The sequence below is a fragment of the Bos taurus genome, chromosome 19 (genome assembly GCF_002263795.3).
Source record: "Bos taurus isolate L1 Dominette 01449 registration number 42190680 breed Hereford chromosome 19, ARS-UCD2.0, whole genome shotgun sequence".
Taxonomy (NCBI): Eukaryota; Metazoa; Chordata; class Mammalia; order Artiodactyla; family Bovidae; genus Bos; species Bos taurus.
In genome coordinates, this window is record NC_037346.1 from 14,129,703 (window position 1) to 14,184,871 (window position 55,169).

The window sequence follows — 55,169 nt, forward strand, 5'->3', positions numbered from 1 at the left end:
AAGGGTAACGAGGGCAGTGTCTGCTTTGTGCTGGCTCCAAGATAATGCTTTACACGTATTATGTGACTGATTCCTGAAACTCTATGAGGTAGTTATCCCCTTTTTACTAATTAGAGGTCTAGAAACTTCCCCAAGGACATAATTACTAAGAAGAGTTGTTATTTAAAAAACGGGTGTAATTCCGAAGTTTGTGTAAACTGGATCTGTAATTTCTGAAGACTGGCTCTCAGGGACGGGTCACAAGGCAGAACTCACTTGCAGTCCTTGCCCTTGCCCATTAGGGATCTGTGGGGACCCACAGGGGACTGTTTCTGGCTGGCCACAGACGTCCTGGGGGCAGTGCCCATCCCACCCTGCTGGATCCAGGTTCACTGCCTAGAAGTGCAGTCAGGGGATTCCAGCTGTTCAACCGGCATCACAGAAGCGCATGGTGTGTTGACAGCTTCTGCCTGGTGCTCTGAAAATTTAAGGAAAACAAACAACTGACTTTATGGAGTACAAAAAGTTGTTTTCGGAGAAGGCAAAGGCACCCCACTCCAGTACTCTTGCCTGGAAAATCCCATGGATGGAGGAGCCTGGTGGGCTGCAGTCCATGGGGTCGCTAAGAGTCGGACACGACTGAGCAACTTCACTTTCACTTTTCACTTTCACACATTAGAGAAGGAAATGGCAACCCACTCCAGTGTTCTTGCCTGCAGAATCCCAGGGATGGGGTCCCACAGAGTTTGACACAACTGAAGCGACTTAGCAACAACAACAAAAGTTGTTTAAAGAACTTTCCACGTATTAACACGTTTCACTGTTGTAACATCCTTATGAGGCAGGCACCATCATCCCCATTTCAAAGATGAGAAAACCAGGCATAAGAGGTGAAATGACAGTCACAGATGGAGAGCAGAGCCAGGATTTAAGCCCAGGCTCTCAACCACTGCACTCTGTTAATGACATGAAGGCCGAATGAACCAGAGTAACTAGAACTCACTTAAGCTGGTGGTGAGCTTCTGCTCCTGGTCTGGATTCACGCACAAATATCAGAATCAGGGGAGCTGTTGCCTGGTTTCCTCGACGAGGTTTCTGTCTGACCTCTCATCACCTTAGGGCACTGACTCTACCATTAACTAAATCTGCAAGAGGTTACAGTGCATCTTCCTTGGGCTCTAGAAGTGGGTTTATTATCAGTGAGTTTCACAGCAAAGGTTGGAAGGTAAGTGATGTTTCCTAATGCTCTTGATTCAATGAGTTTGCTCTAGACTTCTGTGCCAAGCTGACTCCTCCTCCAAATTTCTTCTTTTAAATATCAGGAGAAACATCGGTATCATGTATCAAAAGAAAGTTCAGAATGTGGCATTCTGAATCAGAGCCAGACTTCCTACTGTTTCTGCAGCACATAAATCCTGGCCCTTTATTCTCTGGGTGGCTTCCTTCCATGACGGCAGCTTTCCAGAGCCTTCAGCCTGGGTGTACAGCCACAAAGTCACAGGGCGAAGAGAAGTAGCATCCGACCCGGACAGAAGCCCTCAGTCCACACTTACGAATTTCTGGGAGTGCTTATTAGCCTTGGTTTCTTCCTGCACATGAACATTAATATCTGTTTTCAGAAACCTGGAAACCTCAAAGGCAGTGAAAGGTTTAGAAAGAAAAAAATTTTATTCAAAGTAAGCAAATGGTAAGAGTGAATCAGCAAGGGAAACCGTTCAAAATCATTTCAGAGATCTTTTATCAAGAAACCCACCAGTGAAAGCTCAAAGAACCAGGCATGAGTTATATATGGCATATTTTTACTTTTATGAAAATAGCAAGTAAACAAGCTGCTACTTAAGAATATACTCCTTCAAGAAAAGGAAGTTCTAAGATTCAAGACAGGGTTGGTACAGGTTCAACTCAGTTCCATGGGCTCTGTAACAATTCTTGCCCAGAATCCTCCAAAGAAAATCAAGTCTAGACAATGTTTCATGTGGTGGTTTTTACTGTGCTGGTAGTCTCATGCTGTGGAAACTGGTATTCTACCAACAAAAAGAAGTGAGACTTCAGCTATTTGAATACTCTGCTCCCTAGTCTCTGCCTAAACGTATTTTCTGAACAAAGCAACATAGATGGGAGAGGGTAACTTAAGGGTAAAGGAGAAGAAAAGGACACATGGATGCTCTAAAATACGTATTTTAAGCGAAGTAACTGCAGTTAAATGATATACTGCCAAATATCGTTAGTCACTCGGTAATGTCTGACTCTTTGCGACCCCAGGGACTCTGGCCCACCAGGCTCTTCCATCATTGGAATTCTCCAGGCAATAACACTGGTGTGGGTAGCCATTCCTTCCTCCAGGGGATCTTCCCAACCCAGGGATCAAACCTGGTCTCCAGGATTGCAGGCGGACTCTACCGTCTGAGTCGTAATCTACTGCCAAAACTCACTCTATGTACCCTGATTCTTAATTATCCACATCAAGTGGAAGTGTGGGATCTTTTATCATATATCCCTAAATTCCTGACTGAAATCACTTACAATAAAGTTGGTGGTCAAGAGACATATGCAAAATTTAAACATAAATAATGTTTCAATGAGAAACGACTTTTATAACTGCTTGGGCATTATCAAAATATAATCTAAAAACTTCTCCTTGTAATCATGTAAATTAAACAAATAATCCTTTTTAAGGCACAAATCCAAAGGTGGCAAAATCACCAAAAATTCAGCATAGGGGACCACATTCTCCTAAGGGGCGTTAGGACATTCAAATAGGTGCTGATGTTATGGCCAGGCTGAAATGGACATGGGCCTTGGCCAGAGGGCCCTGAACGCTAGTTCATCTTTACAGGGCTGTGGGAAGGCATGGAGGGGGCTTCCAGGGGTGCCACTCGGGGAGCTCAGTGCAATAGCTATTTATCAACCCGAAAGGAACTGATTCAGTATTTTAGCAACCGATATAGCTGAACCAGCATGAACAGGCTGAAGAGCAGCTCTGCTTGCAGCTTTCTATAAATGCAACTTGACAAAAATGGTAGACTACGGGCACACTGCTTTACATGAGTTTATTACAAAAGAAAAACAATTCCCAGAGGCACAAGATACAACATTCTAACTCCTAAATCCTTTTGCTTTTTCCTTTGTTTAATACGCTTCTGAGACCACTCTTTAGAACCCAAGCCTACTCAGTCCACAGGACAACCCAACTCCTTGGCTCCCAGATGCACAAGTCAGAGGTTCCCGCAGCCACAGCCACAGCCACAGCCAAGGCAGTGGAACCACTCTGCAACGTGGATGAGCCCTCTGAGAAAAATTTCATTAGCTGCTCACCCGTTCTAAATTAACAGTGAAAGGACTGTTTCTGCCCCTAAGATGAAACCCCACACATCTGATGCTCAAGCTCAGGTCTTCCTGTTTCCACCTGACACCTGGAAAGTATGGTGGACTATTCACCGATGGGTTAATCCTAAGGGTGCTACTTGAGATCCAGATGAGTCAGAATAAATGGTCAGGGTATCTTCCAAAAAGGCCATGATGGCCCTTTTGGCTGGGTCGCCAGCCAGTGCCTGGACACTGTTTATGTGCCCCAGGGCCGTTCTGACCATCTGGTCTCTTTCCTGCGGGTGGTGGGGTGCTCCGGTGTCATCTCTCTCTGTTCCTGATTTTAAAAACTGTAGGATATAGGACTGGACCATGTCCCTGTGCAGTTCGAGGGTTTTCCTGATGCAGGACAGGTCTGAGGGGCTGGCCAAGCTCAGGAGGTGAATCAGCGCCTGGCAGATTTGGGTCCGCAGGCTGGCACAGTACTTGAACTCCAAAAAGTCTGTGGTGTCTTCGCTCTTCTGCAAGGCGGTGACCAGGGCATCCCAGATCTGAGCGTACTGCTCGACCGACCCATAGTGCTCCCTCCTGCGGGGGACGGCCAGGGCGGCGGCTGATCTGATGCGCACTTTGAAGTTCTTGCATGATGTCACAACTGATGTCAGGGCGTCGTAGGCCTGGGAGGTCCACGGGGCTGTTTCTAGAAAGAATCCATAGTCATTAGAGCAAATGAAGGTTTAAAAGTAAGTGGGGGGAGAGAGAGGGGAGCTGAGGGAAGCACATACACTAGTGCTCAAGTTAGTCCTTCCATGTTTTCACTTAATTCTCACTTAAAAAGCGGGTCCTGCATTTTATTGCAAAGGAAAGGAAAATACTGTTTAGGCAGTGACTGGGGGACAGAGTACTCAGATTAACTGGAGGCTCAATTTCCTAATACTGAGAAGATGATGCTCAGATTTCTGTCTTTGCTCCCTTCCTGTTGGCCCCAGAACGTCAGCCAGCTTTATTTTCGTCAGAGCTACCACTACACACTCTGTTTTGGGAGTTCTTATTCCTCAAGATGGGCAGCAGAGTAAACTGCAGCTTCCTTAATGCTCCCAGCCCTTCCTGACTCCTCTGCTGCCTCTGAAGACAGGAGGGAGACACCCAGTCCAAAGAGTGCCAGTGCCGAAGGCCACTTCAGGCTGCTTCCTCAGTGGATGAAGCCCCGAGGCTCCCGGCTGACTGGTCTGCCTGGACACTTCTGGCAGTACAAGGAGCAGAACAGACCTCCCTAAGGCGACGTAGGTTCTGCTGGTCCAGAAGAACGTCACTTCTCCAGGAAGACACCCTTGTGTTTCAGAAATGCTGGCAATTCCAGCAAGTGGGATCTGGAGGCTGTGATCCAGACCCCAGAGCAGCTATCAGCCGCTGATGATGTACCGAGGTGCGGGGCCTGTCATCCTCAGAGGCAGATCCCTCCCTGCCTGCAGCATTCCACCCCGGGGCCAACATCTCCTGTGGGATTTCCAGTTAAACCCTCTTTCTCCCATGTCTGTTTCCCCTTTAACTTTTTTTCCTGTTTGCTAAAACAATGTATGCTCACTGCAGGAAATTTTGAAAAAGCAGAAAAGAATCCTACTTATCATCCCATTGAGAGACAATCACTGTCAATATTTAGGTTAATTTCCTTTCAGTCTTTTTTCTACCCATTTATTGAGATCATACTGTAGAAACAATTTCCATATCTCATTTTCATTTGCTTAACATCAGAACTATCTTCCCAGATTATCAAAAACTTTCTGTAAATGTAATTTTAAGTGGCAACACAATACCCCTTTAAATATATAGACCATGATTTACCTCACTTTTCCCTTAAACTGGGGTGTTCAGTAAAATACCATGAGTAACAGTGTGGTTTTATTAATAATGGAGACGGGTGTGTATTGCCCAAAGAAGCCTTCCATCAGAGAGAAGGAGACGTTCTTACCGAGGGGAAGAGCAGGATTTTTAAATACATTTCCCATCGCATAACAGGCATTCCATCGGACTTTCATGGCAGCCTCAATCAGAACAGTAGAAATCAGGGCCTGGATAGCCTCCTCAATGATTTCAGCAAATCTGGGTTTTTCTATATGAGAAGGTTGCAGAAAATGGAGCAAATTTCCAAGGGCTCGGACTGCATTGCTTTTTACCTGGAGTAAGATGTAAAAGCATCAGAAATCTGTTTTGCCAAAGATATGTGTCAGAAAGTATAATTTTAGTTTAAAAAAAGAAATCGAAACACCAAACAGGAGGCCCAAAACATCTTAAAGCAATGAGATAATGAAAAATGTAGCTTGTAAAGGTGTAAGTTCTTAGAACTCTGCAAGGTCTCGTGGGGTCAACATTCTGAGTCATCAGAGAGGTGAGGTTCTACAGTTCCTTGCCCTGATTTTTTTAATGTCAGATGGGACTTCAGAGAGGTCTATCTTCCTTGTTTTACAGAGATGGTGTGTAAGGCCCAGGGGCTAAGGGACACGGTTGATTTGCAGCAAGGCTTGGAAAACCCAGGTTTCATAATTCCAGTCCAATACTTTTCTGCCTAAAGTCTCAAACTTTGCAGCATACTAGAATCATCTGGGGAGCTTTTTTTAAGAAAACAAAAACCAATTCTGATGGAATTAACCTATGGTAGGGCTTCCCAAGTCTTCAGAACCACTGACTAAGTCAAGCACTTGGTTTGGGCCTGGTGCTATGCTAGGTGCTGTAATAAAGGCATCATGTGCTGTAATAAAAGGCATCTTGGAGTCCAGTGAGGTATATGGAATGATTTTCAGGTCACAGATGAGGAAATTCACCTTGAAAGAAGTTAAATAATGCACCAAAGGTCACTCAGCTACTAAAGGGCAAGCCAGGATTTGAACTCGGCTGATGTCTCCTGACCCTAAAGTGCACGTCTACACTTTTAAAACTTAATAGTGTAACAGGGAATATTCAAAGCCAAGCTGCTCATCTTTCTGACTTGTCAATTCTACTAAGAGATTTTTGGAAAAAGCAAGCATGGAATAGTCTTACAAACGGCACTGCTATTTTTCATGAGATAGGAAGGAAACTGTCAAGTATGGAGTGTACACTATACACCCTGAGCACTCTCTCCATCTCCTTTGAACAGGGATAAATTTGGTGAGATAGAACTGTAATACACTAAGTGTCTCACTGAGAAATATGAGGCTGTGCTGTCAGCCTACCTTGTCTTTATCCTTGGAAGCATCTATAGCTGACTGCAGCATCTTCAAGAGCAGGAGGCCTGAGAACTCTTCCTGGAAACTTGGGTCTGGTGTTTCCCTGTCCCACCCAAAGCAAGCAAAACATGTTAACTGTAAAACCCACCTACACATACACATGTGCAAATATACTCACTCAGTGTAATTACAGAAACAGCTCCACATATCTGTTCAGATTATACTGAGAACTTATTTAGGGTTTACACCTTTTGATTTAGTAGGTCTACATCTAGGGATATAACCAAAAAGGGTATCTCACAATGGAGATTTCACGCACAAAAATGTTCAATGCATATAAAAACCTACACTAACACGAACGTTCAGTTACAGGGGAATGGCAAAATAATGAGCACATAGTGAAGACTGTGTAATAACAAATAACAACTTATAAAAAGTCTACAGAAGTCAGCAGAATGCTTATACATGTTACATGTCTAGAGTGAAAGAACAAAAAGCAAGATACTTGTGTATGTGTAAGAGCAGTGGCCTCTGGAGAGGGAAATTAGGGGATAAAGCTGTGAATACATTACTTAAAAATATACAAATACAGTATTTAAAAACAGGGCAACTATTACCAAGGTTTTGATTTTCTACTTTTATAGTTTTCACATTTTCTATAATGTGGATATATTACTTGTATCAGCATACAGTATTTTATATATATATATATTAAAAACAGGTTACTAATAGTATATAAAACAAATATAAATACAGAATATAAAACAAAACAAAGCAGCAAGACTGACTACATAATATACGGGAATTACTGCTAATTCCTTTCTAGTAGGATCAAAGATGTCCTCTTGGGACCTTGGCCTTGGCAGTCAACCAGAGACAATGAGCTGAGTCACCTACATGTTGACAATCAGAGTGTCGGTCAGGTTGCCGAGGGACCAGGCTGCTTTGGCCCGGACATTAGGAGACTTGTCCTGAAGTGACATCAATATTGCATTGGCTGTGTCTGCAACAAATATGACATCCTGTGAGGTAAACAAAACAGAACACTGTAGTCACCTTAAGAGTTCACACTGCTGCCTTCAAAGTTCTCAAATTTGTTTTCAGATAAAGCTATATAAGCCTTTACCACAAACTTGTATTTTTAAATCAAAATTCATTTAATCAATTTATTGTTTTCTTATATGAAATTTAGACACTCATTAAAATTCTACGGGAAGGTCTCCCATGATTCTGATACATGCGATACACACTCAAGGAGACTACAGATTTTGCTCTTGCAAACATCTTATAACCTGGCCTGTGACAATTATCTCTGAATCCTGCGCTTGGCTTGATGATCACCTTGGGAAAAGATGTGAACAATGAAACACACTTGTAACCACATCCTGTTCACTTACACACTTCTCAATGAGGTAAAGGTCACAAATAAAAGTGAAGGAGAAATTTGTTTCTTTGTATTAAAATTTTATTAATTTTCTAAATTATTACTATTGTATGGTAATGTCCCATTTCACTTCTTTTTTTCACTGTATATTACTTTAAACATTCACTGGCCTAGGGTCCTGGTCAGAGTGCAAAATAGTTAAATGAACTATCAGTTCAGTTCAGTTCAGTCGCTCAGTCATGTCCGACTCTTTGCGACCCCATGAATCGCAGCACGCCAAGCCTCCCAGTCCATCACCAACTCCCGGAGTTCACTCAGACTCACGTCCATCGAGTCAGTGATGCCATCCAGCCATCTCATCCTCTGTCGTCCCCTTCTCCTCCTGCCCCCAATCCCTCCCAGCATCAGAGTCTTTTCCAATGAGTCAACTCTTATAGACATTAGCATATTTTAGTAGCAATTAAGGAAACCAGATTCCAAACCAATTTAATCGCCTTTACTGTCCATTTCAGGAGCTCTATATCATCACAAAGAGTAATAAAATGACTATAAAGTGGCACGGTGGAGTTATGTGGGCTCACTGACCTGTCTGAGACAAGGAAAAAGCACATAGACCCCGAGGGCTCTCGAGGTGGCAGCTTTCACTAAACGGTTCTTGCTGTCGTTCAGCCCCAGCAGCATCGTGATGCACAGGATCTGCCTGTCGCTCTGCAATAAGAAAGGGAGGCCACGCAAAAGCGTGAGTGAAATAGTTGTGAGCCACTGCCTTCGACAAGTGACTGTGACATGTCTGTGTTGAATCCACAGTCAGGGAGGTGAACACAACTGAGTCTTTGAGGCTAACTTGGCAGAGAACAAAGGTTCAACTCAGATCCAGTTAACATCAGAGGACCCACTCGAGACAGGGATCACACAGCCTCGTGACTACATGTAACCTCTACCACCGTGGGAATCAGGTCATTTTGTTCTCCTACTTTAATCATGCTGCCTTCCTTATAAAAACTAATTTATATAAATAAGAAGGGATGCAAATGCCATTAAGGGCTAAAGGAAGCAGCAGTCTAAACACAACATGTATTGGGCACCAAAGTAGGCATTTTCACATGCTTCACATTATCACACATATCATTTCCATCTTATAGGTGATAAAACTAAATTTTATAGAAGTTAAGATAACCAAAGAGCTAGAAGGCAGAAGAGCTACTAGGATTTAAACCAACTAGGATTCAAATCCAAAGAGCTAGGATTTTCTAACTTATAGATTTGAAATCCTAAAATATGAGTTCAAAGCCTCTGCTACTCTCCCTCCCCCCACCCCCAATCCTGCCTTCTAAGCACAGGGAGGAAAAGCTCCCCTGAGACATTAAGATTTCAGTGCTGTTCTCCTTTGCCCTCACCCTATACTCAGGTAGAACATGCACCTTTTCCTCAGAGATGATGAATAGTGGTTCAAAAGAGTCAAAATCAAACTCAAGCTCTCATGCTTAGCATCACAAATTAAAGATGAGAAAACACCCCGAAGGTTACCGGCAGACTGCCGAAGGCTTCCGGCAAGATGGAAGACAGGGCGTCACAGGCGCTGGCCTGCAGCGTCGGATGCTCTGCGTTCTGCAGGGCTCTGGGTAAAGGACCGTTGAGCATCGCGGTCCAGAACGTCACCACCTGGAACAGGTAGAGCTGTAAGTGCGGCCCGGGAGATGACAGTGGAGCCAGCACGCTGCTCACACTACCGCCAGGGACCAGTGACGGCGCGTTTTCCTTAAAGCAGTCGCTCGCTGCAAACACTTTCACTAGTACTTCCTAACAGCAATGAAAGGAACTTTAGAAAGCAACTAATTAAACGCTTCCACGGTCTGGTACAGTGAGGCAGCAACAGTGACGGTAGTAATGGGGACAAGAAGAGGACAGCAACAGCTTATACTCTACAGAGCTTCCCAACGCCGGGTGCTGCGCTGCGTGCTTTCCACGTATCAATGCACTGCATGTTTAAAAAACATTTATTTATTTATTTGGGCTGTACTGAGTCTTAGCTGAGGCACCTGGGATCTTCTCTCGCTCGTGGCATGTGAACTCTTAGCTGCGGCATGTGGGATCTAGTGCTCTGACCAGGCATCAAACCCAGGCCCCCTGCACTGGGAGCATGGAGTCTTAGCCACTGGACCACCAGGAAGTGCCCCCATGAACTCTTTAATTTCAGCCCCACTAAATGAAGAATGTATCATTACCTCCATTTTCACATGGGAAACTGAGGCACAAAGAGGTAACCTGCTCGTGGGCAGCAGGGCTGGACTAGAATCAGATCAACCGACCCGCAGCCAGGCGCTCGTTCTAGCTGCCCTCGGTGGGCACAGGGTCGGAGCTCCAGGGTGGCCCAGAGGCCATGTGCTGGATCCAGAGGCAGAGCTGGGGCTGAGGCCTCCAGCCGCTGCTTCCCGTCTCTGCAGCCTTGGGTAGTCGCTGAACCTAAGTTTTGGTTCCTCTTCAGTACACGCAGGGCAAAGGCGTCTACTTGGCTGAGCTTGTGTGATAATAAAATGTGAGACTGTGTGTGAAGTCTCCAGCACAGCGCCCGGTGCACAGTGGAGATTCTTCAACTGAACAAAAAGCTCTGTTTTGAGCACTTGGAAGATGTTCTCACTTCAGTGCCCCTCAAGGGAGGCATCTGCAAGTGCCTTTAACAGTTTCCTTCTTATGCCTTTAAAAGCCCGAAGAATCACGCCCCAGATGCAAATCTGTCTGGGGTTTTGGTGTCTCCATTTCCTCCCCATGGACCTAGTCCTAAATTTTGCCATGTACCCATGTGCCAGTTCTTTCACCTCCACAATCCTGTCACCCAGACCCCCAATCTGGGCCCTCTTGCCCCAAACCAGAAGATGACAGACAGCTGTGGCTGCCAGCCTTCCAGCTGGCCCCCAAGGATCCTCACCTCCTGATGTTTAGGAGGCCATCCCCTTCCACACTGACTTGGGCTGATCAGTGAGGAACTTCCAAAACTAGATCATAAAAATCCTATAGCTCTATCTTGCTCTCTCTTAATTAAACTGCTATAATGGTGGCCAGGGCATTCCCTGTGGCTCGGTGGTAAAGAACCCACTGTAGGAGATGCAGGAAACGTGGGTTCAACCCCTGGGTCAGGAAGATACCCTGGAGTAGGAAATGGCAACCCACTCCAGTATTCTTGCCTGGGAAATCCCACAGACAGAGGAGCCTGGCGGGCTACAGTCCTTAGGGTCACAAAAAGTGAGACACGACTTAGCAACTGAACAAGGGTGGCCGGCTGCCTTGTACAGAGAAGACTCCAGCAGGTCCCTAGGGAGGTCCTCAAGGGGAGGGAGCGAGTGAGATCTGCCACCAGGCAGCGCTAACCTGCAAGGTATGTGGCTGAGTGAGACACCGCAGGAGAGGTGCCACCCATCTTCGTCAAATTCGGATGACTGCAGCCCCTGCCAGCAGCTGGCTGTAACCTCATGAGACCTCAGCCAGAACCATCAGGTAAGCTGCCCCCAATCCCTGGCCCACAGAAACTATGTGAGAGAATAAATGTAGGATATGGCTTTAAGCTACTAAGTGTTTAGGATAATATCAGTCAACAGTACATCAGTAATACAGAAAGTCTATCCCTTTTTGGCATATGAAGTAATACCGAAGTGTGAGCGGTTAAGAGTCTTGCCCAAAGTCACATGGAGCAAGAGAACGAGTCTGGATTAAACCCAGGTCTGTCTGATGGCGAAGCCCAACACAACTCCCTGCAAATGGTGACACTTCAGTTTTAGTGACTGTCTAGGGAAGGACTAGGGCTAGACATTCTTAATTCCCTGCAAGGATGCGGAAACAGTGAAGAGAAAAGGAACGGGCAGGCCGAGGAGGGCAGAGGGAGAAAACCTCACTCGTGTAGAGCTGACTCTGCTTTTGGCACTATGTAGGTTTCTCTGGTGGGCTCACGTGTTCCTCCTCCAGAGAATAACTGGCACAGTGTGGAGGGAACACAAAGAATCTAAGTCACAAAATCTAATGGAAATAATGGGGAAAGGGGCTGGCAGTGAAGGGGTTAAGGAAATTAAGATTCATTGAACATCTATCTGGCAGTTTTCACACCTCATTCAATCTTCCAAAAGTCCAGTGAGTCAAGGATTTTTATTCCGCTTTATAACATGGAAATTATGTTCATAATATTCATTAAGTGGTTTAATCTCATGACTTGGTATTCCAAATCCTGGGCTCTTCCCAGCATTCTAGTCTGTCTCTTGGGCATAATGAGTAACAGAATTAGGTTTTGTGCAACAAAACTGGTTCTTCCATTGCTGGCTCTATGTTACGTATTACCACATATTGAACTGCAAATAAAACGAAATGCAAATAAAACCTACTCATCCTAAATTATAAACCATAATTTCCGATACTGAAAGAAACCAAACTCTCTGATACTTTCTGATACCAAAAGAAACCATCACTGAACCTCAAAATAAAACTGAATGAAGCACTAAGAAAAGAGAAAACCATGAATACACATTTACTTACCAAGGGGACTGGAACTCTCTGATCAGGTGCTACGGAAGAATCTGGTTTATACTGGTGTATTAAGCTGGTACCCAGTTCTTCCAGAAGCTGCCAAGATAAAAGAAACAGATTATCAGAGATGAATATTAGAACCATGGAGGTAAAAAGCAACTTCAATTTACGGACTACTTCAAATCAAGGGGAAAAATAATTTCCAATTGCTTTTCTTTCTTTCCTCAGCAACTCCCATCTCAGAGGCATTCTCAACAGGAGCAAAATCACCAAGTATATTTCATTAATTTATTACCAAATCAATTTTTTTGGTTTATATGTAGAGCTGAAAATAGAAGAACGTATCACTTCCCTCCCTGAAATGTCCTAAAGAAACTCAGAACTCATGGACATGTGGCAGAGGATAGAACCTAAAAGGAGGAAAAGAGAAAAGCACGTGGCTTTTAATGAAAATTACCTTTGCTCCATGAAGCTGGATAGATGGATCTGCCTCCCCCAGGCACTTGCAAATCACCTCTCCAAGCTCCATCAAGTAGACCTGTGTCATCGAAAAGTAGCCCCTTGCCAGATGAGCCAACACCTGCAAGGAAAACGGGATTAACCCTGAGAACGGAATGCAGGACTGCAAGATCCAAAAGTGTTCCAGTATTTCAGAAATCACTCACACTCAACAAGGGGCTTAAACCTGATGTTGAATAACATGAAAAACAACCATAATCTTTATTTTATGACTAAAAATCAACTAAGTGCTATCATATAATTTTATGGTGCTTTATAATCTACAAAATGTGTTTAAGATTATCATTATTGTCTCACTTAAGCCGGGAACAATTTTTCAAAGGTGGTATTAACTAAATAGTCTAGCTGAAGAAACTATGACTGAAAAAGTTTAAGAGGTTAAAGTGTTGTGCATTAGTCGCTCAGTTGTGTCCAACTCTTTGTGACCCCATGGACTGTAGCCCACCAGACTCCTCTGTCCATGGAATTCTTCAGGCAAGAATACTGGAGTGGCTGCCATTCCCTTCTCCAGGGGATCTTCTTGACCCAGAGATTGAACCCAGGTCTCCTGCACTGCAGGCAGATTCTTTACCAACTGAACCACCAAGGGAAACCCTAAGAGGTTAAAGGACATGTATAATATCAATCAGATAATTAGCAGCAGACGCCAAGACCAAACCTGTGTCTTAGGTCATACCTGAATACAGAAAAAACCAACACTTTAATATTCAGTTCCCAGTTACAGCCAGCTGCACTGGGAGCCAACCCCATACACTACCACACCTGCAGAAAGCGCGGCCCAGGAGCAACAGAAGGGCAGGCGCCACGCACACAGGGACACTCCTGGAGCACTGGGCTCTGGTGACCTGGGGGAACCACACTCCCGGGCCTCAGAGTTCACCTTCTACACTTAGCCACTCTACCAAGAACAGGAGATGCAGCTGCTCTACCTGATACATACAAACAGAGGATTAGGCAAAATAAGTGCCTAATTAATAAGATTAAACAAACACTTAAGGGTGTCTACTAATAAAGCAGATATAACAAAATATTTTGTTGTCTCTAAGCAGATACAACAAAACATTTATTCCTTCAAAGGAAGAGAACCACCCTAGATTAAAGTAAGCAGATACAACAAAACATTTATTCCTTCAAAGGAAGAGAACCACCCTAGATTAAAGTATTTGTTTTTTCTGTATTCAGGTATGACCTAAGACACAGGTTTGCCAACAAAGGTCCATCTAGTCAAGGCTATGGTTCTTCCAGTAGTCATGTATGGATATGAGAGTTGGACTGTGAAGAAAGCTGAGTGCCAAAGAATTGATACTTTTGAACTGTGGTGTTGGAGAAGACTCTTGAGAGTCCCTTGGACTGCAAGGAGATCCAACCAGTCCATTCTGAAGGAGATCAGCTCTGGGATTTCTTTGGAAGGAATGATGCTAAAGCTGAAACTCCAGTACTTTGGCCACCTCATGCGAAGAGTTGACTCATTGGAAAAGACTCTGATGTTGGGAGGGATTGGGGGCAAGAGGAGAAGGGACGACAGAGGATGAGATGGCTGGATGACATCACAGACTCGATGGACGTGAGTTTGAGTGAACTCCAGGAGTTGGTGATGGACAGGGAGGGCTGGTGTGCTGCAATTCATGGGGTCGCAAAGAGTCGGACACGACTGAGTGACTGAACTGAACTGAAGCAGATATAAGACCAAAGAGAACTAAACATTTATTTTAATTTTCAAATGTAGATATCAAAGATAAACTCTATAATTTCTTTCAGAATTATTATATAATCTATAACACCGATTGGCCATATAATACCTGAGATGACTAAAATGGCTGGCAATGGATGAATCTGACATTTTACAACCAAGCCCCTCCACCTACCCCCCACAACAAAACAACAAAGCATTCACACCTAAACGTGAATTCACGCACAATTCCCACTAATACCAATGACACATGGCTTGGTTTTACATTATTTTCAGACTTACTCCTCATGAAGTAATCACGCTGTGAAGAAAGAATGTGTGTGTGTGTGTGTGTGTGTGTGTGCGTGCGCGTGCTAGGTCACTTCAGTTGTGTCTGACTCTTTGTGACCGGCTCCTCTGTCCAAGGGATTCTCCAGATGAGAATACTAGAGTGGGTTGCCATGCCCTCCTCCAGGGACTCTTCCCAACCCAGGGATCAAACCTGTGTCTCCTGTGACTCCTGCATTGCAGGCAGATTCTTTACTGCTGAGCCACCAGGTAAGCCCCGTGAAAAAGAATGATTACTTCCATTTCAGAGAAGAGGAAATGAAACCTCCTACCTGCAAGGCCTCCAACCGCATGGGGAATGGCTCATAGATGCTTCCTCCTGCAGAACCAGCATCGCTACCTGAACAGGAATCCTCCCTGGGTAGAACAACAATGGAAATGCAAAGTCGAATGAGCCAGCAGGGCTCTGAAGACAACTTTGGTGAGCTAACAGCTCCTTCTTCTACAAAGGGTCCTGAAGGGGCCTTCTTCCACCATTCAGGAGGACTGAGGTGAGGAGTAGCTGAGCTGCTGCCGCTGAGTCCAGAAGAACAGGGCTGTTGTAGAAGTAGCTGGACTTCAGGTAAAGGTGCGTGAGTGGACACTATGGCTCCCAACAGTGTGAGACTTGACACACGAACATTAACGTCTGTCAAAGGGAACAGTAAGAACCTATCACCATGGGAACGGTGACCACAGAGATCATAATTATCCGTGCAGGCAATTAAGAATTATGACTTTCTTGTTTAACCTGAATCTAATTAAACCTCTAGACAGAACTTCCAGTTTACAGGAAACACATGTATAAGTTAAATAATATCATAAGGAAAATATCCCACAAATTGAGGGTGAGACATACTGTAACAACTGGTAGGACTTCCCAGGTGTTCCAGTGGTTAAGAATCCACCTTCCAATGTGGGGACACGGGTTAGACCCCTGGTTGGGGAACTAAGGTCCCATGTGACTCGAGCAACTAGGGAGATGCCCCTGCATACCACAAAGAAGACCCAGTGCAGCCAAAAAAAAAAAGACAACTGGCTTAGACCCTTCCAAAATCAATCATGAAAGAAAGAAAAAGAGTGGTGGGCCACTGTAGAGTCCAAAAGGCTAACGTGAGGGGACAGGACAAGATGGCACAGTAGGCTCTCTTCTCATAGAGAGGAAAATTACAGTCAAGTAGAGCTACCATCTCAGAGAACGACCTGATGACCAGCAGAAAAAATTTTCCACAACTAAATTTTTTTTTAAAGCCATATTGAGACAAGTAGGAGGGGCAGAGACATGGTCTGAGAGGGACCTACACCCCTTGAGTGCTACAAACCATAGGCAGGAGGGATTTCACAGCCTTAGAGGTCCTCCTGAGGAGTGAGGGTTCTGAACCCAATGTTGGGCTCCCCAGCCCAGGGGACCTGCACCAGGAAGATGATTCCCCCATAAACCAGTGGGGGTTACACCTGAGAGAGAGTCGGAGGGCTGTAGAGAATTGTGAATCCACTCCAAAAGGCTGTGCACAAAAACTCACTGGCTCCAGGTTATGGCACACAGACAGCAGTTTGAAAAGAAGCTGATCAAAGAAGGAGATTCACTGACTACTAATAAAGCATGCGCCTGAGGGTTTCTGAGAAGCTAGAGAGCGCCACTTAAAAAAAAATTTTTTTTCCCCCCGTCTCTCTTGCTCTCTCTACTTAGCCAGGCACCGGCAGGTCCCTGTTCTGACTCTTGCCATTTAATTTATTAGCATGGGATCTGTGGATCCCACCCAACACATGCTCGTCTAATTCAGTTCCCAGTTACAGCCAGCTGCACTGGGAGCCAACCCCATACACTACCACACCTGCAGAAAGCACGGCCCAGGAGCAACAGAAGGGCAGGCGCCACGCACACAGGGACACTCCTGGAGCACTGGGCTCTGGTGACCTGGGGGAACCACACTCCCGGGCCTCAGAGTTCACCTTCTACACTTAGCCACTCTGCCAAGAACAGGAGATGCAGCTGCTCTACCTGATACATACAAACAGAGGATTAGGCAAAATAACACAGGTCTCAATAAGTTTAATAAGACTGAAATCATATCAAGCATCTTTTCCGACTAAAATCCTATGAGACAAGAAATCAACTACTAGAAAAACACAAACAAGTAGAGTCTAAACAACATGCCACTAAACAACCAATAGGTCACTGAAAAAAATCAAAAAGGAAAACCTTGAGACAAATGAAAATGCAAACACAGTGTTTCAAAATCTACTGCGTAAAGCAAAGGCTGTTCTAAAAGAGAAATTCATAGCAATACAGGCCTACCTCAGAAAGTAAGAGAAATCTCAAACAAACCATTTAACCTCATACCTAAAGGAACTAAAAAAAGAAAACAAACTCAAAGGGAAAATAAAGATCAGAGTAGAAATAAATAAAATGATACACACACACACACACAAAAACAATAGAAAATATCAATGAAACCAAAAACTGGTTCTCAAAAAGATAAACAAAATTGAAAAACCTTTAGCCAGACTCATCAAGAAAAATAGAGGGTCCAAATCAATAAAAGAGTCTGAATAAAAGGGCCCAAATTGCAAAGAGTCAGACATGACTGAACTGAACCGAAATCTGTAAAATTAGAAATGAAAGAGAAGATACAACCAACACCACAAAGGATTTACAAGAGATTACTACAAACAGTTCTATGCCAACAAATTGGACAACCAAGAAGAAATGGATAAATTTCTAAAAACATTCAGGGACCAATTACTAGTACTGAAATCAAATCACTGATCAAAAAATTCCATCCAAAACAAAAGCCCAGGAGCAGATGGCTTCAAGGGTGAGGTAAATTCTACCAAACATTTAAAGAAGACTTAATACCACTCCTTCTCAAACTATTCTAAAAAACTGAAGAGGAAGAAATGCTTCCACATTCACTGTATCAGGCCAACATTATCCTGATAGCAAAACTAGGTTTTATATTCCACTTCTTTCCAAAAAGAGGAAAATGTCTATATGTCTATCCATTTTCTACTTATATCTAAAGACTACGAATTATTATATACCAAAGCAGAAGTGAAGAAGTGAAGTCAAAGTCGTCAGTTGTGTCCAACTCTTGCGACTCCCATGGACTATATATATAGTCCATGGGATTCTCCAGGCCAGAATATTGGAATGGGTTGCCTTTCCCTTCTCCAGGGGATCTTCCCAACCCAGGGATTGAACCCAGGTCTCCCACATCGTGGGCGGATTCTTTACCAGCTGAGCCACGAGGGAAGCCCCACTAGAGCAGAACCTCTACGATTTGCTCGGTCTTAATTGTAAAGGGATACTCCAGTCACTGCACTGATGCATTGAAAAAGCATTGAACTTAACAGCTGATTCTCCAAGTTATTTCTTATCAAAAGTAGGGTTCTGGCGATAGCTGGTTCCCCTCAAAGTTTGAGGATAATAAACAGAATTATCTTAGTGTTATAAAAATGTTCTGAATATTTTAAACTAGTAATCTAGATTTTATTGATATAAAGAAGCAATCAAACTACCACCAACCTTTGTGGCGGATATAAGGTTTTATCTGGTTCCAGACTTTGGTCAGCAGGCTGAGTTTCAGACGGTTATAAGGTGAATTTGATACCAAGTTTGCAAGACACTACAAAACACAAAGAGTAGCTCATTAATGGGCCTGATTAAGCCGCAGCACAGAGACAAAATTTAAAGCATTTAATTAAAAAACAAAGTCTTTACATTCATTTGAAAATCAGTCTTTTTTTTCTTTTCCCTTTTTAAAGGGAAAAGGGCACTTGGTACAACTTAAAAGGAATTGTCTTAGTAAATCATTTATCTGGCCATACAAAGAGATCACATATACAAAGATCACATATAGCTGTGATCAGACAAGTAGGAAGAACAGACTTCCAATCAGGTTATCTTTAATAAAATTACTTATATTCTTAAGTCAATTTATTTGTGGGCAATATAAACATTACACAAAACTGAAGTAGAGAAAGTGCCTCTGCCAACTCACTGATATCTTGGCACATTTACCTTAATGATCTGAGTGAGGGTCTGTGAGGATGATTCTGCCACCAAAGCTAACAAAAGACATCTGTGCAACTCTTTAATGCTGGAAGCGATCATTACGGAAAAGGGAGTGAAAGCCCTTTTGTGGTCACTGGTATCTTCAGCAACGGAAAGAAACTGCTTTGAGCCTTCCAAGATGGCAGATAAAACTTGCAGGGCACAGGCACGTGTCTGAAATTTCAGAAGGATTCACTTCAGTGAGTTAAAAATCAGGAGTCAAATCCCCTTCTTCCTATATATACTTTTCATTTTCAAAGTATTTAGATAATTTTAATTAGACGAATAAAGGCAATGTGATTTCTATCACGTCCTAAAAGTAGCTGTGGACTAAGGCACTTGCACCATCATTCCCTACCCTCACTTAAAAAAAAACAAAGAACTTTAAATCACATTGCTCTTAGGTTTTCTTACTATAGGGAATAAGTCTAAGCTATACCATAGTATAGAAACCTAAAATCACGAGCATGAAAATAACTTAAGGACGAGAAGCCTAGTTTAGTTGAGCATAAAGCCAACGAACAAGAGATAAGTCAACAGCCTGTGGGGTGGAAAAAGATAGACCCATCTACGATCTGTTTTACATCAAAGTTCCTGAGGACATTCTGCTTTACATTCTACCCTAAAGCATCCATGAGCGCTCAGTGTCAATTAAATAGGATCTTTGGAACTCCATGCATACTCAGCTTGGCAGACACCATTAGTGACCAACTTTCAAAAATATTCTTAGGTACAGAAAATAACACTAGCTCCAATAAAAACCTTTGATACTCAAAGAAATACTATTAAATATAACCTTATGGATGGAAAGGAAAATACGGGCACCTCTGTCAGTGGACTGCTGTTATCTGTCAGGAATAGTGCCTTTGAATCAAGATTTTCTTTATAAGCTTAATTACTTTTAATTGGTACTCTGACAATTCTGCGGCATTAAAAATCAGAAAGGAAAAAATAAATGGAAAGAAAGCCAAATTTAACCAAAATGGAATGTAGGTGATAAATGCAGGACTACTAATGAAACACTACTGTACTGTCTTTGGTCAGCTCACCCCAAAAGGCCAATTGAAAAGACTTTTAAAAAGCAAGGAATCAACATTATAACTTTCGGATCTAATCTAAATATTTACTCAGTAAGAAGCACATCGGAGTTTGGTGTGAAAAAGGTTTTCCAGAAAATCTTCAACTGTGTTATCTCCAAATTGCTGTTGTTGTTCAGGAGTTAAGTTGAAACAAATCATTTCTACATGCCTTTTAGAGAGTAGAATCATAAACAAAAAAACCAAAGTTTTTGTGAGAACAAATTTATAGTACAGCAGAATGAGTCTTTGGAATTAAGCATAATCACTTAAGCAAGTTAGGAAGTTGACAATGTATGAGGACAGTGGTGTGTGTGTGTATGTGTGTGGTGTGTGTGTGGGGGTGGGGTGGGGTGGAGAGAGAGATCTCAAGCACAAGTCAGCTGATCCAAGAACTTAGATAAGGGGTTACCAAAACTCTTCTGTAAAGGGCCAGTAGTACAAATTTTATATTCTAGATTTTGCACACCACAGAGTCTTTGTTGCAACCACTCAACTCTGCTATGGCAGCACAGATGCTGTATAAATAAATAAATGTTTCTGTTTTCAAATAAAATTTTTCTTTTCGACAGTGAAATCTAAATTTCATATAATTTTTGCATGTCACAAAATATTCTTTTTATTAAAAAAAAATTAAAGCATTAAAAACCACTTAACTCATAGATCATACAAAATCTGGTAGTGAGCCAGATTCAGCCCATTGGCCATAGTCTGCCAACCCTCTGATTAGACCACTGGCTGGTCTTAACTGAAAAAGGTAGATGTTACGCTAAAGAAACTGCCATTTCTATAAAATGTAATTAAAATCTACAATTTTAAGAGCTTGCCAACCAAACAAAATTAAAAGCCAAGCCGTAAAAAGAAACTAATATTCAAAATAAAAAGTTTTCAGCTCAATTAACTTTGCTTCCTAACTGGGAAAAAGCATTTCTAACTATCACAGATGAAAACAAAAGAATGTCAGTGAGGGGCTTCCCTGGTGGCTCAGTGGTAAAGCACCCACCTGCCAATGCAGGGGACACAGTCTGGTCCACATCCTGGCCCCGTATGACCCCACCCCTGTGCAGAGCAACTAAGCCTGTGCACCACATTGTCGAGCCTGCACCCTAGAGCCCATGCTCCGCAACAAGAGACGCCACCTGCGCACCGCAACTAGAGAAGAGCCCCCACTCAGCGCAGCTAGAGAAGAGCCCACAAAGCAAAGAAGGTCCAGTACAGCCAAAGTAAATAAATAAAATTATACATAAAAAATTTCTCAGTATGTCAGTGACGACTGTGCTTCCAACTGAATGCACCACAGGTTTATACCAGAGCTGCCATGACCTCCAAACCATCATCAGTGTGCACTTGAGGAGAAGCTATGACACTACTGTCCTGTCACATTTCATCCTGGCTAAGGGAAACCTCAGTCTATGCTCCCCAACTCCATACTCGACAAGCACCCGAGAAAACGACCACTCAGCTTTTACACATGGCTGCACCTTTAAACCTAGCTCTGATCAATCCAAAATGCTATTCCACTCCAGTGACATGAACTAGGTACTTTTAATTTTCACACATAACTTTCTAGCAGTCTTTCTAAAAAGCCTCTCTCACCGATAAAACACTTCTTAACATCATTAAACATTTCAAAAATAAAAAAGATATAAATATCATGAAAATTATGTCAACCTACTTTCTTCTGCATATTCTCAGATATTTACTGCAGTTCTGTTCAGCTGGAGGGTCTTCAAAAATATAAATACATATATATATATTTTCAATTTTTATAGCAGTTTTCCTTCCAATTACTAGACTGTCCTCATTAGTTATTTATTTGCCACCATCATTTTCCATTTTCCTCCCAGGTTCTCATTTGTTTATGATTCAGTCAGTTGGAAACATTTTTACCAGTTTAACTATTTAGTATAGAGAGTATCTGAAATTACCCTATAAAACATTTTTTGTGCTCATAATTGAGGCTAGTTTATTTTTCTTCACTCTATGAAAAATGTCGAAGGGTCATTTAGAAGTTTCCTTATATAGTAATCAGCTAATCAAGGAGATGATCAAAGGGAGTTCCAATGCATTATGAATTGCTAGCCTTCCTCCTTGCTTTTAAGGGAAAAATTCTAAAAACAGAAAAGAAATAATACTATTGACCTCATTAAAACTATTTACTTTGAGAAAGTAGGTTGGTTACCTGAGGACATGAGATACCATTCAGCATGACTTTTTAATGTTCATTATCGTTAAGGGGAATCTAAACAGCAGACTACTTTCCTTATTTGGGTAAAAAGCTAACTTCCGGAGAAGAGTTAACATATCCAAGAAGAGGCAAATATCTGATCAGCCACAGCTACCTTGCTGTAGCTATCCACGACTGCCAAGTTATTTTTTCTTCTTTTTTAAAAACAAGTTTTTCTCATTAGACTATGTATTAATATTTATTACTATGATTTGAAAAATACAGAAAAGTAGGAAGAAAAAAAACCACGTTGGGATCATAAAATTCTCTATCAATACTTTCATAAAACATCATCCACATTCCCCAGCCTTACATATCTTTCATAACCACTATATATCATGATATTCCAGTGTGTATTTAAGCCATTTTGAATTTTTTTTCTATTGTAAACACCATGGCAACACTATCATAAAAGAAACGGACGCACAGCTGCTTCAGTGCAGTTCAGAGAGGACACTGAAGCAGCAACGCAGCGTGCTCATGCCGCAAGCCAGCCCTGGGGCAGGAGGCCGCAGCGTGGTCTCCCTCAACCTGACAGCCACGTAAGCCCTATCCTCCTATCCCCCTGCCCATCGAGTGCTTCTCAAGTCAGCACTTGGGTCAGTATTAGTAAGAGCCTTGTTCTGATGCGATCAGATGGGGCAGAGGGAACAAGAAAGACTTGTGGAGTCGTCCTAGTTGTAGCACTTAGAATTGAAACGCTCTTACCCTTGGAGAAGGATCTTTTAGCGTAAGAGTCATCAGGGACACAGACTGTGGGCTTCCAAGCTCTGGTGTATCAGGAACAAAGGCTGACCAGTAGCCGTAGAGAACTCTTTTTTCTATTGATTTTATAGTAGAAAGAAAACACGCTAATGCTCCTTGGCGAACTCTGGCTTGGTAAGACCTTTAACAACCAAAAGAAGGAAGAAAAAAGTCTTTTAATTGCTTTTAAAAACATGAGCATGAAACACTATTTTACAGGCAACTCAAATGATACAGTGAGAAATTCAGCATTCCACTCCACATAAGTCTGAAAGATGCTAACATATTTTTTAAATTATTTCAAAATGTGGTCAAAACATGTTAAAGCAATTTGTTTACAAAACAAGTTAATAAGGTTGATAGTTAAAAAAAAAAACTACTAGCTAGCAAATAAGAGGGCAACATTTTGATATTAGGAAATTAGTATACAATATGAGATACTCCAGAGTACCCATTCATCCAACAGACAGGTACTGAGAATACCTAAGTATGTGCCAGGCACTGTGCTGAGGCTGGCAGCCAGAAACAAAGCTCCTGCCCTCGACAAGCTTATTATGGCAAAGAAAGGCAGTTAAAGAGACCTTAGCACAGTAATCAGAGATGAGTCACATAAGGGAGTGACTGGAATAGGGAGTCAGAAAAGGCTTCTCAGAGCGTGACTGTTGAGCTCACATAGAAGATGAGTAGTGGTTAATAAGGCAAGAGGCAAAACAAGGAAAAGAAAGAATAAACCCAGGCAGAGGAACCACATGGACAAAGGCAGAGGAGAGAACAATGCAAACTGCAGAGTAACGCAAAATCCCACATAAATGAGAATCTTCAAGTTACAGCATGTGCAATAGACTTTAAGGTTATGAGCTTATACACTCAATTCAGAATACAAAGCATAAAAATATAACAAAATACTACTACCTCACTTTATTCTGCATGCCTCCTTCAGCATCAGAATAGTCTGACTCACTACTGCTGACCCTCTTCCAACTGGAAGAGCTGAAGGGTGAAGAGACTCGGTCTTTTCCTGCCGCTCCACTTGCAGCTAACGGCAAACTCTGAGCACCCGGGGGGGAGGGGCACTGAGTGTCCCCTCTGTGCAGGTTCAGTCTGCCTGCGCCAGCGACTGGGGCCACTTCTCTTTCACCACTGGACTCCTCCTCCTCCTCCTCTCCTTGCTGGATTTTCTTCGCTTTTACTTTTGATTTTTTCTTTTTATTCTGATTTTAGGAGCAAATGAAAACATGTACATGATAGCTATTGGTAACTTCTCATTTGATAATTACTTAGTATGTCCCCAACATGTAGTATGGACAAAGAAGAAGAGAAGAGAAAAAAGCGGCACTCACTCAACACTCTCTGTGTCAGGCACTACGCTAAGTGCTGATGTACACCTTTCTGGACTGTAAGAAACAAGGTGTGAGATACATGGGACAGAGCAAAACGTGTCATCTGGGTTTAAACACTATTGCTGTGAGCCGGGGCAAATCATTTAGCCTCACTGAGCTTGCCCGTCCTCATCTGTTTAAGTACAAGCTAATGCCACCTGCCTTGCCCGGCTGTGAAAACATTCAGGCTTTTCAACAGAGGTTCTGCAAGAGATTGAGGTCACAGAAAATGACCTGGGTGACTGTCTTCTCAGTTCTCGCAAATAGGATATACAGCTAGTACCACTCTAGATGCCTAGGAGAAACATGACTCCATTACATACAATCCATGTTTTAGGGCACTGCTGCTGCTGCTAAGTCGCTTCAGTCGTGTCCGACTCTGTGCGACCCCATAGACGGCAGCCCACTGGGGCTCTGTAAATACAATGTAAACACCAATTTCTTCCTTTCTTCTACTTGCTTCTCTCAGACATCCAAAGGTCTTTGGAATCTGTGCCCTCCTCTGCATGCCCAAGGTCCCTAACCTCATCACCTCTACCTTGGATAATTACTGTGGCTCCAGACTTCTTACCCTTTTACTTGCTACCACTGAGATTTTTCTGAAATGCAAATCTGATCATATCACTCCCCTACGTTAAGATTCTTCACTTCTACCACCTAAAAGATACAAACCCAACCTCCTTAGCACAGGGTTGAAAGACCCTTATGATTTGGCCTCTGCTACATACCTGCCCCACCTTCCCTTCTGCACACCTGACACTCTAGCCCACTGGTTAATAAATAGGCTGCATGCATTCACACTCCCCATGGTTGTTACCCATTGCTCTCTCGGGAAAAAGCACTCTCCTTCCTTCTCTGTACTCATTCCTGAGGCTCAGGTGAGCCACTGTGTCTTTTAAAAAAGCACTCCTTACTCGTCTATTGGTTGCCCTGAATGTGCCCCTAGAATATGCTGTGGATATTCTGATGAAAGAAATCATAAGACTGCAATATGGTTGTTTGTTTATCCACCTTCACCTTTTCCCTCAAATTCCTAAAACCAGAGTCAATGTTCCTAATGCCTAGCACAATGTCTGGGATATAACAGGTGCTCAGTAAATGATGAGTAAGTCAATGAGTGAAATAATTTCGAATTATAAGCATTTCTCAGGTAATATACTTTTAGGTGCAATACCTAGGCCGTGTATCTGTATGGTACTCCAACAGAAACATGAGGGAGATGGCAGCTGTCTGGGAAGACCGAGAAATCTGACAGTGGCAACAGAGGCCTATAATGTTTTGCAACCAGACTTTTAGAGAAAACGTCTGCTGAGCTGTGGTCCAGAGCATTTGAGGGGTGAGGATGACTGGCTATGGGTATAAAGTGAATGCCCGTGTTTATAGCTGTTATACTGCCTGAACCACTTACAAGTATTAAGATGCTCTAACTGGTATTTTTAGCCATCTGATGAATTTAAACTTACTATGCTAAAAATCCTAAGCTGAAATAAAATTCAAGGTGAGCCTTGGCACAGCAGTGATGCAAATCATAGAAAACACACGGAGCAAGCAAGTGAAAACAGTCCATAGCTTAAATCTAAATAGACGTAAGTGTACCACAGCTGGGCGAGAAGTGCTGGACTCCGACTGCTGCGGCTGGATGGGCGGCCGTCCATCGTACTGAGGAAGCGGAGTTGGGTACAACACAGTGGGCATCTCTATGTTTAGTCCAGGGAGTCCGTGGAACATGGATTTCTAATAAAGATTAAGGAGACACACACACACAATGAATCATAAAACAAGGTTATTCACCATATTCTGAATCACACAGATGAACAAACTGATGTTTAAAAGCTTTACAAAGAAAACTAAAATGGGATACAAAACAGATTCCCTGAAGGATTAGGGCTTAAAGAAGAGTTTAATCTCATCTAGTCCAGAGAGATCTGGTTTGGCTAGGTTTAAGTTAAAATTTTATTTACTTATTACTTTTGCTTATTAATTTAAAAATTTTATCCAATCAGTTTTACCTAATTATTTTATCTGTGATTTTTTAAAACTCATCTCTCATATCCATATCCAAATCTAGCTCTCTATGTATTTGGAAGCAGGGGCGATGGCACAGGAAAAAAATCAAAATTTTAGTCATAATAAAGCAAAGTTACCATACGTGACTTTGATCTAAGACCACCACAAAGTTCTTACTATTTCCCAGTTGAAATGAAGACAGCTGGATCCTCAGAGAGGCTGACCTGACTTTCCCACTGACTGGCAGGCTCAGAAGCCAAAGGATGACCCCCTAATTATACATGTCTTCTTCTTTTTTTTTCGGCAGCACCTCACGGCATGTGGAATCTTAGTTTCCCAGCCAGGAATGGAATTCAGGCCCCCTCCATTGGAAATGTGGAGTCTTAACTGCTCTACTGCCAGGGAAGTCCCCCTAACAATACACATCTTGACTGGCCTGCCTACTACACGGGAGCTAAAGGCAAGGAGAATATCTGGTTCTTCTTCCAAGTCCACACAGATTCAAGACAAACTAAAATAATCTCAGATCATACCTCATTAACTAGTCCTGATAAAATTTTAGAATTCTGGTAAGTCTACTAAAGCAAGATTTATTCTTTTCGGTTCTTAATTTTAAGTATGTTTGAAAACGAACATTTTATTCTTCTCTCTTAAAATATGATATTCTAAAGCTAGCCTTGGAGTAAAGAGGTAAGCCGTCCTAATGCCTGAGGTGTCCACAGGAAAGACACTAACCACAGTGAGGACTTGGGGTTTAAAGAGGCAATGCCTTACCTTCAGCACAGCTAGAAGAGCTCCCAGTTCATCAGTCTGTGTCAGTTTCATCTTCCCACCATTTAGGAGAGACTGTATACCTTTTAAGGCATTTTGCAACAACTAGTGTGAGAAAAGAGAAAAAGTTAAAAAGTAAATGAAATTTGTTTGTCCAGGGATCAACTTTCTAGCACTTCGTAGGATGGAAAAAAAAGACCTTTAGGCGATTAAAAAAAAACAAACTTTAGATGTGGGACGGGGAGAGAAAAACAAAGATGAAGATCCAGAGGACAGAGCTGATGATCGACTACCAATTATTTTCTTGAAGAATAGAGTGCTTTTATTGAGTACGAGTGGTCTTTTTGTACATGTTCCTAAGCCAGCATATACTAATGGTGAGCAAGAAAAAAAAAAAAGATGTTTAGTGGGAAGAATATGATAGGAATAAAAATGTGGTGGCAGAGATCAGAAACAGGAAATCTCTTTTATCATGTAACCACAGGAGCTCTTTTATCTTATTTTTTTTTACAGCAGCTTTTAAAAGCAAAGGAATGCATGTGGGAACAGGATTCTGGAGGGCAATTCTGATCAGCATTAACTTTTTGGCCAGTAATCTCATTTATAGGATTCTGTACTTAAGAAAAACTCTCTACAGGGAAAGGATATGAACTGTAGCCTTGTGTAAAGTAGTAGAAATGCTGAAAAAAACTTTCATTTCCATCATTATGACAATGATTATTTAAGAAGCTAAACCTCTGCTACATATGAAACTTAACAATAACAGCAAGCACTTTCCCAAGCATTTTAAATGCTTTTAGATCATATATACCTCATAAGACCTCTACAAGGTAGTTATAACCTCTGTCCCATTCCAGAGATGAAGAACACATAGGCTCAAGATCTTGCCAAGGTCTCCCAGCCGTAGCAGTTGTAAAACATGAGGTATATCAAGAGGTACTAAGAAGATGTTCAAGATGTATTAACTTTAAAAAGGAGAGTTGCAAAACAGCACACTAAATATGATCCCATTTAAAAATTTAAAATATGCTCATTTTTTAGAAATACAGAAAAAGAAAACCTGGGGGCATGGAGAACAAATTGCTCCCAGTAGTTTTATCTAAGCAGACTTTATATAAGAAATTTTCACCACCTTTGATCTATAATTTTTGAAAAGTGTTACTGAATTTAAATCACATTAATAAACTATCATCTTTGCATCAGATTTTTTTAAAAAGAAATAAAATACTGCAGATTTTGTTGAAATCCACCCCTTTACCTTCCATCTAAAAGACAGTCACTAGTCTGAAACTGTACAGCTTTTAAAGTCAGGAGTGGAACAGTAGTTTTAAGAACTTAGAATTGCAAAACAAAAAACAATGGCAAAACAAAACAAACAAAAACATTTCTTGTGATTTAAATCTGAAAGATGATTTCAGTCTTTTTAGGTTATAATCATTCCCCTATGCATGTATCTCTAGACAAAACTAATACAAGCAACCAAATTAAACTCTTAATAGCAGCTTTCATTCCACTGCTGCTTCTAGACACATCGGTAACCGTCATAAGATTAGAGGTAGTCTCACCCACCATGCAGAACGTGATGTCATCCATGTCAGATGATTTTGGAGACTGTAAAGTTGTCAAGAAAACTTGGAAGCAGATATTTTGGTAGGGCTCCTCCAAGTACGGCTGTCCGGGCACACTAAAACACATACAGAGAAAGCAACTCAAAACGCAGTTGCCTTTGAAATAGGGCTTGCAAAAGAGTAACAGTACCATTGACTAATGGAATTGGGATATATCCTGAATCAAACTGTATCACAGAAGATTATGCACTTTGGTTAACTACTGCTGTGGACAGGCACAAGGCTGGAAGGAACAGGAAGAAGAATGGTTTCCTCAGGGAAACGTTACAGAAGTTGGTAGGGAAACAAATACACAGAAAGAGAAATCTTTTTTATTCTGCTTTTTGGTTCTTAGAGGGAAATAATACAGATGTCCAGCTAGAATCACACCGTTGGACCTGCCTCCTGAGCCACTGGACAATACGGCAATGTGGAAACAAGATATTACACATCCGTTCAAGCTTGGGTTGCTCACTTTCTATTGCATGAATCCAGAACTGGGCAGCTGGTATTGCTTCTATTTTCTTTGAATAAATTGGCCATGACAGATATATCTCACCAAAGCTTAAATTAGTATGAATATATCCTTCTAAAAGATTTAATACGGTTACAATTTATACCAACAGAAAAACAAAACCTCAACACACTGCACATATTATCACTTTCACCATATTTTAGAAATAAGGCCCTAGTCTATTTTTTCCTTTACTTCTTTATGAGCTTTCTTTACAAGCAATGTTAAAATTAAAAATAAACAACATAAGATGATCTTATTAGCAAAGAGCATGAGAAATGCAACATAAGATTATTTTTCTAAGTTGGCTCTGGCTTCAGACAGATTGAACCACCTACAAAAGGCCCATGAGAGGCCCTGTCTTATCACAGCTTGGGAAATGACTGAATCCACATACCTGAGACATAAGTTTGCCATACAATGCACTGCAGCTCTCCTAACTTCAGGGTCCGACTGAGCCAAGTCGCTCAACTTCATCAAGAGTCCACTCTTGCCAAGCAAGTCTGGAAGGTACTGAAACAAAATCACAGCCAATGTTGGCCGAAGGAAAGCTGCTAGGAAAATATTATTTTTTAAACAGATTTCTTTTTTTTTTCAACTAAAGGAAATTTAAGTACCAAGAGACTAGTTGCTAGGTAAATCCTTCAGATAGGCATACAAAAATATGCCAAAAAACATCAGTAAGGATCAGTACTCTCAGCCAAGCCTGCTGCTGAAGCTCTCTCATCTTGGCTTGGCTGAATACATGAAAGGTAATGATAATAACGACTGATATGTACCAAGTCCCAAGCACTTTACAAATGAGACTTCACCCCCAGAGGAACTATTTTACACATGAGGAAACAAGGCTCAGAGTGACTGAGTAAGGGTTACTCAAGGTCACACATTTAAGTAATGGCAGGAGAGAAATCTCAACACATGCCTGCGGGTTTAGAGCCTGTGTTCTCAACCTTCAAAGCAAAGACAGAACACAGTTTACCTTTTGACACTTTGAGCCATTGCAGTAAACCAGGGCTGCCAGAGCTTGGAGAATCTGCATGTGCGTCCAGGAACTGCACTGCTGAATAGCAGAAATAGTATATGCCAACAGAAAATCCAGGTTCTGCTCGTCAACAATCACCTATCGAGAGGGAAAAATAAATATGATCTAACTTTTAAAAAAATATTCCTTTTCAGACATGAATGCTCACCTGAATCAAGCTGTGTGTGAGAGAGTACGTGTGTGTCCATATTTTTTTGTCAAAAAGATCTGATCGAGAGAACCTTCTTCTTGCCCCAGTGTCTGCTCCCTTCTTTCCCTTTAATCCTTCCACTCCAAATAGAACCTGGCAAAGTCCTTGTAACTTTTTCTTGAACTAACCAGACAGTGGCAGTTGTAAATACACAGATGTTAAGTCTGATCCACTGAAAAGAAGTTTTTTAAATTTTATTTTTTTAATGTCTACAATGTTGTATTGGTTTCAACTATGTTTCTTTATACCTGGTAAATGCTTGACAAACACACTGTGACTAAATATGCCTGCTAAATAGCTATTATGTCTTTGCTATGATGTGGGGAATATAACAGGAAGAAATAGCATATTCCTGTCCTTAAGGAGTTTATGATTTTATTGGATAAAGTACACTAATCCAAGTATCAATTCATGGACAACTGAAATAAACTGTCTTCAAATGCCAGAAACTTGTTCAGGGCTATGGGTGCCATGCATGATCAGGAACTTTACTAACTGTCAGTGTTAAAAAGATGATATAGCTAAGAATGTAGGCTTCCCAGGTGGTGCTGCTGCTGGTGCTGCTAAGTCGCTTCAGTCGTGTCCAACTCTGTGCGACCCCATAGACGGCAGCCCACCAGGCTCCCCCGTCCCTGGGATTCTCCAGGCAAGAACAGGTGGTGCTAGTGGTAAAGAAACCAATTGCCAATGCAGGAGATACAAGAGACGCAGGTTCGATCCCTGGGTTGGGATCCCCTGGAGAAGGAAATGGCAAGCTGCTCCAGAATTCTTGTCTGGAGAATCCCACGGACAGAGGAGCCTGGCAGGCTATAATCCATAGGGTCACAGTCCATAGAGTCGGACATGACTGAAGTGGCTTATTAGCACACGTAGCTAAGGATAGCCAATGTTCAGACGCCACCACATTAGTCTGAAAAATTCTAAACTCTAAAACCGTCTTATTTCATTTAGGAAGTCACAAGTATCAGACACAGTTGGCCACCTGCAGCATTCATCTCCTCTTTCCTTGCTGGCAGAGGGCTGATCTTATTTGGATGTCCACCTTTCCCACATGAGACCTGAAGGTAAATCCCAATTCTGCTAAGACAGTGGTTTTCCATCAGTGGCGATTTTGTCCCCCAGGGAACACCTGGCACTGTCCTGTAGACACTTTTGACTGTCACAGCTGGAGGAATGCTACTGGCATCTGCTGAGTAGAGGCCAAGATGCCGCTAAACATCTTCCAATGCACAGGACAATCCCTAATAACCCAGATTTATCCAATCCAAAATATCAACAGTGCTGAAGATGAGAAACCCTGATAGAAGGGTTGAGCTGCATACTGTTAATCATTTAGGGAGCAGAAGTCCTCCAGGTGATTCTAATGAGCAGTCGAGGTTGAAATTCCTGGTTTAAGCCATTCACGGTAATTCCATTCCCTGATTAGACTGCTACAGAGGGGTCCTAATACCACCTAGGTCTCTCCAGCCTGGTATCAGGGAAAATTTGCTGGAGAGTCTAGGGGGTAAGCTTCCTCATTCTTAAATAAAAGAGAAAGAAAATAAATAGTTCTTTTGCTTCCGCTGGGTGTTATTTACTTATTTTCCATGGGATTCCTGGATTTTAGGCATCTTATGAGTGTGAGAGATGTTAGCTCAGGACAACCCATCCACTTAGCATGGCAGAACAGAAAGATGCCAGAAAGCTTCTTAATTATTAAATGCCCTTAAAGCTGCATTCCTTGGAGCGTGTGATGTAAGATAATTAAAAAAAAAATTATTTAGCTATTCTGGGTTGTCTCTTCTGTTTCTTGCAACCAGAAGCACCTCAGATGACTTAGTTGATAAGTTTTGTGCTAACTACATTCAAATACTCATGTAGTAGTTTACAGTAAGAGCCTCAATTTTTGAACTGTTCCTAAAAAGATATCAGGGATCTTTTTATCTAGGGCCCCACCCCAGCTAAGCAACTTCTTAGGTTAGATGACAAAAATGGTAGCTTTGGGAGAGGGAAAAAAATATTGATAGGAAAGAGGTTGGGGATATTTCAACTTATTCTTAGATATACGTTTAGTCAAATATTAATACATCTTTCCTGAAAAATTCTAAGGTCTGGGGGCTTGAATGATATTGGTTTCCTGAAACAAACAGACAGGAATCCCTCTGATGGACAAACTGGCAGAAAACTTTCTTTTTTTGGTCAGTTATATTTGTTTTGATATAATTCTTAGTAAGGCAATTGTTTCTCATATTTGCAAAGCTTTTGAAAAGACCAGGCTATCATTCCTAACACAGATGTAGTATCTCAAAGATAGTTACTTATTCTCAAAAGTCATGATCTGAATTCTAAAGTTACCTACAGGATTACCTGTAACGTGTTAAGTAAATGGTGGATAAGCTGAGACAATTTGCTGACAAGATGATTCTGATTAAGAGGCACGAGTCGGCACGCTTGGACAAGAAGAGTACTGACATCCTACAAAAAACAAACAAACAAAAAGAATGAAAAGGTGCTACACCTATTAGTCAAGGGAAGACCCGCCCCCAACAGCCAAATGAGAAACTAAAAGTGAACATTCACACTCAAAATGAGTTAAGATGAAAGCATAAACACAGCATGTGCTAAAAAAGGAGGAAAAGAATCAATGATTTTTATACAGTCAAGGACTCCACAGAGTCTCTACATATGTAGAGACAGTACAAATAAATAACCTAGTAAAGGATTCCAGAATAGCACACACCAAAATTAAAAATACCAAAGGTAAGCAAACTGAATTTGCAATGCCACTGGGAAAATCAGAAATCACACTTGCATAAATTTAATGCAGTTAGAAAATCTTTTTTTTTTTTTTTTTTAAAGGAAACTATCTGGAAATCACACCTCTCATTCATCTCTTGATGTTTATTGAACTAAAAGGCTCTGAGCACCTGCTTTGTGCCAGGTCTTTGGGCTCCAAATGTGAACGTATTCCTGAACCTCAAAGAGCTCACAATCTAGCGAGGGAGACAGAAATACTGCTCGCACATAATTAAAGTGAATTGGGTGCTGAAAGAATTAACTGCAAATTCTACTGGGAAACAGTAATTAGGGAAGTCCTGTAGAGACAATTTTTAAACAGAACCTAAAATGATCTGAAGGATGAGTACAACTGCCAGTCAAGGTTGTAGACGTCAAGGTCGTAGACAATGCAAGCAAAGGGAATAGAGTGGGCAGGTCTGGAACAAACACCAGTACCTGCCTGAGGAACGGCAAGTTTCAAATGACTGCACGCAACCCACAGAAGCAAGAGTGACAGAAGACTGGAAAGGCACAAATTATACAAATAAAGCAAAAGTCTCTGATTCCTCCCTTAATTCCACTCCGCTCCCTGGTGACACAAACTATTACTGCATTGTAAACTCTCCCATACATTGTTTTGAACTTTTTGCATCTATAAATGTATATTTATTTTCAAGCCCTCCGCCCCCTATAGTGGTCTCATACTGTAACTTTGCTTTGGCCAGTTACCAATATTCACCGAAGATCTTCCCAGGTCAGAGTTTCACTTTTCTAGTGAGATTCCTTTCCCACTAAAGAAAAGACCACTCCCACAGGAGAGCAAATAATGGTATGCAGAACGGCTGCAGACAGCAAGTTAGAGGAGACTGGTGAACAGTCCAGGAGAGTCATCTTGCCTCAGGCATTCGCAATGCAAATAGAGAGGAGGGGATGGAACTGAGAAACATTTCCTAGACAGATTCTGAAGAATCCAGATTGGAAGGATCTGTAAAGGAGGGTGAAGAACCAGTGTCTGCACCTGTGTCCTATGTGACTGGGCGCACTCTGTTTGTATGCGTTGAGGCATGTGACAGATTGGGGATGGAGTGGGTGTATGGAGATAAAGAACCAATTTTTGAGAACTGTCAAGTTTGAGATGCCTGTGAGCGCCAGAAGACAGCTTATGACTGGGTTTACAGAATTTAGTAAGTAAGTAGTATCCAAGGCCTGATGCGTGTGAATAATATATACAAAAAGTACTTCTAAACAGACAGAGAGGGTGAACTAGCACGGAGGAACAGAAAATGGCCAAAACTCATAGTTCTCATTCTAGTTCTGCCTTTTGCCAGCAATATTAGAGTGGACCCTTGTAAGCGTCCGTATGTTTATCAATAAAATAGACCTAATAACATCAAGGTGAAAGAGGAGAGTGAAAAAGTTGGCTTAAAGCTCAATTTTCAGAAAACTAAGATCATGGCATCTGGTCCCATCACTTCATGGGAAATAGATGGGGAAACAGTGGAAACAGTGTCAGACTTTACTTTTTGGGGCTCCAAAATCACTGCAGATGGTGACTGCAGCCATGAAATTAAAAGACGCTTACTCCTTGGAAGAAAAGTTATGACCAACCTAGATAGCGTATTGAAAAGCAGAGACATTACTTTGCCAACAAAGGTCCGTCTAGTCAAGACTATGGTTTTTCCAGTGGTCATGTATGGATGTGAGAGTTGGACTGTGAAGAAAAGAAAGCTGAGCGCCCAAGAATCGATGCTTTTGAACTGTGGTCGGATACGACTGAGCAACTGAACTGAACTGAATAACATCCAAGGTTCCAAAATCCCTGGAACTGTGCACGGTGAAGTGAAGAACGTGGTAGTAGGGAATTTTATACACACAGAGTTCCGGACGCGGGGAGCGGAGGGACGGGAAAGCGGCACCAGAGATGACACCTGCGATGTTATCAGAGCACAAGTCGGCAAGGTGGAATTTTAAAGAAGCGACTCTACCAGGCACCGCAGTGTCTTCCGGAAAGAGGAGGCTAGAGACTGCACCATGGTCGGAGGGGGCAAACTAAGCCTGCGACTAAGCATTGTGAAGCAAGGCTGGGAAAAGGCCACAGGCCGAGCTCCCTGAAGGGCGGGGCCCAGGCCAGCGGGCCTACCTCAGGGGCCACGCCGCAGCCCTCGCTGTAGGTCTCGGAGATGAGCTGGTCGAAGAGCAGGTGGATCTCCGTGCGGCCGGAACTGCTGTCATCCGGGCGAAGGGCGCAGAGCCTGGCCGACAAACAGCGAAACCCACGCCCCTGCTCGAAGGGTGGCTCCCCCGGCGTCTCTGGCGGCGGCCCGCCTGGCAGGGAACCCACGACTTGCGCCGCCGCCATCTTTCCTACGTAGGACAACAGACAAACACTTCCGGGGCAGCCCCCCGCCTCCACGCGCCAGTTCCGGAAATGCCTGTTTCGGGTCGGAACCTGAGGTGGGAAGGAGTTCTGAAACTACAGGCTCCCTCTTTGAAAACGTATCAGAAATTCTCTGGGAGACTGTTTCGGCGCCCGCCTCTCCTTGAACCCTGACTAAAAAGCGAGGACTGTTATTTGTGTCCCTACCCCCCGGAGGGTTTGTTATTGGGTAGGGCTGACAGTCCCGTTCCTCTTTTCACGCTTACTCCTTGGAAGAAAAGTTATGACCAACCCAGACAGCATTGAAAAGCAGAGACATTACTTTGCCAACAAAGGTCCGTCTAGTCAAGGCTATGGTTTTTCCAGTGGTCATGTATGGATGTGAGAGTTGGACTGTGAAGAAAGCTGAGCGCCAAAGAATTGATACTTTTGAACTGTGGTGTTGGAGAAGACTCTTGAGAGTCCCTTGGGCTGCAAGGAGATCCAACCAATCCATTCTAAAGGAGATCAGCCCTGGGTATTCTTTGGAAGGAATGATGCTAAAGTTGAAACTCCAGTACTTTGGCCACCTCATGCGAAGAGTTGACTCATTGGAAAAGACTCTGATGCTGGGAGGGATTGGGGGCAGGAGGAAGAGGGGACGATAGAGGATGAGATGGCTGGATGGCATCACCGACTCGATGGACGTGAGTCTGAGTGAACTCCGGGAGTTGGTGATGGACAGGGAGGCCTGGCGTGCTGCGATTCATGGGGTCGCAAAGAGTCGGACACGACTGAGCGAGTGAACTGAACTGAACTGACATTCCCGTTTAGCACTAAGCGTTTCAGATTCGGCCTAGGATTGCAGAGCGGCCGCTGTGGATAGGAGTGGCGGAAACTGCTAGTTCGACATTCTTCTTTTCTTACATCGTATTGGAGCCCCTAATTTTTTTCTCCAGACACAAACCACCCAGAATTAAGACTGTGTTGCCCAGTCTTCTTTGCAGCTGACCGTGAATCCTGTAGACCTTAAAGCAGCCTCACCACACAAAAGTAATTTAGAAGTTCAAACTGAACCATGTAAAATGTAACTTGCCTAAGGATGACCTGGTTGAGATTGGACGCCCCAAGATTTCCTGAAACATTGAAAAGAAGAAAAAGAAAATTTAAATGTCCCCATTTAAAATGAGGGGAACAAAATAAACATTTTTAGCGGTGAACAGTTTTCAGTCACCGGACAGGTGAAGGCTTGAAATTTGTATTTGGGCAGACTAGGAAAACCAACTCGAGGGATTTGAGTTATGCAAATATAAAATATAAGTATCACCCATGACTCTTAGAGAAACCCTCGAAGTCGGCTAACTATGCATCTTTTAATAAAACACCTATGTTTAGCAATGAAAATAGGGGCTATGTTTTAGAAGAGGTAGTTGTGGGACTTCCCTGGTGGCCCAGTGGCTAAGACTCCATACTCCTAGTGCTTGGAGCCTGGGTTCGACTCCATACTCCTAATGCTTGGAGCCTGGGTTCGATTCCTGATCAGGGAACTAGATACCCACATGTTGAAACTAAAGTTTCCACATGCCACCACTGCAGAAAATCCTGCATTTCCCTAAGAAGACAAGATCCCAAGTGCTGTAACTAAGACCTGGCACAGCCAAAGGAATAAATATATATTTTTTAAAAGCTAGTTCTCTGAAGACTGGGTTTATTGGGGGAGAAATACTTATTTTACATTTGAATTTGGATTTAATTATGCTTGTCTATTACTGTTTATTCTTGGGGTGTGTGTATACTTATGTATGTGTGTGATAATATGTATCATACATACATATTATGTATGATATTCAAACATCTGCTCAGACATCAGGAGCTGAGAACTAGTCACTGATGTTTTAGTCTGAATTCTAAAGCAGAGCCTCAAGTGAGGTTGATACGTGAGTGATTTACTCAGGAATGAACAGGAAAGGAGAATCTATATGTGCTACCAAGTTGATTATTGCAAGGGGTGAATGATTGCTGGATCTTTGGGATGTTATGAAAAGCGTTATGGAATGCTCTCAGAAACCCTGTCCTGAGGAATGGAAGTGGGGAGCTTATGTCTGCCAGCCTTTGGCCTCTATGGTCAAGTGTTTCCCCACTAAACATTAGTTCTGCAGAGCTTCTGGGTTGAGCATACATCTGTGTATGGCAGTTCCTGCAGGAGTCTGCCTTTGCATAGACAAGTCTTGAGGCAAAAGTGAGAGGTGTGAGCCAATAGGGTCAGAAGTCTGACAATTTAGCTTGTGCTGAGCTAGTAGATGCAGCAGATAAGCTGGTTGCAATCCCTGGGTTGGGAAGATCCCCTGGAGAAGGGCATGGCAACCTGCTCTGGTGTTCTTTCCTGGAGAATCCTCATGGACAGAGGAGTCTGGCAGGCTACCGTCCATGCGGTTGCAAAGAGTCAGGCATGACTGAGCGACTAAGCACAGCACATAGCAACAATCAGGATAAGATTGAAAGGCTGAGAATATTTGAAGCAGCACATAAGAGATGTCCAACACACTGGGCTAGAAGGAGGTGAGGCCTGGTCATCACCATAGTGAAGGTGGAGTGAAAGAAACCATGGAAGGAACCAAGGTTTGATGTGGCTCATGTTAGGTTGACACATGGATGACCCACAATTCGTGTTATTCAAGACTGAACAACTCAAATATTGTAAACCATACCAGTCTGTTGATTTCTGATGGAACATATCCTTGTGGATGGTAGTGTGGTTTCTCAAAGGAAATGAACATTCCTACTCCATGGTGATTACCAACTGAAGGAAACGTATCAAACTCTCAGGGAGGGCTTTGAAACCCCCTGGAATTGGCTTGTATTTAGACAGTAACCTCCAAACTATGGCATTCACAGCTTGTCAAAAGCACTCCCAAGAAAATCTCACACATCCTCACCTGTCCTCACCCTCAATATTTTTATAATCTTACAGTGACTGTGAGCCTTTAATGGGTGCTAAGTTCACAGACATTTCCTTTTATAAATTCTGCGTAAAGTGATCTGGAGCCTTATTCTGGAATTTAGCCTTTTTTTTTATTTAAAGATTTTTTTTTTTTTTTGATGCAGACCTTTTTTTTTTAAGCATTAAAAAAAAATATTTCTTTTTAGTTTTGGCTGCACTGAGTCTTCACTGCTGCATCCATGCTCTCTAGTTGTGGTGAGCAGTGGCTACTCTGTCGTGCACAGGCTTCTCATTGCAGTGGCTTCTCTTGTTGCAGAGCACAGACTGTAGAGTATAGGCTCAGTAATTGTGGCACATGGGCTTACTTGCTCTGAGGCATGTGGAATCTTCCTGGACTGGGGATCGAACTCATGTTCCCTGTATTGGCAGGCAGATTCTTTACAACTGGACCACCAGGGAAATCCTGATATGGACCATTTTTTAAAGTCTTTATTGAATTTGTTGCAATATTGCTTCTGTGTTATATATATATATATACATATATATATACTTTTTTTTTTTTTTGACTCAGAGGCATGTAGGATTGTAGCTCCCCGACCAGGGATGGAATCTGCACCCTGCATTGGAAGGTGCAGTTTTAACCACTGAACTGCCAAGGAAGTCCGTCACTTGTTTCACATTTTGGAACCCTGTTAAAACTTCATTTTTATCACCTCATTAGGGTCTGGATCATTCTAATGGAAGTAGGCTTTATTTTATCCCTTTCCCCCATTTCTAATTCACTTCCTTACTTCCTTCAGAACGTTGACCATAATGTGTAGTTATTGTCTTTATTTACTTGTTTATTACCTGTTTCTTCTTCTAGAATGTAAGCTTTATGAAAGCACAGATACCATCTGCTTGGTTCACTACTGTATCCTCATTGCTTGCATAGCACCTAGGATGTAACAGGCAACCCACGATACCTGTTGACAGAATGAATGGATTCACTATTATTTATTCAGAGCCCCTATTTGCCATTTGTTGGTTAATGTGAATATCAAATGTTCTGTATACTGTAAAGTCCTATAAACCTTAGGATTCAAATGAGGTAGATATTATTATTTCTCCCTTTTACAGCTAAAGAAAGTTTAAGTGGTTTGAAAGAAAATTTAAATGGTTTGTTAGGGGCTACGAAGGTAGTAAATAAGTCAATATCAGACTACAGACAACCTGGGCCAGTTGAATCTTTTTATTTTTTTCATATTTAATTTATTTATTGACTTGGCTGTGCTGGGTCAGTTGTAACACATGAAATCTTCTGTCTTTGTTGTGGCGTGGGGGGTCTCATTCCCTGACCAGGACTGAACCCAGGCCCTCTGCATTGGGAGCACAGAGTCTTAGCCACTGGATAGCCGGGAATGTCCCAGGACCAGTTGAATCTTAACTCTGTGACTGTGAAAAACATGGATACGAAATTTTAAGTCAATTTTAACCTCCCACATTTTGTAATGGGGAAAACAGGAGGTGGGGGTGCTGGTTTTTAATATTGAGATAAACTAGTAGAGGCCAGGAAGGAGAATTAGCCTTGGATTCTGTTCTAGAGTCTTAAAAAATTAGGACTAAGAGTCATCAGCTCATCAATTTGATAATAATAACAATCATTTAGTTAACATTTATTGGATGTTTCCCATGTGTCAGGCACTATTCAATGCACTTTACATGAACTCACTGCTTTTATCCTTGCAGCTCTATGACGAATATACTGTTATATAGAGGAGGAAACTGAAGTACAGAAAGGTTAGGACGTATGCTAAAGGTCACACAGTTGTATGGTGGGCCTAGGTTTGAAATTTCAAGTTGGATCTCCTAACCACTATGCCATAATGTATAGGACTTAAAGTTTGACGTGGAAATATACTTAAAGCCTTGACACTTGTCTGTTAGATGACTTTGAGCAAATTGATTTCTTCAGACTTCAGTGTCCTTATATGTAAAGTGGTAGTGATAATAAGCATAGTCACAAGGTTGTTGTAGGATAAATTAGATGATACTTGTGGGGTGTATAACACAGTCCTTGTTGAATAGTAAGTGCTCAACAAATGTCATCTATTCCCCATTGCCTCATCTTCTTCCTTATCATCCCTCACCAAACAAATCAAGTACTGTGGGTACTTTTAATGATGATGATTTATTAAAAGAAACAATTATTTTCTCTTCCCAACCGCATCCTTTGTCCACTCCATCCATAGGTCCCTGTCTTCATCTGTCTTCCTGGGCAAGGACCTTCAAACAGTCACATCTTTGCAAATAGGAACTCTAGGAAGGAATGAACAATTGCTAGAGAAAGGGGGCCATAGGATAAGTCTTCATCCTGTGAAATGTACAAAATAATTATGCATGAGACCTGTTGTTTGGGGACCTGAATCCACAGAATACAATTGAGAGACAAGATTTTCCAGTTCTGGGACTCAATAAGAATCTGCCAGGAATCAACAAGGCCATAAATGCCGTAGGGATTGTGGGTGGATAAGGCAAATAATACATTCTGAACACAAGCAGGGTATTTAAAAGTATGTGTTGATTCTGTTGTGTTTAACACAATTTGTAATCAAAACTGAATCCTGGTAGCTTTTTTATTTTTCATTGTTTTCAATCGATAGCTACTGACAGTAAAGGATTTATCATGTGAAGCCTCTGAAATATTTTTATAGGAAAGGGGCTCTTATCATTTACTATGGCAATGTCATCCAAGGCTTAAAATAAGCATACTCCTTGGTCATCAATTGTACACCTTAGAATTTATTCCAAATAAATTAATAACAGTATGTACACCAATCAGTATTCACTACAGCCATATTAATGATATTAAAAATAAGAAATATGTTAAACGTGTCTTATGGAGCTTGCTAAGTATATGACCATACATGGTGGACACACACACATGAAGGGCATTAGAGATGATGGGATAGAAACATCAGTGTTGATATTAAAAGTTGTTTACTAGCTATTTCTCCTTTTTTTAAAAACGACTGTAGTGTACCACATGTGGGATCTTAATTCCCTAACCAGGGATCGAACCTGTGTCCTCTGCATTGGAACCATGGAATCTTAACCACTGGACTGCCAGGGAATTGTCTCACTAGCTATCTTTAAGTGAAATAATCAAGAAATCAAAATAGGTACATGATTATCTTATTTTCACATAGATATTATACATGTGTGTTATATGTTTAAAATATGCACCAAAGTGTTAAGCAAACACCATTTGGGGGTGGGTGATTTTTATCTTTTTTTTTTTCCTCTCAAATGAATAGTCTGATTTTTCTCTAGGATATATCAGGTAATGAAATTATTTTAAATGAAATTATTTGGAAACCACCATCCTGGGATAGGTGCTTCTTTTTCTTGGGAAGGATGGGTGAAGAGGGAGAGGTCATAAGAGATAGGCTTCTGTCTCATCTACTTCTGGGAAGTTCCACTAGGGCCGAGTGTACTGCCTGCCTGGCTTCAACGTGGAATGAGGAAGCAGGGAAGGACCTGATGTTTTTACCTTAGTTAAACACAGACGTGGCCACAGCCATTGCTGACACAGCGCTCTTCTGGCCCACAGTCCCAGTCGCCATTGCAGAGTTCAACACAGGTGCCTGAATTAGAACAAACCAGCTGAAAACTGCCGTGCTCTAGACACAGGTGTTACGGAGGCCAGCCCATGATTAAGCAGCCATTTCCCCCTTCTTCGAGTTCAATACATAATATAATTTATAAATGATTAATCACAGAGTAGTACTCATCAACATCTTATGTATTTCAATGAAAAGCAAGGCATTCACACAATCTCAACAAAGTAAGGTCTACTTTAAAGAACAGAATAATTAGTTACTCCTGGCACATACCCAGAGAAAAAGTGAAAAAAAAAGAGTCAGTTGTGTCTGACTCTTTGCGACCTCATGGCCTGTAGCCTACCAGGCTCCTCTGTCCATGGGATTTTCCAGGCAAGGGCACTGGAGTGGGTGGCCATTTTCTTCTCCAACCCAGAGAAAACCGTGATTCAAAAAGGTACATGCACCCCAGTGTTCATTGCCACATTGTTTACAATAGCCAGGACATGGAAGCAACCTCAATGTCCATCAACAGAGGAATGGACAAAGAAGCTATGGCACATAGATACAGTGGAATATTACTCAGCAATAAAAAAGAATAAAATAATGCCATTTGCAGCTACATGGATGGACTGAGAGATTGTCATACTGAGTGAAGTAAGGCAGACACAGAAAGACAAATATCATATGAAATCGCTTGTATGTGGAATCTAAAAAAACAAGTGTACCAATGAACTCATTTACAAAACAGAAGTATAGTCATGGATGTAGAAAACAAACTTATGGTTACCAGAGGATAAAGGGGGAAGGGATAAACTGGGAGATTGGGATTCACATATACACACTGCTGTGTATAAAATAGATAATAAGAACCTGCTGTATAGCATGGGGAACTCTGCTCAGTACTCTGTAATGGCCTATATGGGAAAAGAATCTTAAAAAAAAGAGTGTATATATGTACATGCATAATTAATTCACTTTGTTGTACACTTGAAATTAATACAACATTGTAAATCAACTACACTCAAAAATTTTTTTGAAAAGGAGGATAATTGCATCTGTGGAGGGGAAGTGCAGAGAAGCCCACTTCAATGCCCTCTCTTCTCTCTGCAAGGAAAAGGGCAGAGAAGGGAAGACTTACACTTAGCTGAATGTCATCAAGCGTGCCCTGCAGCCACTCTGTGCAATGAGTCTGACTGGCCCCTTTTTACAGGCATGCCAGCTGGGGTGCACTGAGGTGACTTTCCTACTAGTCAGTACAGAAGTCGGATCCAACCCAGACTCTCTGGCCCCTAGGCCAACCTCCCTCTGCCATCCCAGAGGGTGAAACTGACCCTGGCATGAAAAGTCCATCTCCAGATTTCAAGGAGTCACTCCTGACCCAAGTGGAGGCTCTGCACACTCCCAGAGCCTCAAGGTTAGTCTTTGAGGACCAATGAAATAGGTCCAGGGAGCTGTTTAAGACCCTGCAAGCGTTTCTAACAAAATGCGTGCAAAGCTGTGGATGAATGTGTGCCATGCTTGGGTGGGTGACTCAGCTGTGATCAGGAGATTCTCTACCTGATTCTGTCTCTGAACCTCTCTGGGCCTTTGTTTTCTCAAAGGTAAAATGAAGTCCTTGGATCCAGGAGGGCTGGATGAAGTTCACTCTCCAGTGTCAGCTCCAGTCAATGGAGGTGACTGTTCTCATGCTGTGTGGAGAAGGCTGGATCGCCTTGTTCAGGCTCAAAGAGAAAGAGTGCTACAATTGATTAGCAATGTCTGATGATGTAAGATGGGAGCCTGGTGGGATGTCTACAACGTACTTGCTGACCTCAAAGAAAATCAGTACAGTCCCTCCATGCTTTTATTAACTGTTGTTGATTTATGGTGAGAGAATGGGAGAATTCTTGTCTCCACTCACAGGAGTTTGGTCATTCATTAATACCTGTTGATTTCTTACTATGTAAAAAGCAGAGGTTAAGTAATACAGGAAGTATGGATATGTGGACTGGATTGGTCTGTTTAGTTGCTAAGTTATGTCTGACTCTTTGCAACCTCATGGACTGTAGCCTGCTAGGCTCCTCTGTCCATGGGGATTTCCCAGGCAGGAATACGGGAGTGAGTTGCCATTTCCTTCTCCAGGGATCTTCTCAACCCAGGGATTGAATACGAGTCTCCTGCATTGGCAGGCAGATTCTTTACCACTGAGCCACCTGCGAAGCCCTTGGAGATGTAAGATTAGGTTATTACTTTCCAGCAGCTTAGAGCCTCACAGTGGAGATAAAGTTTATGTTTAAAGTACTAAAAGCAAAGCAGTATGTGACACACGTCCTGAGAGAGGTTTATCCAAAGGACTAAAGGGGCTCGCAAAAGAGAGGACATCACTTCCAGTGAATCAGGAAAGGTAAGTCTTGAAGTATGGGAATCTTTTAAAGGCAGAATTGAGAGGGAGGGTGGAGAAGAGAAAAAAATTACTAGCAAAAATTCACAAGGGGAAAATGCAACAGGGTGGGCCTAGGGAAAGGTGCGTGATGCACCCAGGACACAACACTTAAGGAGGCCCTTGAACAACTCTGAGAGTGAGCGCCTCCTTCAATTGTGCACCCTAGGTGCCTCATCTTCCCACTCTTCACCCTGAAATACAAGGAATACAGGAAGAGTAGCAAACAGAAGGCTGGATAAGTAATAGGGAATAGTTGGAAGTCAAGGCAGACAGGTTTGCAGCGCCTCCCTTCCCCACCATTCAGTCATGTCTGACTCTTTGCAACCCCATGGACTGTAGCCCGCCAGGCTCCTCTGTTCATGGGATTCTCCAGGCAAGAATACTGGAGTGAGTTGTCATTTCCTTCTTCAGGGGATCTTCCCAACCCAGGGATCGAACCCAGGTCTCCTGAATTGTAGGCAGATTCTTTACTGTCTGATCTTCTAGAGAAGCCTACGGCAGCAGGGGACGAAGCTACAGAGGGACCTAGGACTGAGATTTCACTTAGTAGGTCAAGAGAGAGATGTGATGGCAGTTTACTTACAAAGATTAACTGGTGTGAGAGCATAGCATGGACCAGGATTCACCAAGCAGGCAACTTTCAGAAGAAAGAGAGGGACAGGGAGAGCTGTCAGGAATCTACTGCACTGCCGGGCGTGGAGTAATCAGGGCTGAAAAGGCAGTGTGACAACGGGGGTCGGAAAGGAAGGAACATGTGTAAGAACCAGTTTCAAAGAATGACTGGTATTTGGCAACCAATGTAAGGGAAGGAGAACAAAGAGAAGAGGGCAAGAGTTTCCAATGACATTTAGGGAGAAGAAGATACAGTGAAGATAATCTAAGAGAAAAAAGCTGGAGAATTGATGGACTGGCAAGCAAAAAGATGCTGCAGAGCTTAAAGACTTTTAACCTTTAACTGGTTCCTCAAGACAGTTGTGAGGTTTGTTAAGAAGGTCTGGGAGATGGACTTCCCTTGTGGTCCAGCGGCCAAGACAGTATGATCCCATTTCGGGGAGTCTGGGTTCAATCCCTGGTCAGGGAACTAGATCTAACATGGTGCAGCTGAAGATGCTGCATGTTGCAACGAAGATGGAAGATCTCGTGTGTGGCAGCTAAGACCTGGCACAGCCAAGTAAATAAGAAAACACGTGTGTGCTAAGTCACGTCAGTCATGTCTGACTCTTTGTGACCCTATGTAGCCCACCAGGCTCCTCTGTCCATGGGATTCTCCAGGGACGAATACTGGAGTGGGTTGCCGTGCCCTCCTCCAGGGGATCTTCCCAACCCAGGGATCGAACCTGAGTCTCTTATGTTTCCTGCATTGGCAGGCAGGTTCTTTACCACTAGCGCCACCTGGGAAGCCCAAATAAGTAAAGAAAATAAAAAAAAAAAAAAATTTTTTTTTAAGAAAAAAAAAGGTGAAGAAGGAGAAGATCTGGGAGAGTGGTAGAGGCAGCAATAGAGACTACAGTCAGCCTTCAGGGGATTAAGGGATGAGTCATGGGGAAGAAAAGGCAGAGAATGAAGATTACTCCTTTGAGAATGTTGGCAGTAAAAGGAAAAGATGAATCATGTTTCACATCTTTAAGAAAATTTTTCTGTAAGCAATCCAACTTATTTGTAGCAAGAGATAAACTGGTGAAGAGAGAGAGGGGCTGGAGAAATGGATGGAGGCCAATGAGAGGGCAAAAGGCTTCCCTTTCGGAGAGTCCAGATGGAGGGATGACCAGAGGAAAGGAGGGGAGAAAGTCAAAGCAGAAGCACAGAGATCCTGCAGTCAAGGCGGGCCCCTGCAGTGACTCCTTGCCTGGAATACCTTCCTCTCTCTCTTTTCTTCCCCTCCTTCCCCTGCACCCACTGGCCCCCCGTGGCTTACATTCTGGCTCCTTCGTTGCAAAAAGGATAGGGCTGCCTTCTGCATGGACTCACCAAAAACTCTGAATGGTCTCACCGCAGCCTGAAGCTCCTGTATGACTAAGCAGAGGATGACTAGGGTCACAAGCAGGAGGAAGCCTGCCAACTTCATGCTGCTGTCGGAAGTCTTCGAATAAAAATGCAACAAGGCTCAAAGAGCAGAAATTTATCCTCTTCCACCCTCTGAGCTGGAATGAAAGGCTGAGGGTGGGACTAGGAGCTGCCAGAGTCTAAGCCCTGCCCAGAAGCTGACACTTCCTGAGAAATGTGACACACACACCTTGTGTACCTTGGGTAATGCCACATTGTTACCTAAGTCTCTGAGCCAAGGGAACACCCTCCTCTGACCGACACATAAGACTCCTAAACCAGGAAAGCAATGAGTGGCTGAGAAAGGGGGTGAACTGGAGTAGGGGAACTTTCATTCACTCCTTCCTTTTTGAACACAAGTATCAGATGTCTTCTCTGGACCAGGCACGTGCTGGGCATGAGGAATAGGTCCTGACAGTGATTACAACGTAGGAGCGGGGGGCTAGCTGGGGAAGCTACAGCCTGCTCTTCCCCTTCACCCCGCCTTGCTCTGGGCCCTGGTGCCTCTGGTATTGAGGGCAGGGAGGAGCAGTAAGCCAGCCACAGGGGTGCTCCTCGGCCACCTGCTGGTGGCAAGGAGGTGACTCTAGTCTCCTTTGGGTGGGGTCTGCTTCTCTCTTCTGCTGAGGACCTAAGTAAAGGTGGTATGGTATGGTAGCCTTTGCCTGGATGATCAGTGTCATTTTCCTGGCCTGGCATTCCACCTCATCCTGTCCACCTTCATTTCTGAGAACCCAGATTCCCGATACACGTGTTAAACTCTTCCAGAGAATCTCTCATCATGAAGCACTGGGCTGAGGGAGGGCTACAGTAACCAACCAGCTGGGGAGTGAATTTCATTCCCCACTCCTCATCTGAAACACACACTCCCCTTGGGTTTTGGAGGAACCGGCCCTCTTCCCTCCCCAGTGTTAGCGGGAATGGAGGGGAGGCATGTATGAATTTTGGTCATCAATACTGTGTCCTGTGTGATCACTATTGTAATGTGAGATGAGGATGATTGGACTGGTTGCTAATGGCAGGACCAGTTTATAGTCTCTTAGTATGGCCTCAACGAGATGGCTTACTTCCCTTTAGAGAGTGCAGTACTCGACGTTTCACCAGGGGCCCTGGTTCCTAATTCTGGGGCTACAGGAAGAGATCTGCCCTGTTATGCTCCATTTGTCCCTTGAAATACACCTGTCAGAGGTCCTTTGGGCAAACCATTGACCTCATTCATTGCGAATACTCCTAGGTGGGTTAAGGGCTACATTTATGGGTTATTCATCAAACAATTTGGCAAATTACCTGAACTCAATCCTATCTGTCCCAAAGATTGGTTGCTGTCTAATTTCTGTAATAGTTCAGAGCCAAAAACTTTTAGAGATGCTAAACAGTGAAAAGAATATCACTCTATATGCAATTTCAATTTTTAAAAAAGGCCAAAAAATGTTAAAAACTGCCCTAAACTCAAAAGTATTGTTGAAATTAAATTCATTTCCTTTTAGATGTTCTCTTTTCTGATTTTATTTTGGGTTCTTTGTTTTGCTGGTGCTGAAAGTACATGCTTAGCTTGTCCTCTGGATTCCTTAGAGCCGAGCAGGGCCTTCAGAGCCTTGGTAATGAGGCCTTAGTCTTCCCTGGATTTGCCTTGGCATGCAGCTATTTGATGCTGTGAGCTGAATAGACATTTAAGCCTTATAGGTCTATAAAGTCAAAAAATTTTTTTGCTTTGTCACACACAAAAAAATCAACAAAACCTTGATCTGAATAGAAGCCCACCACAGATGTGAGCGAAGGGCATAACAACTTCTACATGCCATTTAGTAAGCACTGGTTTTACTCTTGGCTTGGCTCCTTAAAGACCTCCTCGTATTTAATTCTAACAAGGCTGTGAGGTGGTTTGTTGGTTAGGAGTCCGATTGCTAAAACAGGAAATTAAGTATGAAAATGCAAAGGAGCCATCTCTGCTTCACTTTCACATCTATTTCATCATTTTTTTCTCTGCTGACCATCTTTCTCAGTTTGTCAAACCATATGGTAGGGGGAATATGACCTCCTCTGAGCGCTCGAGTTCAAGATGAGTCCAGAAAGTGCTAAATTTTTCCCAATCCCAAATCTAAAATGCCAGGGCAGAGAATTTCCTTGCCCTGGTTTGAGTCAGGTGTCACCTCCATCCCCTCAAACTAACAACACAAAGCTGCTGAGGGCTCTGTGTGTGTTTGTGTGTGTGAGTTAGTGTGTGTGTGTGTGTGTGTGTCTGTGTGTGTCTGTGTGTGTGTGTGTGTTGGAGGGAGATTCAGGGAGACATTGTAATTAGGAAGACACACAATATGGTTTCCAATACAGACAGGATTATTGCCATTTTACAGATGAGCAAACTAAGTCACAGAGAGGTTTAGTAACATCCCCCAAACAGCATTTCAATGCAGAACCAAGCTTAAACTCCAAAGACAGCGCTCTTCTCTAGAACTCATTACCATCAGGTTAAGTCCAAATTCTTAGAAAATTTCTTTTATGTGGCACACATAAGCTTTTGAGGACACAGAATTCTACTTCACCTAGCGGGCACTAATTGTCAAGCTTTCATTAGCGGAGCACAGCAGCTCTGAGCTAGAGAAGATTCTGAGCACACAGTCAGATCAAAGGGAGGGTTCATCCACCTAAAACTGTAACTTTGATTTTAGGAGTTAAGGAACAACAGATGGCCCTTATTCCTGGCTCTTCACTCAGTCATTCCTAGGTTGTGGAAATAAGACCAATGCTATATAGTACTGTAGGTAAGAAAGAGGACTCTAGAGTATAACAGATCCAATTTACATGTGGCTCCACTACTTGCGAGCTGTGTGACCTTGGGGAAATTGCCTTCCTTTTCTGGGTTTTCTTCCTCATCTGATAAGCAGGCATAGGCAGCAACTCCTCGTACGGTTGTTGGACAGATTGATGTATATAGATGTATATGTATACAGGCCTCAGAACTGGCAGCTACTATTATTAATTTCTGCGAAAGAGAATGTATGCCTTTCTATTTCCTGTATTAGGGCACCTGCAGACAACTCAGGCCAAAGTGTATCAGTTCATTAAGGAAATACCACTAAAGAAAGAGGAATCAGGAACTTTCCATATTTTATTCTGCTGGAAATTATAGACTGAATCATGAAGAGACTCCAGGGCTTAAGCTGGTATTACTGTCAACTCAGTGACTATCTGTGAGTTCATGATTCTGGTATGGAGGTCAGGAAGCTTAGCAGGTGACCAATTTCTGTCTAAAGAGTCATTAGCTAGAGGAGGATCAGTTAAGTCACAGACAATCATCATTTTTCCAAAAGATGCTCAAAGCCTGGCCAGTGTCTGGAAAGATTTGTCCCCACCCAAAGAGTTCCCGATCCCCATAAGATTTTTCGTAACATTATGATCAGCAACAATAGCAGCTTCTTATCAGCAATGACTGCTCCACATACCAGATCTGTTTTTCCCTGTGTTCTGCAATTATTAGCTTAAGAATAGTACCTACCCTACACTGTTGGAGTGAGAATTCAATTGAATAATTATATTCGGAACAGTGCCTGGAAGATAGCAAACACCCATTAAATGTTGCTGTTTTCCAGGATTCAAGAGAGTTTTATTTTAAAAAGGAATCTTGCTTGTAACCCAAGGAACACAGGCTTAATTGTCAGAGTTACCACTGTGTGACCTTGGTTAAGTCATGCCTTCTCTAAGGCTCAAGATTCCTCATCTCTAAGAAGGTTGTTAGTTTAAACCTCCACAAATGTGAGAGCCTTTCTGTTTATTTTTTCATTTATTTTTTCAATTTTGGCCTCATGGTATGTAGGATCTCAGTTCCTGATCAGGGACTGAACCTGTGCCCCCTGTACTGGAAGCATGGCATCTTAACCACTGGATCACCAGGGAAGTCCCCAGCAGTTTTTCCTTTTAAAGGATGCTTCTCCTTTAAATGAAAGGAACTCTGTGTTATTGGTATTATTGGGCATTCATTTTGGGCCCAGCAAGACAGCTTGGTGAATACAGATATGTGCAGCAGCAAAGGAGGCTTGTAGGAAGGGTGAGGAGTGCATTTGGAGGGCAAGTGTGTGAGCAGATGCAGAGGTGGCACTTGAGATGTCCCCCTGCACTTTTTCTTCCTATACAATGTGCCCCTTGATTTTCCCACTCCTTTCCCCTTCTTGCCCTTGTCCTGGGTCCCTGACTTCCTCCTCCTGATGGTAATAGATAGTTGCTGCTGTAACAGGAGGGAAAGGGGCATGGCACAACTTTTGAAAGAATGACACAGCCCAAGGACACAACAGTATGAAAAGGCAAAAAGATATGACACTGAAAGATGAATTCCCCAGGTCAGTAGGTGCCCAATAAGCTACTGGAGATCAGTGGAGAAATAACTCCAGAAAGAATGAAGCGACAGAGCCAAAGCTAAAAAAACGCCCAGTTGTGGATATGACTGATGACTGAAGTAAAGTCTGATGTTGTGAAGAACAATATTGCATAGGAACCTGGAATGTTAGGTCCATAAGTTAGGTCCATAAGTTAGGTCAAACAGCAGATGGCAAGAGGGAACATTTGCATTCTAGGAATCAATGAACTGAAATCGACTGAAATGGGTGAATTTAATTCAGATGACCATTACATCTACTGCTGTGGTCAAGAATCCCTTAGGAGAAACAGAGTAGCTCTCATGGTCAACAAAAGAGTCTAAAATGCACTGCTTGGGTATAATCTCAAAAACGACAGAATGATCTCTGTTTGTTTCCAAGGCAAACCATTCAATATCACAATAATCCAAGCCTGTGCCCCAGGCACTAATGCCGAAGAAGCTGAAGTTGAATGGTTCTAAGAAGACCTACAAGACCTTCTAGAAATAATACCAAAAAAAGATGTCCTTTTCATCATAGGGGACTGGAGTGCAAAAGTAGGAGTAACAGGCACATTTGGCCTTGGAGTACAAAATGAAGCAGGACAAAGGCTAACAGAGTTTTGCCAAGAGAACGCACTGGTCATAGCAACCATAGCAACTCCCTTCCAACAACACAAGAGAAGACTCTACACATGGACATCACCAGATGGTCAATACCCGAATCAGATTGATTATATTCTTTGCAGCCAAAGATGGAGAAGCTCTATATAGTCAGCAAAAACAAGACCAGGAGCCGACTATGGCTCAGATCATGAACTCCTTATTGCCAGATTCAGACTTAAATTGAAGAAAGTGGGGGAAAACCACTCAACCATTCAGGTATGACCTAAATCAAATCCCTTATGATTATACAATGGAAGTGACAAATAGATTTAAGGGACTAGATCTGATAGACAGGGTGCCTGATAAACTATGGATGGAGGTTCGTGACATTGTACAGGAGACAGGGATCAAGGCCATCCTCAGGAAAAAGAAATGCAAAAAAGCAAAATGGCTGTCTGAGGAGGCCTTTTATGTGTGAAAAGAAGAGAAGAGTAAAGCAAAGGAGAAGAGGAAAGATATACCCATTTGAATGCAGAGTTCCAAAGAATAGCGAGAAAAGATAAGAAAGCCTTTCCCAGTGATCAGTGCAAAGAAATAGAGGAAAACAGTTGAGTGGAAAAGACTAGAGATCTCTTCAAGAAAATTAGATATACCAAGGGAACATTTCATGCAAAGATGGGCACAATAGAGGACAGAATTGGTATGGAACTAACAGAAGCAGAAAATATTAAGAAGAGGTGGCAAGAATACACAGAACAGAAGAACTATACAAAAAAGATCTTCATGACTCAGAGAGCCACGATGGTGTGATCACTCACCTAGAGCCAGTCATCCTGGAATGCGAAGTCAAGTGGGCCTTAGGAAGCATCACTACGAACAAAGCTAGTGGAGGTGATGGAATTCCAGTTGCGCTATTTCAAATCCTAAAAGACAATGATGTTAACGTGCTGCACTCAATATGCCAGCAAATTTTGAAAGCTCAGCAGTGGCCACAGGACTGGAAAAGGTCAGTTTTTATTCCAATACCAAAAAAAAGGCAGTGCCAAAGAATGTTCAAACTACTGCACAATTGCACACATCTCATAGGCTAGAAATTCTCAAAGCTAGGTTTCAACAGTACATAAACCAAGGACCTCCAGATGTTCAAGCTGGTTTTAGAAAAGGCAGAGGAACCAGAGATCAAATTGCCAACATTCTTTGGATCATAGAAAAAGTAAGAGAGTTTCCAGAAAACATCATCTTCTGCTTTTTGACTACACCAAGGCCTTTGACCGTGTGCATCACAACAAAATGTGGAAAATTCTGAAAGAGATGGAAATACCAGCCCACCTTATCTGCCTTCTGAAAAATCTGTATGCAGGTCAAGAAGCGACACTTAGAACTGGACATGGAGCAAGAAACTGGTTCCAAATTGGGAAAGGAGTACATCAAGGCTGTATACGGTCACCCTGCTTATTTAACTTATATGCAGACTTCTTCATGTGAAATGCCAGGCTGGATGAAGCACAAGCTGGAATCAAGATTGCTGGGAGAAATATCAATAACCTCAGATACGCATATGACACCACCCTTAAGGCAGAAAGTGAAGAAGAACTAAAGAGCCTCTTGATGAAAGTGAAAGAGGAGAATGAAAAGTTGGCTTAAAACTCAACATGCAAAAAACGAAGATCATGGCATCTGGTCCCATCACTTCATGGCAAATAGATGGGTAAACAGTGGAAACAGTGTCAGACTTTATTTTTTGGGGCTCCAAAATCACTGCAGATGGTGACTGCAGCCATGAAATTAAAAGATGCTTGCTCCTTGGAGGAAAAGTTATGACAAACCTAGACAGCATACTAAAAAGCAGAGACATTACTTTGCTGGCAAAGGTCTGTCTAGGCAAAGCTATGGTTTTTCCGGTAGTCATGTATGGATGTGAGAATTGGACCATAAAGAAGGCTGAGCGCAGAAGAATTGATGCTTTTGAACTGTAGTGTTGGAGAAGACTCTTGAGAATCCTTTGGACTTCAGAGAGATTAAACTGTCAATCCTAAAGGAAATCAGTCCTGAATATTCATTGGAAGAACTGATGCTGAAGCTGAAACTCCAGTATTTTGGCCACCTGATGCCAAGAACTGACTCATTGGAAAAGACCCTGATGCTGGGAAAAATTGAAGGCAGGAGAAGAAAGGATGACAGAGGCTGAGTTGATTGGATAGCATCACTGACTCAATGGACATGAGTTTGGGCAAGCTTGGGGATTGGTGATGAACAGGGAAGCCTGGCGTGCTGCAGCCCATGGAGTTGCAAAAAGTCAGACACGACTGAGTGACTGAACTGAACTGACTGAAGGACACAACATACACTGATTAGAATCAAATGGGTCCAAGATGGCAGACAAGTGGACTTTGGTTAGACCTTGATCCTCAATCAGAAAGCTAAACGACACACCCAGAGGCACCATGACAGTTCCAAGGCACTGTCAAAAGGCCAAGGAGTGGGCAGTGGCCCAATTTTTTGGGTGGAAATCTCCACCCCTTCCCAAAAATGGCTGGGGTAATCTCCCACTCATTAGCATATGAAATCACGCAGCCTATAAAAACTAACCTGCCACACTCACCCTCTGCAATGACCCACACTCTGTCTGTGGAGTGTGCTCCTCTCTAAATCTGAATAAAGCAACTACTTACTTATCACTTTGTCTCTCACTGAATTCATTCTGCAATGAGACATCAAATACTTGAGCTTCTTTAGGTCTTGAAACTAGGAACCGGGCAGGGTTTTGGCTGGGTTTGAGTCCCAGCCACGTGGGTTCAAGTCCCAAGCAGGATTTTGGCCGGGTTCAAGTCCTGGCTGTTGGAACCAGCCCAACAATGAACTGACCTGAAGGAGTGGTGCCACAGAAGAATAAGGAAAAATAAGACTCAGAAATAAAAGTGGGGACCAGGGGGCTGATGCCATTCACAGGCAAAAGCCCAGATCCTAATCCTTGCATGCCTTTTATTGCTAACATCTACTTCCTTGTTAGTGCTCTAGAGATATCTGTTGTTTACAATCTCAGATCAGAGATAAAGATAGACAATGCACAGTCCTCAATGTCATTTCTCAGCAACTCCCTCAAGGCTTAATGGTTTTCTATCAGTCACATCAGTACTTCAACAAATTGTTTTCAAGATGTCTTTCCACGATGTACATTTTACTGCTCCCAGCCCTTTGACTGGAGGTGATGAGAAAGTCGTTCTTATTTTTCAAAGAAGTCCTGTTAATTATAGTACAGGCCTGTGCATAGCATATTCCCTACACCGGTCACACAGGTTCACGTGCCAAACAGGATTTTGGCTGGGTTTGAGTCCCAGCGCACCGGTTCAAGTCCCAGTCTGAGGTAAACAGTTTGACTGCCAGGACGCCCCAGTCACCTTGCGAGTTTTGAGGGCAGGCCCTACAGCTCTGTGTTGACGGTGGGGAGGATGATCGAACCCCTGCATTCACATCATGCTGCTGAGCGGACTCTGCTTTGTGGACAATGCACATGGGCAGTAATGGGCTGTGCGTTATACACATTCTCTCTGAGCTCTGCGTCATGGAACCTGGATCAGAACACAGGTAACTGCAAGTGTGATCCC

At 42.6% G+C, this 55,169-nt stretch overlaps 1 protein-coding gene across 1 annotated transcript; it reads right to left on the reverse strand.

Annotated features, from left to right (window-relative positions):
• Positions 1 to 3,015: 3,015 nt before the first annotated feature.
• On the reverse strand, positions 3,016 to 35,633 carry HEATR6 (HEAT repeat containing 6). The gene is made up of 20 exons (NM_001191445.1): positions 35,408 to 35,633; positions 32,857 to 32,964; positions 30,258 to 30,398; positions 29,676 to 29,791; positions 28,727 to 28,841; positions 27,161 to 27,262; positions 25,976 to 26,113; positions 23,913 to 24,211; positions 22,965 to 23,142; positions 18,921 to 19,127; positions 18,426 to 18,525; positions 15,190 to 15,545; positions 12,839 to 12,961; positions 12,391 to 12,477; positions 9,400 to 9,534; positions 8,458 to 8,580; positions 7,386 to 7,510; positions 6,495 to 6,591; positions 5,255 to 5,459; positions 3,016 to 3,985 (listed from the first exon to the last, which is right to left on the reverse strand). Exons 1-20 carry the CDS (start codon positions 35,624 to 35,626, stop codon positions 3,414 to 3,416), a joined length of 3,546 nt encoding a protein of 1,181 aa, NP_001178374.1. The 5' UTR covers positions 35,627 to 35,633; the 3' UTR covers positions 3,016 to 3,413.
• Between the last annotated feature and the right edge of the window lie 19,536 nt (positions 35,634 to 55,169).

Bases quoted from the DNA above. Each gene is read 5' to 3' on its own strand.
- HEATR6 (NM_001191445.1), bottom strand. From the start codon at position 35,626: ATGGCGGCGGCGCAAGTCGTGGGTTCCCTGCCAGGCGGGCCGCCGCCA. The intron at 8,581-9,399 runs GTAACCTTCGGG...TTCTTATTGCAG, and splicing joins AAGCCTTCGGCAGTCTGCCG to AGCGACAGGCAGATCCTGTG. The intron at 6,592-7,385 runs GTAGGTGACTCA...TGGGTGGGACAG, and splicing joins GACACTCTGATTGTCAACAT to GGAAACACCAGACCCAAGTT.